This window comes from Mustela nivalis (assembly GCF_964662115.1).
Source record: "Mustela nivalis genome assembly, chromosome: 3".
NCBI classification, from domain to species: Eukaryota; Metazoa; Chordata; class Mammalia; order Carnivora; family Mustelidae; genus Mustela; species Mustela nivalis.
The window spans coordinates 54,051,728-54,123,816 of NC_139022.1; positions in this window are offsets into that span (position 1 = coordinate 54,051,728).

Consider the following 72,089-nt stretch of genomic DNA (forward strand, 5'->3'; position numbering starts at 1 on the left):
AGACTGTTACATGGTGTCCTGCAACAGTAGGCCTCCCATAGTGACACCTTTCAGTAATATCCTCCCGCATTGTTTTTGCTTAGCCAATTGACTTGTTTTGGCCAATGCGGTATTATCAAACAGAGGTCTGATAAACACTTGTATGTTGGAATTATCTTCTTGCATTGTTTCCTGTTGGATACCAGCTGCCATACTATAAATAAGCTGGACCAAGAATGATAAGAGGCCAATTGGGGAGAGATTGTAAAGGATAAGCAGCCATCTAGGATGCTCCAATCCCAGCTAGGCTTCCAACTAAGTCAAACTGCCTGAGTGACTTTAGCTATATCATGTAGAACAGAAGAAAATTCCAGCTGAAGCTGGAATTTCCACAAAGTTAAGAATTACTACATTCTTGTTTTTCTAAACCACTTAGTTTTAGGATCCTTTATATCCATTGGTAGGTAACTAAAATATCAAATTTGTCTTTTTAGTCTTTTTTGTGAACAAATGATCTTAATTTTTTTTTAAGATTTTATTTATTTGACAGAGATCACAAGTAGGCAGAAAGGGGGGGAGAGAGAGAGGGGGAAGCAGGCTCCCTACTGAGCAGAGAGCCGGATGTGGGCTCCATCTAAGGGTCCTGGGATCATGACCTGAGCCGAAGGCAGAAGCTTTATCCCACTGAGCCACCCAGGTGCCCTGGTCTTAATTTTAATGTAGCTAAATGCATCAGACTTTTTCTCCCTGGTTTCTATTTTTGTGTTCTGTTTAGTAAAATTTCATGAGTTCATAAGGGCACTGTTTTATATTTAAAGTATTAATAATATTTTTCGGTAAATCTATGAGAAGTTTTGTGGTCGGTGTGGTTGTGTGTGTATGATTGTAGTCCAATTTTATTTCACTTGTTGGGAGGTTACTAATTTCACTAAAAGTATTTGTTTTGTTTTGTTTTGTTTTAAAAGACTAGAACTTATCTACTTCCATTACATGTTAAGTTTGTGTATATGTATGAGTTTGTTTCTGGGTTTTCTCTACTATTGCTTTGGTCATTTTAAACCCTTGCATTAATACCAAACTTGTTAGATTTATCCTTAGGTATTTATACTTTTAAGCAATTATACAAGCTGAAAGGAAATAACAAGGCCTTAAATTAAATTAAAAGGACTCTAGATCCTTATCTGAGATGATAGGAAATTATTTGAGTGGTTTGAGGAGAGGAATGATAATCTAATTTAAATTTTAAAAACAAACACTGAGTATGAACTAAACCTCTTTTAATTCATAAAGAAAGGAAATAGGAATTAAAGACAGGGAAGAGGTAGGGGAAGCATGGAGTCTGATTTAAAAGCTTTTAAAATAATTCAGACATAAATATATAATTATTATTGGTAGAGACTATGGGAATTTTTAAAAGAGAAAATTGAGGAAAGACTCAATTTTTCATTTGTTTTCCTTTTTTTTTTTTTTTTTTGCTAAATTAGGTAGACATATTAGGTTACCATTTTCTGAGATAAAAGAGAGTGTGTGAAGATAAGGTGGAAGTGGTGGAAGTATAAGTTTAGTTTTGGATCTCTTAATTATGAGGTGTTTATTTAATATACACATGGCACTTGTCACTCTGTTGAGTAAACAGGTATTTGATCTCGAAGCCTAGTAGATACTAACCTAAAATATAAACTAGGGAATTGCCAAAGAATGAAAGATATTTCCATGCCCTGGGGAAAAAGATAATTGAAATAGAAAAGAAAATATATTTAAATACAATTTTGGAACCCTTCTGCACTGGTAGTTCTAGATGAGAAATAACCATCAGTAGAATACCTGGTGGAATTGTGAAGGAATACTCAAAAAGCAAGAGAACCAGGAGTATGTGATACATTGGTTGATAAGAAAAGAAAGTGTTGCAGTAGGGAAGAGAAAAATCTACCATGTTTAATGTCATTAAGTAACATTAAGGCTGATTAGTGACCTTTGCATTTAATATTACACAGTTCATTGATGATCATTATTACAACTCTGTTCGTTGAAGTAAAACCCTGGATGGAGTAAGAAAGAGAACATTGAAAGAGAGAAGACAAAATGTACATGGAAATTGGATGGAAGCTTTTGGGAAAATTGGGATCAAAAGAGGCTCTTAGGAAAAAAAAAAAAAAAAAGAGGCCCTTAGTTGCTGTTTTTTAATATGGCAGTAATGATCAGATATTTTGCTTGCTTTTTGAAAAATGTGAAGGGGGTGCCTGATTGGCTCAATAAGTTAAACATCTGACTCTTGATTTTGGCTCAGGTCATGATCTCATGAGATCTGTCCTGCAATGGGCTTAGCCCTCAGCTCAGAGTCTTCTTCTCCCTCTCCCTCTACTCCTCCCTCTGCATTTTCTGTCTCTCTCTCATAAATAAATAAGATCTTTAAAAATTTTATGAAGAGAGGATGTTAAGATGCAAGAGATAAAGGGAATAATAAAAGGAGTGGTGGCTTGATTAGGAAAGAAGAGATGGACGCTAGTGTGCAAGTGCCAAGTTTGGCCTTTTCTAGGAATCCTTGCCTCTCATCAGTAATAATAGGGGTGCAGGCAAGGTATTGGGTATAAAGCAATTAGATGTGAAGCTGGATATTCGTAGAAATTGTGTTCTGTATAGATAGCTACCATTTTCTAAAAGAAACAAGTATTTCAGTTGTAAGTGACAATAGGAGAGGATTTTTTAGGTATAAAGAAAAACATACATTAAGCAATCAGCCACAGCACTAGAATAATTAATACTCCTCTCATAATACATATGTCTTCTGGGAAGCACTCAAGATTGTTTGAATCACCTCCTCTTCATTCTGTTCTTAAGAGAAGGATCCCTGTCCTAAATAGTGTGAGATGGCTAAAAACACAATATCTGACACTGGATGGATAATATCAATAGCAGTTTTACTAGGTGTATATACTCGCCTCAGGGAGAACAAGGATCCATGCAGGGCCATACAGGGGTTATACTTAGGAAGAGTAAACAAGAAAGGACTAGGGGAGGCTGGCTTTATAGTAACGAGAGGGTAGGTGACACCTGTTTTCTACAGGGAGACATAAATGGCTTCATTGAGTAATTTCACAGGCTGGTGGAGATGTGAAATCCATTAGGTTGGGGACCCAGTAGAGTATGGCTGGTCTGGCTGTTAGTGGAATTAGCTGAGTGGAGAGCCTTTTCTAATGGGGCATTCTTGGTGAAAAGTGGTAACTTGTGGCTGGGTCATTGGGACCCTGTAATACTCTAACATGTCATGCTGGCACTTAATATTAAATCTTAATTTTAAGCTTTAAACCACAAGGACTCATTAGTGGTTAGTTATAAATTTAATACCATAATAGTCAAAATTATTCTACCATCTATATATTTTTTGTTTTATATTGTCTTCTTAAAATGCGTATGACTATTTTTAAAGACTTTTTAAGACAAACATTTTATCTACAGTATCTATGAAAGTATTGGTAACTTTTTCATTATAGTCTTGTTGTGTTGCTATGGAAAATTTCCCCCCCAATTCTTCCCTAATTCTTCTTGCTCTACCCATCCCAGGCAACAAGATGTCTCTGTCTTGATTAGTATCCTTGAGTAAGCACTATATAATTCATCAAATAGTGTTGCTTACAAAGATGGAGGAAGCAGGCTGGAATGGTCTACAGCCTTGCGTTAGCATGTTGTGTCAAATAAATACTAACCAAGTTTATTAGTGCTTTAGGGATATGCCTTCCCCTGTTTTTGTGACTTTCAAGTTGTTTTATAGCAATGAGAAGTATCCCATGGATCATAATCTTTTATGTAATAATGGCTCTCATTTGTTCATTCACCACACTTTTCACATAGAACACAAGATTAGGTGGAGACAGCAGAGATGCTAAATATAATATAGTAAATATAGATTATCCATCAGTTCCAACTTCTGTCTTACTATGCAGTTTGAATAGAGCCTATCTGCAGCTGTGGAACTTAGACTACAGCCCTAATCTCATCCTCCTAATCAAGGGATCATGGAGAGACATTTATGTGAAAATTTAGTGAAAAATTTGAAGAGCAGCATTATTCAAGACTAAAGAGTAGAAACAACTTGAAGCTCTGTCAACAGATCAATGAATATACAAAATGTGATATATCCATACAATAGAATATTTGCCAGCGATAAAAGTGAAGTACTGATACATGCTCCAACATGAGTTGCTGGTGAAATAGATGGAAAAGACTACATGTTTCATGATTCTATTTATATGAAATATCCAAAATAGGCAGATTCATAGAGACAGAGAGCACATTAGAACAAACTGGAATTAGATAATGCTCTTAGTGTCACAACCCTTTGAATATACTAAAAACACCTGGAACATACACTTTAAAGGTGTGAATTTTATGGCATGTGAATTATACTTCAAAACAACTAATGAAATAATGCATCTAGATAAAAGCAACAATGGCTACTAAAACTATTAGGTGAAGGGTTGATTGAGCAACTTCATGACAGATGAATCTGTATGACAACCCCTGAATATTAGTCAAAGTGTTACAGACATACATTAAGTGCCTCCTGATATGATGCTCTAGAAAGAACACACACCATTTAAGAAATGTTTTTTTCTAAAAGAATTGAACTTGAATTTTTCAAGGCTATAACTACCAGTTTTCAGGAAATCTGAAAGATAGAGAAATGTGTTAAATGATACCATAGGAATGCAAGAAATCAAATCAAGACCATGGGTATTTAAGAAAGAAGTGACTCAGTGTCCTTAAATAAATGATTTGAAGAAAAGTGGAGGAAAAGTTCAGGGTCACCTAAGACATAAAAGATCTAAAAATTTGAACAAGAAAAAAAAAGATAATTTTGAGGATAATATACAGGGATTGGGTGTTAGAAGATATTAAAAAATTAGAATGCTTCATAAAGTTAATAATTTCTTAATATCATCTAATACTAAATCTGTATAAATTTGCACAGATTGTTGACTCTGGGTGATAATGGACACTTGGGACTCATAATATTTTTTCTTCCCTTTCGTGTATGTTTGAAAATTTCCATAATACAGAGGTTTGAAAAACTAGTATTCAGCAGCAGTGGGTCAGTATTCATAAGTTCATCTACTGATCTAGGAATGTTTAACTGGAGAAAGCATTATAGAGTGCTTTTATTATTTATTACAAGGCCCCCAATCTTGGGCCTTGTAATAAAAAATGCCTAGGTTTGAACATGGCTCTGTGACTTATAAGTACTATTACCTTGGGCAAGTTACTTTTCTAAATCAGTTTTCCCATCTGTGAGCAAGGATAATGTTACCTAATGCTGAAGGTTTATGGAGGAACAAGTGAGTTGTTATAAATAAAGTGGGCATCACTTTATGTATATATAGAGCCTGGCATAGAATAAGAAAAATGTCATAGAATAAGAAAAATGTCATAGAATAAAACAAATACTCTATAAATGTCAACTACTTTAAAACCTGGCTCTACAAGTAGTAATCTATTGAATCAGATTTCTAAATAGTAAGCCATGTTTGTTTTCAATTCTAAGTTAATTCTCACAAAAGAAAGCCAACCAATAGTGATTCCCTAGCTCCTCATGCATCTCCATACTGTATTAGGGAAACCAAAATAGCCAATTCATAATATTTGAAAATAATTGAATTTATAATAATCCCTGATTTTGTAAAGAGACTATTTGATAAAAGATATGCCTATTTGGAACAAAATTATTAAAGATAAAAAAAAACCCTAGAAATAAGCTTCTGAAGAAACAAACTACATATTTTATGATATTTGAGGGGAAATAAATACTCAAATTATTATAGTTACTAATAATAGTAAATTCAAGATGGTTTTTGGAACTGTCTTTTCTGCATATTAGCCATTTTTAAGCTAAATTCAAGATATCACATATAAACTTCGATAAGCATTCTTATTTTTACGTCAACTTCCTCATCTCCAACTTTGAATCACTTATAACATTGTTTTCAAGAGCCAGGATCTATTCAGATAGTTTATATTCCAAAACTATGAGTCATTTCTATATGTATAGATTATATTCCTCACTATAGAGGAAGGATCGAAAGGGACATGATCCAGAGACTCAAATGTTATACTCTCCTCTTCTTTTTTTTCTCCTAAAGATTTTATTTATTTATTTGACAGACAGAGATCTCAAGTAGGCAGAGAGGCATGCAGAGAGAGGAGGGGAAGTAGGCTCCCTGCTGAGCAGAGATCCTGATGTGATGAGGGGCTCAAATCCAGGACCCTAGGATTATGACCTGAGCTGAAGGCAGAGGCTTAATCCCTGAGCCACCCAGGTGCCCCTATAATCTCCTCTTCTTAATGGCCTGCTATTATCTTTGTTAATGATGTCACTCTGTATTCTTCATAATAAATGATGTGTACAGTTTCATATTACCCAGGTCATTACAGTTTTATTTCCATTTATTTTCACTTAATGTTTGATAGAAAATTGGAATATATTCCTTGTGAGGGGGGAGACTCTTTGATGCTCTTCTGTGTGATTCTTTCTTTATCTTTACATATTTGCCAACAGATGTCACGACTTTTGTGATTTATCTGAGGAAAAATATTTTCCTGGTACTGTTTTGCTTCTCATATTTTGGAGTCTTAACTGACTAAATCATGAGAGCTCAGCTCATGAACTGGGAAAAGCAAATTGACTTAAGCATTCAATTAGTCCTTATCCCAACCTTGAAATTACTTAGTAACATAAAATTAAATAGATTTAAATGGAATATAGTTTTAAATCACCATTTGTTTATTATAAGTTTAATAGAAAGTAATAGTAAAAAATGGAATAAAAGAATTTAGACCAAAAAATAGAATAAATGCCACAATTCCCCTATCAACTTACTGATCTTTTCAACCAGAAATTTGTGTATGTCTGCATGTTAAAATTTTAAAACAAAATTCTATCCATGTTATTGTGTCACCTGATTTCCAGTTACCAACTTATTTTATTAAATTTTCATATCACAACAGATAGAGGTAAATCATTTGCTTTAAAATATATACAGTATTCCAACTTAAAACTGTACCATGGTTAATATAATTAGTCCTAGTTAGACAGATTTATTTTTATCTACAAACTGATGATATTGAAATGATGCTACCATAAATATCCATTCATTTATATCATAGCAAAGTAATGTATCTTCCTGGATGGATGAATTACTAGTGATTTCCAAATCAGCTTCCAAAATGTTTGCCACAGTTGACCTTGACAACAAAAAAAATACCAGTGCCTATTTTCTCATATCTGAATAAACACTTGGTTTTACCAAATGTATGCAAATTTTATTTTACCCTGAACTGTAAAACATAGTACTTTGTGATTTTGTTTCACATATTCTTTAGATTGAGTGAGACAGAGCATTTTCCTACATTTGGAAGAACTTTATTTTTATTTTTTTAATTTTATATTTTTTCTGTGTCCTGCCTATGAATATCCTTTTCTTACTCTTCCATTTAGTTATTTTTTCTAATGGATTTATATAAAAACAAGATGGAATGAATTGGTATACAGGAGACATAGCAATTATTTCTTCATAGATAATAACAATAGACACAAAAGGCATTTGATGAAATTGAATACCCTTTCATGACAATAACTCTCAGAAAACAATGAATAGACAGGAAATTCCTCAACTTGGTAAGAATATATATAGCAAACCTGTAGCCAACATTATATTTATGGTTGCAAACTTGAGGTTTTCATATAAAGATCAGGTACAAGACATTCTTGCCTCTCATTACTCTTACCACTGCTTTTCAATATTGTACTGGAAGTTCTAGCTAACACAGCAGGAGAAGAAAAGAAAAAGTATATAGATGGGGAGGGGAGCCATCACTATTCATAGATAATGTGATCATTTATGTACATAATTTTAAAAATCAACAAAAACTCCTGGAACTAATAACATAAAGCAGGCTCGTAAGATATAAAGTGAATATGCAGAAGTCAAATATTATCTTATATATCATCAATGACCAAGTTTCAAATTTAATTTGAAAATAAAACACATCTTGTACACAACTACTCCCCATAAATAAATACTTAAGTATAAGTCAAACCAAAATATGTACAAGATATATATAAGTAAAACTATAAAACTTTAATGAAATAAATCAAAGAACTAAATAAATGGTGAGATGTTTTATGCTCATGGATTGGAGGGCTCAACATTGTCAAGATATCAGTTCTTCCCAACTTGATTGGTAGATTCAGTGTAATCCCTGAAAGTTATTTTGTGGATATCAACAAACTGATTCTAAAGTTGATTTGGAGAGGCAAAAACCAACTTAATATTGAGGGAGAAGAACAAAGTTGGGTAACTGACCCTTCCCAACTTCAAGATTCATTTTAAAACAGTAATCCATATGGTGTTATATTGTTGCAAGTATAAACATATTAATCAATGAAACAGAATAGAGAGCCTGGAGATAATGTAGCCAACTGATTTTGGACAAAGGAGCAAAAATGATAAAATGGAGCAACAAATGGAGCATAGTTTCTTCAACAAATGGTGTTGGAACAACTAGATATCCATATGCAAAAAATGAATCTATAGAATGTACCCTACAGAAAAATGAACTAAAAGTGGATCACAGACATGAATTCAAAAAGCAAAACTATGAAACTTGTAGAGATAACACAGGAAAAAATGTAGATGACCTTGAATATCATTATGACTATTTAGGTACAACCCTAAGAAAAATAATTGATAAGCTGTACTTAATTAAAATTAAAAATGTCTGTTCTGCAGAGATAATGACAAAACAGCCAGAAACTGAAAAAATATTTGCAAAAGACACATCTGATAGAATATTACCAATATAAAGAACTTTTAAAACTCAACAATAAGAAAACAATCAACTCGATTTGAAACTAGGACAACGACCTTGGGGCGCCTGGGTGGCTCAGTGGGTTAAAGCCTCTGCCTTCGGCTCAGGTCATGATCCCAGGGTCCTGGGGTCAAGCCCCACATCAGGCTCTCTGCTCAGCAGGGACCCTGCTTCCCCCTCTGTCCGCCGGCTGCTCTGCCTACTTGTGATCTCTCTCTGTTAAATAAATAAATAAAATCTTAAAAAAAGAGAATTCCATTGAGATGAAGTTCTAGAACAGGTAAAATTAATATATTTTATTAATCATAATAGTATTCTTTCTGTAGTAGAACATGTAGCAGATATTGACTGGGAAGAGGCATGGTGAATTTTTCTGGAGTGCTAGAAATATTCAAGATCTTGATAAATGTGTGTATTATATGCATGTTTGCAGTTTTCAAAATTCATGTGACTATGCATTTAAGATGTGTGCATTTCATGTGTGCATTTAAGATGTGTGCATTTCATTTCATTAGAATTTCATGTACAATATACCACAATATAAAAATGGATAAAATGAAAATATAAATTAGGAATGAGAAAATTGTAAAACAATAGCAGTAAATATTAAAATCTAAGGGTCACCTGGGTAACTCAGTCACTTAAGTGTTTCTTCCCCCATCCCCAAGATTTATATGAGGGGAGCCCTGTGTCAGGCTCCCCACTCGATGGGAAGTCTGCTTCTCTCCATCTCTCTCTGCTTCTCACCACACTTCTGCATACTCTATCTGTCTCTCTTTCTCTAAAATAAATAAATCTTAAAAATAGTTGTAATAATAAAATCTAAATATTATATTTTTATCTAATCACTCTGTTAAATTTAATTCTCATCAGTTGTAGCTTCCAGTTCTAAATAAGTCATAGGAATATAAAGTAGAGCATAGGGAATATAGTCAATAATATTGTAATAACTTTGTATGGTGACAGATGGCAACTACACTTATGGTGAGCCTTTCAAATGTATGCACATGTCAGATTATTTATGTTGTACATCTGAAACTAACATAATAGTGTATCAACTATTCTTCAGTTAAAAGACATAGAAATCCCAAACAAAATGCTCTCAGACAAAATTGAAAAAAAAAAATACAAGTTGCTCTATAGATTTTATATCCCAAGAGAAGCAAGAGGGAGTTTAAAAAGGTGTTATACTTGCTTAGATTTTTATCTTTAATTTTAAATAATAAAATAAAACTGAGATTGTTTTTAGATGGTAAAATAGATGATCCATAAAACAATTTGGTGTAAATGTTTTTAAAGCATATTACTCATATTTCTAACATGAATACTTCTCAGGGCAAAGATATATTCTCTATTATTCTTAGCAATAGGATTTTGATGAATTAATAAACTTATATATGACAACTTCTCTTTTATTAGTTAATTCTATATTGTATTTTATTAATTGGACCATATTTCTAACACTGATATTTCTGAGTTTTATTTTTTCTTTTTATGTTTATTTTTTATTTTTTCTTTCTTTTTTTTCCCCTTTCTTTTATTGTGAATTGTTCAAGAATTTTTGGTTCATAGTAGAATTAATCAAGTGATTCTTTAAATTCCCTGGCCATTAAGTTCTTTTAGTCATAATTTTTTTTTTGGTTAATTATGATCTATTGTTGGAATGGACCTTTTCACATGAGCATCTCAAACAGACAAAAGTATTCTATGTGTCATAAATGAAAACAATCATTGTATTGATTTATTTGTTTTGAATTATTTGGATAGATCAATAATATCTGCAAGTGTGGGAAAAGTTAAGACATTGCACAAGAGAGGACTCAAATATTGCTACATTATTTAGTTCTAAAGTCAGTTTTCTTTATTTTGCAGTCTAGTTATTCATAGGCAGAAGCATGAGAGTATTTGCTGAAATTTGCTGCCATGCAAAATGAGAAGCCAGAAATACAATGAGAAAGGGTGATCTAGTTCATTGTGTTCTGAAAATTAAAGGACTGGAAAAAGCAGACATATGGTTCTTTTGAGAGATGAGATGAAACAAGATATTAATATTTAGTGCAATAAACTTTGAAATGGTATAATATTATAGAATAAAGAAAGAAAAAGTTATAGCTTATTATTACAGTATCCAAAACATATAGCAGATATTAGACAAATAATGAGGATGTGTTTAAAATATACATGCAAGAAAAACTTTGCTGTTATATATTGTTTACAGTTTTGTTTTTGGCAGTAAAATTATTATTGAACGAGTACACAGAAATGCCATTCCAGGAAATAATTTTGAGAGAAAAAAATAGCTGCATATCAGAGCAGCCTTTAAGTTAATAAGTTTTTGTATGATACCAAGTAACACAACTTTTTAAAAAAGCAGTATGTAGGTAGTTCAGTATTCACATGGCCAATTTACTTTTGATGTTTTTCTGGCCAGCTCATTTTTCTGAAAAAATTCTATACTCTGTATCTTTGGTCTTAATATTTAGTTTATCACCTAATATTAACCTGTGAGTGCAAACAATGAAACATTTATGCAAATTTATTGGATAATTTTTGATGATCTCCATGGAAGTAGCCACCTTACATTTTTCTGATAGAATTTTGATGGACTGTTCATTTATTTATCTCATTTATATTGTAATAAAAATTGAATACATTTAAAGTGTACAACATATGTTATATATATGTATGATATATAGATAGATAAATAGATACACACACACACATTGCAGTGATTATGGCAGTCAAGCTAATTAGCATATGAACTCACATTCAGTATTATTAAGTAATGTCATCATGGCTCTACATTCAATCTCTGGACTTACTCATTCTACTTAACTGCAATTTTGTACCCTTTGGCCAGCATCTCCCCATTTCTTCTACCCCCACCAGCCCCTGGTAACCACCACTAAGAGTTCAACTCTTTCTCTTCTCTTCTCTTCCTCCCCTTTCCTCCTTTCCCCCTCCCTTCCCCAGTCCTCCCCTCCCCTCCCCTCCTCCTTCCTCTCCTCTTCTCTTCTTTCCAGAGTCCATATGTAAATGAGATCCTGCAGTATTTGTTTTTCTCTGCCTGGCTTATTTCACTTGAACATAATATCCTCTCGGTTCATCCTCATTATTGCAAATAGCAGAATTTCCTTATTTTTCATGGCTGAATGATATTCCCCGTGTGTGTGTGTGTGTGTGTGTGTGTGTGTGTGTGTGTGTTATGTCCCTATCCATTCCTCTGCCATAACTGAGCATTTTTATTATATTTACAATAATGTATTTACTACAATAAAATATATAACTATAATCAAATTTTTTAAAAATCTTCTTTTACCCTCAGATATTTTTTACATCTTTCTCTCGGTTTAGAAAGTAGAAAATAGCATTCTGTATTTCTTTACACCAGCAGTAGTTGTTTGCTTCCAAATTTTATTAAAACTCCTTAAATGCAACATTTATTTATTTGATGTACAGCTGAAAAAACTCAGAATGTCTTCAAATGGACAATGAAAAGATACCTTATTTGATAAAATTGCCCCAATTTTTCTCATGAGCTGAAGAAGCAAGGGAAATACAAAAATAAGAGTTTTCAGTAAGATAATTTCAAGCTAATACCTTATTTCTTTGGACTACTCAATGTGTTTTGGGTTAAGTGGTCAGTTTTCGAGATATTCTCCTTAGACTTTCTCTTACCCACAATAGTATCTCTGTTCATAAAGGATGGTGGCTGACTTTAAGCTACCAGTGTGACTTTACTGAAGGAGGTTAGTTCAAACTCAGGGAATGCAGATACTAGAGGGCAATAGATTTGGTTTCGAAGCATAAGCTGAATAGTCAGTTAAAGTAATTTGTTCACTTTTGTATTTTTTTTTAATTTTTTATTTTTTACAAACATATATTTTTATCCCCAGGGGTACAGGTCTGTGAATCTTGGATATGTTCTCGGTCTTTCAGAGCTCATCCCATTCCCTTTTCTTCTCATAGTTGATATCAAAGGGAATAAGGGAATACCAATCTCCTTTATCAACCCAAAGTCCATTGCCTAGCGATGAGGATGAAAGATGGAGAAAGAAAAAATATAGATTAATTTATTAGTGGCAATCTGTCCTCAAAATGTGAATATTAAATTAAAAAAGGCCTTTTTGTCTAGATTTTCATATCTGTGACTGCCCTCTTGCCACTTGCTACTCTGGTTAAGACAAGGTCACTTGATCAAATGGTCATTCTATATTCTGATGGCATTCATGTTATAACTTATTGTGCTGTTCATGTATTTAGCTTGAATACTAAGGGATAAATTCAGCATTGAGACTGAAATATATATTTCATAGTCTGGTTTCTCTCCAGGCTATGGCAGGGCTTATGTCACTCTGACCAAATTGGTTCCCTTTAACATCTTACTGAGACTCTGGGTAGCCCTGGTCTTAATCATCTTCTCCATCCAGCCCCTGAGAGAGTCACTGCCCCCAAGTCTCTTATGGAGTCACCATGATCCTTGCTGTAGTAGGGCCCATGGAGGACTTTACCATTGAGAAGTGGCCTTCAGTCTCCTGATCTTCCACTAGGGTTTCAATCAGAGTGTAGCAAATAATTTCTCCATTATGAAATTTTGAAACTCAGAAATACGACCATGACACAAATCTAGGTATATTTCTTTCTTATCTCTATCTTCTTTCCCTGAAGAGAATACTGGGAATGAGGAGGGAATCTTTCTTTTACTTTTTATTCCACTTTGTATGCTTGATTCTTTCTCATTTTTATTGAAATATTCACATAATATAAAATTTCACATAACTACCTTTTAGTAACTTCTAGTATATTCACGAGGTTGTGCAACAATTGCCGCTGTTCAATTCCAGAATATTTTTATTACCAAATGAACCCTCTCAGCTGTTGGCAATCACTCTTAATTCTGTCTACCCTCCAGTTCCGAGAAACCACTAATCTACTTTCTGTCTCTCTAGATTTACCTATTCATATGTAAGTAGAATCATATGAAATGTAGCCTTTTGTGTCATGGTTCTTTCACTTAGCATATTTTTTCCAAGTTTATATATGTTTCTCATGTTTCACATCCAGTAGGTCGGCTATAATTGAAACAATGAAAAATAATAAATGTTGGAGAAGGTGTGGAGAAACTGGATGCTTCATATATTGCTAGTGGGAGTATAAAATAGCAAAGCTACTGTGGAAAACAGTTTGGCAGTTCCTCAAAAAATTTATGCATATAGTTACCATATGACCCAGCTAGTTCAATCCTAGGTATATATACTCAAAAGAATTGAAAACACAGGATGCTGACACTAAACTTACACATATGCACAGCAGCATTATTTCTAGTACTAAAAAAAAAAAAAAAAAAAAAAAAAAAAGAAAGGAAACAATCAAAATGACTATTAACTGATGAATGAATTAAAAAAAAAAAGTGTGGTATGGCCATACAATGGAATATCATTTAGCCATATAAAAAGAACTTAAAAAGAACTTAAAAATCTTTTTAAAAATGTTATGCACTCTTTTTATCAAGATAATTTTTGTTTTCTCCCTTCCTAAGACAAATAATGATATGCCATGGAGAGGTAGACAGACATTGTACTACTAATAAGACATTTATATCTTCTATATCTATACCTATCTCTGGTAATATTTTTGACATTACTTGTTGGAATAATTTCAACTGCTGGCAATGAAAAACCAAACTTCAGGTAGCTTAGATATGAAAGAAGTTTTACTGACTCACGTTACAGAGGAATTTTAGAATGAAGATGGTGATCAGGTATATGAAGTCAAGGTTGCAGCTCCATTTCACACAGATTCTAATTTTTTTTGGTCCTTTTCTGTATGTTAGCTTCAAACACAGCTTGACAGTAACCTGAACTTACATTTATTGATGGAGAATATAGTTCTTCATTATTGAATGGAGAATAAAATTTATTTAATTTAATAAAAGTTTAGGTTAGTTTAGTTGACAGACGAGTTTATTTTGAAAAGTTGAGGCAAGTTTAAAACGTCTTGTGGAGGAACAGAAAAACACCAAGAAAGACACTGAAGAATGTTTACATTCTTCTGACATACTTATTATTCTGTGAGATGTTCTGAATTTGACCAGTTAAATAGAGGAAACCCAACTGAGACAGAAATCTTTTTTACTACTCTTAGTTGCCGTTGAAATGGAACTTCTCTTTATGATAATGACAACAACTATATGAAATCAAAATATACAGTTAAGGTGAAGCAGAAAGGGATCTAGACAGCTAATTTGAGGGATGTTTAAGGGAAGAATTTGGGAAAGGTTAGTACAGAAAACAAAAAGTAGATCACTGAGGGCCAAACTTTGGATACGTTATAAAAACTTTACACAAGACATATATTTGAAATTATTTTTAAATTGTTGGCTCAGCCTGTTGAATGTCCAGCTGACTTTGGTTGAAATTAGTGTAAGTAATAAGCTAAATATAAATCTAAGTTTATTTGGTGATTATTAGAATTGGTAAGTTAGCAGCATCTCCATATGCCATTGTCTATGTGAAAATGTAATTATTTATTAAAGCTCTTTCATAAACAAAAGGCAACCCCCCAAAATATTTTTTTGGAACCATATTAGGACAATGGCCATTCCTCAGTCTGTTTCTGTAGCCATAAAATGTGAGGTGTTGACATGCTTCATCTTTTTAATATAAAAATAAATGTGTCATTATGATACAAAAGGTGATTGACTTGAAGAGTTAGAACTTCTTTCCCCCCAAATCTGGAATTGCTTCTTCAGGCCTTAGTACAGAATATATGTATGTGGAGGAGATTATAAAATGCCCATCTTTCATAAAATTATTATTGAACAGTTATTGTATTTGTGGTAATATATAGTAATGGTAGAATAATGAGCTAGAAAGAGTCTTCTGTATCAGGTAGCGGACAGGCTAATACGCTAGTTAGATGTAAATATTTAACTTAATATTAGATGATGAATAATATTCTACTTGAGAGTGGAGTATCAGGCAACATACTGTATACAAGGTGATCTTCATGTCCCTTGAAAATGCACAATGCACAATGATACATGAAGGGAATGAGCCTGGCATTCCAGGCAAGGAGGAGGAGCATCTGCAAAGAAACTAAGGCTTAAAATATCTCTGGCTGAGTTAGAGTGAAATGAGACTGAGGGAGTAGGAGGAGCATCCATGGACAAATCTAGTATGAATTTGTAGACTAAGATAGGGAATGTAGACTTTATTGCACAAACTATGGCCAAAATATTGGTTAATTATATATACAATTTATTACCCATTCTAACATTTGTGTGAAAAATTATGTATGGGACAAGGGGAAGGGTGGAATTAGGAGGTCTTTCATATATTAGGACAAAGACAGGTGAGGCATCTAGATGAAGAACATGCAATACTAAATTTTGGAAAAAAGATATGGATTCTAGACATACAGATTTAGGATTTAGCTGTTTATTAATTATTAGAATAATTGTTGCAGAATATAATTATATTACTTCATATTATATTCAGATGCACATATACACACAATCACATACAATATCTGGGTTTTTAGATATTCAACTGCAATCATTTAGATTTTCAGTGTGTAGAGAAGGAATTTAGAGTCAACATACGTAATGAATACTTAAATATTCATAGAAGTTTTCCCACTGGAATATTTTAAACCAAATTGAAGTTTTAATATTATTGAAATGAAGCCATAATATCCAAGATTATAAGCATTTTGTGTTATTTAAAATATAAAGTGTTCATGTAGACTTTGCATTGGCTTTGGACTTTGCTATTTTGTTGATAACAGCATTAGGCCCTAGAAATACTATTTGTATAGTGTCATCCCATAAAACAATGATTTCTCGGAAGGTTTTAGTGAAGACCATCCTATTTTGATCTATATTTTTGTTACCCTTGGGTCTGAAGTTTAATTCTGTTCAATTGCAGTTATCCTTTTTCATTGGGAATAGTTAACCATTTTAGCCAACATTTATATACTTTTAATACCTTGCCACAGTTAATTTGCATGTCTATTTCATATTCAATATTAACTGTTTGGATGTATGGGATACTTCTTAAAGAATTAATTGATATATAATTCATTAGCATTCATTTGGAAGCTCCTGCTCTTAAGATTCTAGGGAAGATAATTACTAGAGTTGAAAGATGGCTTTTAGTATATTTTCTATAGTAGGAAATATGCTTTACATTAAAAACTCATCAAATATGCATAATACCTTATTAAGGCCATTATTATTATTTACTGAATAAATATATGGACTTGACTCCCATTGAGTAGTACAATATACACATATTAAAGGTGTAATGCTTAAGTCCATTGATACCACATTACAGTTAACTGTTTCACTTTATAAAGCGGTTTTGTAAATGATTTTGCTGATTAGGGTTTTAAAGAATATAGAAGGGAATTGGGGAGATAATATAAGAAAAAGACTAATGGCCTCATTAAAAACTGTTTTGCACAAACTGCATGCACTAAAATGCACACAGTAGCAACAATTAGTTGAGTGAATGGACAATGAGTCCTGATTCTCTTACCTCACCAGTAAATTCTGTCAGTACATAATTTGTGAGGCATAACATTACCTGCTAATGACTCTATGATATAGTTCAGATAGATTTTAATAAAAGGAATCAATAACTTCAGAAAGCATTTAGAAGGTTTTACTTAGATTGCTAATATGATTAAGTGAGGTGGGAAAAAGACATCTATAATTTTTTAAAACTTTATCTTTACTGGAACAATGCCTTTTTAAAAAAATAAATCTATATTGCTTTCTACTCTAAAAAAATAGTTGAGCAATTTTTTCCAGTGATTTTATTGTGATAGCTGTACACATATTTTTACTTATTTGTAATAATCACAAATGTATTACTAAACATGTTGCTGAAGGAAATAACATCTACAGTGAGCAAGCATGAAAAAAATCACTTTCATTTTGAGTAGATATACTGTAGTTGCATAATACAATTTTAAATAGATTTGTCTCCCTGTGTACACAGTGTTGCATGTTATATTGTTGTGAAGGATTTGTCCACACTTCTGTGGTTTTGTGGAATCTCCTTTGGCATGGTAATAGAGAGTTTTAGGTTTCCTCAGGGTTACTTGTTACTAGACGTGGACTTAATTTCCTCTGGGGGAATTTCAGATGGAGATGGGGAATGAAGTAAAAACTCACTGGTATAAATTATGATCTGTCTTTGCATTTGAATTTTTTTTTTTAAGAGAGTGCAGGCACAACAGGTGAACAGAGGGTGAGGAGGGGCAATGGGAGAGGAAGAGAGAATCTTTAAAAGATTTTATTTATTTATTTGACACAGATCACAAGTAGGCAGAGAGGCAGGCAGAGAGAGAAATTAGGAGGAAGCAGGCTCCCAACTGAGCAGAGAGCCTGATGCGAGGCTCGATCCCAGGACACTGAGATCATGACCTGAGCCAAAATCATAGGCTTAACCCACTGAGCCACCCAGGTGCCCTGAGGAAGAGAGAATCTTAAGCAGGCTTCACAGTCAGTCTTCACAGGCTCAGTCTCAAAACCCTGAGATCATGACCTGAGTTGAAATCAGGAGTCTGACACTCAACTGACTGAGGCACGCAGGTGCCTGCTGTATTTTAGTATCTTGACTCTTCCCGGTTTGAATCATAACTTTACTACCATTTACATGTAGATTTGGAGGCTATGTGTGTGATCAATATATATCTATGTGTGTGTATATGTGTGTTTGTCTTTAAGTACTTTTAACTGCTGCTGATCCATCTCAAAAATTATTGTGTCCTTTTTAAAAAACTCATCTGTATTTTTGTTTACACATGTAGTAGAAAAGTTTTGTATAGACTAGCCATATTTAATGTGTTTATAAACTTAATGGACATTCAAAGATACCACTATAAAAATATAATATTAACCATAAATCTTAAAAATTATTTTTCTCAACTTTGCATTTTGAAGTCCAGTCCTTAAGATCATCTTACAATGATTGGGGCTTCATTCATTTAGTTCCCTGGAAATTATACAGTGAAGCAGATTGCCAACTTCATAATATCTTAGTCTTAGTGGGGTACTTTTTTAGATATCCAGGGGAAATTGACACATTTTAAAAATTTTATTTATTTAGTTTATATGACTTGTTTACTCATTTATTTATTTTGCATTTCTTAAATCTGACTCAGTCTATGCTCATTGGTGGGCTTGATGTTCTGGATACCACAAACAAAGCTAAGCATGGAATTTAGCGGCATGGAATTTTATTGTACTTCCTAAAAAAGAAAGCTAAAGCGTTTAATTATCTTTAACAGAGATAAATACTATCTTTTCAAATACTAAATACTGTATTTTCTCAGAAAGTAAATTCCCTGATGCTGCTTTCATAAATCTTCAGAAACTATTAATATCAGTCAGTTACTCACTCAGCATATATTTATTGAATAATCGCCATGTTCTGGCACTTAGACTAAGATTAGGTACAAAAATGAAAAATAAGAAAAATTTCATTCCCTATAGATGTTTCCTTAGAATTGAATAGAGGGGAAAAAGAAACCGTTAAAATATGGTGTAATGGGTATAAAGAAGTACCATTGGAGGGCCCTGTAAACCTAGGCTATACCTGATCTAAACTAGACCAAGATTTTGGATTCTACCCAAGAATAAGTGATACCTAAATGATGTAATAAATGCACTACAAACAGAGGTCATCACTGAGTTCAGAGAAAGTGGAGAAGTATTCTAAAAAGAGGATACATCATATACCCTAAACCAGAATGAAACAGTGGCATGTTTGAATAACTGATAGATTTTAAATATGGAAGATTGGATAATAATGAGAGATGAAAGTAGAAAGGTGAATGAATAGGAGCCAGATCGTGCCATATTTGGATATCGCAGGTGAGTGATGGGGAGCCAGTGAATGACTTTTTTAAAAAAAAAGAGCGATCCAATCAAATGTATGTTTTTGGGAGCATTGTTCTGTACACAGTATAGAATCTGAATTGAAGGGGGAAAGATTGCATTGGAGAGAGACTGATGACATAATTCAAATGAAAAATGACAGTTATCTGAACTAGTAGAGTTATTGAAAACTGGAGAACCATTTAGCAAAAGAAATGCGTAGAGTGGGATGCTTGGGTGTTTCAGTCAGTTAAGTATCTGCTTTCTGCTCAGGTCATGATCCCAGGGTCCTGAGATCTAGTCTCCCATACACTGGGCTCCTTGTTCAGTGGGGAGTCTGCTTCTTCCTCTGCCTGCCATTCCCCTTCTGGTGCTCGCTCGCTCTCTCTCTTTCTGACAAATAAATAAAATCTTTAAAAAAGAAAAAAAAAATGCAGAGAGCTTGGTTAAAAGGAATAGAAGGAGAAGTAGAAGTCAAAATTGCCCTTAGCATTTTGTGTTTTTTTGTTTGTTTGTTTTCAATTTAGATGGGTGGGATTAATATTAGTCAGCTAATTGGGGAGGGTATGTGCTATGGTGAGTGCTGTGAAGTATGTAAACCTGGCGATTCACAGACTTGTACTCCTAGGGATAAAAATATATGTTTATAAAAAATAAAAAATTAAAAAAAAATTAGTCAGCTAAACAAACACTTTGGGAGGAGCAGATTTGTTGGAGAAGATAATGAGTTTTCTTTTAGATAAACTTTAAGGTGGTACTGATGAAGTTCTAGAACCTAGGTGAGGTTCGGTGGGCTGAGCTCCAGAGCCGATGACCAAGAAAGAATTCTTGAGACATCTTTGGTGCAAAATGATGGTTTATTAAAGCACAGGGACAGGACCTGTGGGCAGGAGGAGCAGCTGCCCTGGGTTGTGAGGGATGGCAGGTTATGTACCCTGGTTGGGGGAAGGTGAGGGAAAGGGAGGTTTCAAGGGAGTTTTCTATGCTAAAGAGGGCCTACAAGGTGCCCTGAAGACCAATGTTGTCTTTTAGCAAGCCATTAACATCAAGATAGTTGGGAGATTCCTGTTTTGCAGGATTGTGATCTCTGCAAGTTAACTATTTGTTTCTCCTTTATGGCGGTCAGGGGTGCCTGAGGAATGTTACACATATTACGGAGGGGACTAATGACTTTAATTCTTAGTAATAATCTTACATATATTCTTCAAAGTCTTAAAAGGACCACATTCTTACCTAGGCTAAACTTTCAAGCTTCATTAGGTTAAAAAAATGGCCAAATGCTGATGATTTCATATTTTTCATCTAATAGTATCTGAAAATGAATGATACCACCTGCTCGACCATAAGATGGTAGTAGGGAGTGTTTTAAAGAGATATGTTTCCATTTTTCTACCATATTTAGAAAATGAGAACTCCTTTTATAAAAAGAGAACAGATGAAGATGTTTGCTAGTGTGATGAGGATAGTAGCTAGTTTCTAAAAGTTGCTCAGTGAGTAGTTTAAAATATTGTTTCTTTACAATTAAAAATTGTGTTTATGGTTTTATTTGGGATTGAGTTTGTTATAAAATCAAGGAATAATAAAATTCTTAGTAAATAGTAAATTTTATTTCTTGTGCACATTGTTCATGATTAAAACATTACTATTAGTTAATATTAATGAGTTTCCTAAATGTCAATGTACCTTTTCTACAGCATGAGATCATTTTAAATATCCTAAGCCTCATTTTAACAGTGTTCCAGATGGAGCTTCCTTTTTAAAACATTGGTTATGCGATAAATATTAAATTGAGTAATTATGGACACCAATTTCTAATTGCTCTCTGTGATTATAGAATAAGCACTCAACTGGGCATAACACTTTATGTATAATTGAATGGAAAATGTAATTTTCAATACAGATTTTTCTGTGGTCACAAGGAAGCAAAATGAGAAATAAATGGTCTCTAGTAAACAATTAAATTTTTTTTTACTATGATTTCCCATAATTAATTTGAAATCCCCAGCTAATATACCTCAGCTATCAAGTACACTTCTGAAACAATCTTCAGCTATAGTCCATGAGTTTCTGTTCAGGAAACAAACTAATGCTAAAAAATGCCATGCAAATTTTCAGCCAGAATTTACTATTCTTAGGGTGGAAGAACACACAGGAGAAGGAAGAACCTAGAATTAAATTAAATTCAAACTCAAGTAGAAATACTGTGGGATTTTGTGACATGTAGAATATTCTTGCATTCATCTGTTTTAAATAAAACTTAAAGCATATAAAAAATGCACCTACTATTTCTTTTCTTGACCTTTAGCAAGTTAATTCATATCTTTGCGCCCTAGTTTTCTCAGTTAACTTTCCTTATAAAAGAATTTGTAGTGCCCTTCTCAAGCATGGTTTTGTAAAGGAGGGATTCTTATAATGAATACATATCTTGCTGTTCAATTTCTAAATAAAATAATGCACATTTGCTGGGTGCCAATTAGGTAAAGGGAAATATTATATTATATATATTATATATTATAACTCAGAGTAGAGTACTATAGAAGACTGTAAATATTATATGTTATATATTATAACAGAGTAGAGTACTATAGAAGACTGGTAGTGAAAGAATGAAGGTAATATTTTTTTAAACCACAGTTCAAATGTTTTGAGAGTTATTTGGTGAAGGGCAGAATGACAGATCTTAGAAGAAATTTGAATCTATTACTTTCATGAAAAAAAAAAAGTATACCTGTCTCTTATTTAGAAACTAAGTAAAATCAATCAATCCGTCAATCCATGAAAGTGTTGCAAAATAATGCCTCATTGAATAAAAATATGGACTAAAAGTTGTAGTATTAATAGAGGGCTAGGAGAACCTTCAGCCCTGTCTGCTGTATGCAAGGGCAGAAAGGTCTCAGATGTGTCTAACTCTCAAAGGATAAATCAGACCCAATTTTAAAAAGGATTTTTTTAACCTTAAAAGGTCTATTTCTATGCCACAATAAATGGTTTGGGGATTATCTAACACTTTGGATTATCTGCACCATTAGTGAGGATAATAAAGAGCTGACTGCATTTTGCATTGAAATAGCACGGTCTATTAGGCTCATGAATAGTCTGAGGATAAAGCATGGGAAGGTCTTGCTGCATTTATGCACAACAGTTTAATTGACTGCAGTGTGGTTGATGAGGTTTTTAGGTTGTTTACAATTGACAATACAACCATCACTTATTCAATGATTAGGTTCAAAATTATCAAAACTAATTATAGCAAATAATTATAAAGATAAGGTGTCAAAAAACTTAATTTCTATTTTAAGAAACAATGTAGCACTATCTCACAACTATCTTGTGTTGGGTTTCTTTGTTTGTTGTTTTGTTTTGTTGTTTTTTGTTTTGTTTTGTTTTTGTTTTTGTTTTTTTGACAAGAACTAGTTGTCTTTTGCCCTCCTTTTTTGTTCAGAGGCATCAAAAAAATTATCAAAATACTAATAATTTTCGGGAAATGTATTTTGAGTAATATAAAGCAAACCAATCTCAGTTGCCAGAATTTAAAACTCTGATAGAGTGCCAGAAATTCATTTTCCCTAAAAATATTCCAAGCATTTCTCTTTATGGAAATCATTAAAACCTTAAATGAATCCCCCCTACCCCCTAAGCATTACCACATGTCTGGGACTTAAATATTCCTATCAAACTTATGATAAAGATAAAATTCCTTTGTGGTCCTCTCCAAAGCTATTTTTGTTATTTTTCTACGGTTCACGAATCATAGTGATGCTGGAGAAAATGGCATTCTTCACTCACTAAATCAGGCATGAATTTGCAATGGTATTTCATCCAAAATGTCTGGCATAGACCATATTACTCTTGCTAATTTTAAAATTTTAAAAATAACTCTACAGTTTCTTATTTCTTTTAAAGAAAATAACTCAAGTACTAGGAAATCTCGAGTGATAATATTAACATTATTTATCTAACAATAATATTTAATTAGAAGTAGCCTTGGGTGCTTCTTTCCTGTATTTTTTCAGTTACCCAGGAAATAATAAAAACATAATTTTGATTTTGCTATCATTAAAGAGATTTATTTAAATCTCATTGTATTTAAATGGCTTTGGGTGAAATTTTCCCACTATATAACAAAGTGTATTCATTCATCTTCAGGTTCAATTTTTTTTTTTTTTTAGTTCACAATATAGCAAGCTTTGTTTTAATTTGTAGGGGTATGTTTTAGAGAAAGGCAAAAAAAAAAAATCCCTTCTCATAGAATTTACATTCTAGAAGGGTAGATAAACAATAAACAATTAACTAATCTGCTTTTGACTTGAGCAGAATGCTACAGTTAGAGTAAGGAAGCTGCCAGATGATATAATCCAAAAGGATGGGAGGAGTTAACCCTCACAGAAATGAGCTTTATTTAGTGCACATTGGAGATGGTAAAGAGATAGGCAGATAATTTCCCTCTCATTTCTCCTTTCCATGTACTATTATCAAAAAAAGCAAAATTAACTTTAGATTGAGGGTAAAAAAAAAAAATCAGACCAACAAAATAATTTAGTATCAAACTCTGACCAAAGAAATTCCCAATGTATGAGTAGACAAAATAATAGTAAATATAAGGATTAATCTTTAGAAATAAAAGTCTTTGGGACACCTGCATAGCTCAGTCTGTTAAGCATTTGCCTCTTGGTTTTGGCTCAGGTCATGATCTCAGAGTCCAGAAATTGAGCTCTTCATCAGGCTTGCACTCAGCACAAGAATCTGTTTAAGATTCTTTCTCTCTCTCCCTCCTGCTCTGCACCTCCCCCTGCACACACTCTCTCTCTCCCTCTTTCACTAAAATAAATAAATTTTTAAAACCTTTATAAATAAAAAGATTTTATTATGAACAACCTCATACGTATTCTAAAATGGAAAAATATTGTGATAAACTCACATATATATATCAAATAGTTATAGCAACTACCAAAAATGGCTTATCTTGTTTGATCTGTTACCTCATCCATTAGAAATCCCCTATTAGATTAATTTGAAGTGGGAGCTCCCAAGTGGCTCATTTGGTTAAGTATCTACCTTTGGCTCAGGTCATGATCCCAGGGTCTTGGAATTGAGCCCTGAGTCTGGCCTCCCTCTTCCCCTCATTCTGTGGAGAGTCTGCTTCTCCCTTTCCCTCTGCCTGCCACCCCCTCCCACTTGTGCTCTCTCTCTGTCAAATAAGTAAATAAAATCTTTAAAAAAAAAAGATTAATTTGAAGTGAATCTTAGCATCTGCATCATGTCATCCAAAATATTATAAACTGTAAGAATTTTTAATAATAAGCCATTGTTACAGTGCTTAAAAAGAATTTATCAGTAAATAGTCAATACATGTCCAAGTTTCCCTGACTAAATCATACTTTTTTTTTTATGTTACGTAGTTACCATACAGTACATCGTTAGTTTTTGATGTAGTATTCCATGATACACTGTTTGGGTATAAACACCTAGTGCTCCATGTGATCTGTGCCCTCCTCAATACCCATACTTTTTAATAGTTTATTTATTTGAATGTTCAAAGAAGTTTCATACATTGCAACAAGTATCTATTACACTATTACATTGTAGGTTTAAACTATGGGTTTTCTCTCTGTGTTAATGTGTGTGTATGTATGTTACAATTTACTTATTGAGTAAGTGGAGTCAAAATTTTGAGAGAATTTCTGAGAGCTGATTTTGATAATTATATCCCCATGCTGCTATTTAACACATCTAACAGGTTTCTTTGTCTTCTGTAATTTCTGTACATTGGTAGATAGACCTCAAGACTTTGGTAATTTGACAAGTTCACTTCAAAGTGCTGTTCTGATTTCAGTTGGCTCTTTCATTTTTGTGATATTAGCAACACTGAATACTATTGTTTAGATATATCTTTTAACTAGGGGTTGCAAAATTATGGTATTCTTATTTTAAAATTAATTTTTACATACAAAATTACTTTATAAAAAGAAATTATTTGGTATAATCAACTATTTGGTTACTCTGAGATGCCCTTTCTATAGAAAAGGCAGAAAAAAATGGTACCAATTTCCAAAATAATGAGTTAAACATTTAATATCCACCTATGTTGACATTTTGTTTTAGTATCATTATAAACTCATGCATTAGCACACATTTGATGTTTCTAAATTCCTTACCGTTGTGATTCCTATTGATGATCAGATTGATATTTGCTCAAAGGGAGGAGACATCTTGCTTTGTTTCCTGAGTTCTTTTGATAAATTTAGTCCTCTTTAAGTGTTTTCTCTCCTTGTGGCATGACAAGAAATTTCAGGATTATCTTTTACCTTTCTGTACCAAATCTGGAATTGGTCTCTCTCTCTCTCTCTCTCTCTCTCTCTCTCTCTCTCTGTCTTTTTCCATGAAGCTCTTGTTCAGAGTAAGTATTGATTTATTTTGGGCTATTAGGGGAAATATATATGTTAAATTTTTAGGTATTCATGTTAGAAATAGGTAGAATTTATGACTTGCAGGTTGGTAGAAAACTATGAAATAAGAAAATGTGATTCATGAAGCCAAAATATGGTGGGAATAAAAAAATAAATGATATGGAAAATATGAAACAAATAAAAATACAAAATAAGATATAGGCAAGAAATTTAAACTTGTGACTAATGACAGTCACTTTAAAGGAGAAAAAGTAGCTGATAAGTAAGGATATATTTTGAGACTGGATTTAAAAAAAAAAATCTAGTTCTTTGCTATTTGCTAGAGACATGCCTAAAATCTAAGACCACGGAAACCTTGACATTAAAGGATTAAAGAAAAAGAGATAACTGGGTAATACTAGCAAATGAAAGCTATTGCAAATATATTAGTATATGTGACAAAATAGATATTAAAATAAAAACACCTTATATAGGTAAAGAAGGTAATAAAGAGAAGCACTTAAACTTAAGAAGAAAATACATTCTTAAATTTTTAAATACCTAATAGAATAACCTCAAAATGCAGATATCTAAAATGAGAGATTTCTAATGAAAATTCAGTAAATCATAATCATAGTAGATTTTAGCTTACCTCTCTCAGTAAATAACACATTAGGAGAAAAAAGTCATTGATGTGAGAGAAAATGAATATATTAACATAAAGAACACATGCCCCAAATGAGGAAAATGCTTTTTCATTTATTATCCTTTTATACATTTTATACAAACACATTGCTTTTATGTATTTTCATACAAGCACACAAAATACTGGTTTCAAATAATTTTATAATCTGAACCATTCAACAAAGATAACTATTTTTTCCACAGAATCTTCCAGAGAATATAGAAATATTTTTGTGAGATTAGAATAGCTTTGAAGTCAGAGTCCAGAAATTTACAGTTTAAGTATCTAGAGTGACATATCTAGTTAAGTTTTGAGGGAGACAATGGATACATCAAGGTAGCTTTTGTTTCTTCTTCCTCTTCTGAATGAGCCAGCCATTGGTAGCACGCATTCTGCTCCCTCTTTCATACCATTACAGGGGTAGACTTTTGAAGATTTGAGGGATAAATTAAAATCAGAAAGTGTTATAAGGGATAGCTGTTTGAAGGTGCAAAACATAAAGACTCATTTGGAATGGATAATACATGGTTTTACCCTTTAAATTGTTGGGGTTGTCAATATTTTGTAGTCATGAGGTTCACTTAAATGGCTATGCTGTTTGGTTTTTACTGTTAGAATCTGGACATGTGGCATTAGACATTAAATGCCAAATAAGCAGCATTTTCAAGTTGGCAAATCAGTGAACTTTATGGCATATTTGGCCGTAACCTAGTAGCTATTTTAGAGAGCTACATGCATTAGATTGTAAGTGCAGAACTTAAAAAAAGCTGAAGATCTCACTTATGTAAAATCTAGCCTCAGAAAAGTTAAAAGAGGCTATTTGTCTCAGCAACTACATACAAGCCATTGCAGGATAAGCGTATACCAGTCCCCTTGGCCTCAGAAATTGTGTGGCACATACAAACCGTCTTAGCCAAATGAAGGAGACTTTCCTAGAACATTGATGTAGAGCAACCCAGGTGCAGCTATGTCTGGATAGTAAGCTTGGCAGATATTACACCATATCATTTTAGATTTGTTGAGCAAAACAATATATGCCACACTAACAAGTGCTCATGTAGCATGCACTAATAGCACTAGTGTGGTTTTAGCTTAAAGTTTTCATTGACTGTAATAGGCTGAAATCACATCTTACATTTCATTGAGTAGGTTGGACAAAGGCACTTCATATAGGTCCTGACCACCAGGACCACCACAACTCCCATTACCAAGCATTGAGCCTTTCAAATAAAATCTTTATGGAGCAACTTCTCTAGAAGCTAAGGATTGACTTGTTGCCTAAAAAATGGCAAACATAGGATAAATGATCTGATTTCTCATTATCTTGGATACCATATTATCTTTTCATACTGTAAGAAAAGCAGAGCACAGAGATAGTGAGTTTTAAGTACAATAAAGTTGCATAGGGAAAACAGATGAACAAATGCAAATAGTGTGCATGTGTGTGTTTGTGTGTGTGTATGTGTACATTATCTATATCACAGGTCATGGTCACTAGAAATCGGACTCTGAGACAAAGTCTCAGAGTACCTGAGACAGTACCTGTGGGAGAGTGAAAGAATCATGACTGAGCAGGGGGGAAAGGTTGGACTGCCGTGAAGTCACAAATGCCTCAGCCAATCCCATAGGGAACTTTGGAGCTGGCATTGCCTCGCAGAAATGCCCTGAATTCTGGCATGGTTGTTTGCCAAGTCTTTGTGTCTCCTACATTTACTATACAACTTGCATTGTAGAATAGAATATTAAAATAAGTATATTATATTACATATAATTGATAATATATTATTTAAATATACAAAGTGTGTGTGTGTGTGTACAACTGTGCATGTGTGTGTTAAAGCATCTCAAACTCTTGAATCAACCAAGAACAAGGAAGCAAAACTTTGATAATTAAAGAAAAAGGAAGAACTGTAAAGAAGACAGGTCAATAATCTGTATTTCCTCTGAAATACATGCCACCTTTGATTTAAGATGAGCAATCAATCCTAATGGAACAATGGAATATACTTGTGCATATATCATGTGTATATAGTCCTTCAGTTTATGGCAAGGGTGTCACTTTAATGAAGAAAGGAACCCATGATCTCTCAGTTAAATAGTTCTGAGACAAATAGATATCAATCTGGGAAGCAGGATGAATGAATACTGACTTCTCTCACTCTTATTCTACATAGAAACAATCAATATCATATGGATAAAAAAATCTAAACAGGAAAGGTAAATCTTTAGAGGAAAATGTTGAAAAATATTTCTATGTTTTCATGAGCTTTTGATGAACAAAAATTTCTTGAAAGGACAGAAAATTCAACTATAAAAAATTAATTGGGTCACGTGGGTGGCTCATTTGGTTAAGTGTCTGTATTAGGTTCAGGTCATGATCACAGGATCATGGGATCAAGCCCTGGGTGGGGCTCCCTGCTCAGTGGGTGTTTGCTTGTCTCTCTCCCTCTACCCCTCCCCTCTCAACTCATGCTCTCTCTCTCTCCCCCCTCTCAAATAAATAAAATTTTTTTAAAAAAATTAAAAATTAATTGGACTGTAAGTTTAAGAAATTCTGTTTATTCAAAAAAAATTAAGACATTGAGAAGGCAAATCAGAATTTCAGAGATCATAATGGCAATGTACCAACAGAGGAACTGTGCCAGAATTCATAAAAAATTTCTACAAATGAATTAGAAAATGGTAGACAACCCATGAAAAGGAGACGGAAGTCTTGAACTTTACACAGGATGGTTTCTGGTGGCCACTTATAGGTGAAAAAGATGCCAAACTTCTCTGTACATCAAATGAATAAGTTACAGCCATAGTATAATGCTACCACACATCAATCAGAATGTCTAAAATTAAAAAGACAGGTAATATAGGGATGCCAGCGTGACTCATTTGGTTAAGTGTCTGACACTTGATTTCTGCTCAGGTCATGATCTCAAGGTCATGAGATAGAGCCCCGTGTCAGGCCCTGCACTCAGTGTGGAGTCTTCTTGCCCCTCTCCTTCTGCTCCTCACCCTGCTCGCTCTTTCTCTCTCTAAAATAAATATAATCTTTTAAAAAGTTATTTTAAAAAGGTAATATTAAGTTTTGGCCAAAAAAAAAAAATGCAGCATCTGAAACTCTCATTTATCACTTGTAAAGTGAAATTTTGTATGGTCAATAGGGAAAATTCTTAGCATTATCTACTGTAACTAAACATAAAACATACCCTGTGATCAGTTAATTATAATCTTACATATATACTAATGTGTATATGTAATTACCAAAAGACATACAGGAATGTATTTGCTTTTTATTAAAAATAGCTCTGGAGCCCCTGGGTGGCTCAGTTGGTTAAGCACCAGACTTTTGGTTTTGGCTCAGGTTATGATCTCAGGGTCATGAGATCAAGCCCCACTTAGGCTCCACACTGAGATTCTTTCCCCTTTCTTCTCCCTTCCCCTCAGCTTCTCCCCCTGCTTGTGTTCACTCTTTCCCTCTCTCTCAAATAAATAAATAAAATCTTAAAAAAAAAAAAATTTCTCCCTGGGGCAAATAAAGGTCCACCAACTGTACAATGGATAAATAAATTGTAGTTTGTTTATATTGTGAAATTCTCTTTGGCAATAAAAATCAATGAGCAATTGCTCTGTTTCAATACAGATGAAGAGCATACTTTGAGAATGAAACAAAAGAATATGCATTGTATGATTCCACTAATATGAATTTCAAAAATAGACAAATCTAAACTATGAAGTTAAATATCAATATAATGGTTCTCTGTTGGGGGGGAGGATATTATGACCAGGGAGGACATGATAAGGGTTTATGGTGTCAGTGATGTCTCCTTTTCCTACTCTGGGTGAGTACTGATTATGTGAGATGTTAATGTCATGAAAACTTATTGCTATGTATATATGTCTTTGATGTATTCCTGATAAACGTGAATAAAATTTTTACTAAAAAATGTGAGAAATTAAGAGTCACTTATGGTTTGTCTCCCTCCCAATCCCATCTTCTTTCATTTATTCTTCTCGTACCCACTTAAGCCCCCATGTTGCATCACCACTTCCTCATATCAGGGAGATCATATGATAGTTGTCTTTCTCCGCTTGACTTATTTCGCTAAGAGGGTTGCTGGGGGGAGGGGGTTTGGGAGAAGGGGATGGGATTATGGACATTGGGGAGGATATGTGTTTTGGTGAGTGCTGTGAAGTGTGTAAACCTGGTGATTCACAGACCTGTACCCCTGGGGATAAAAATATATGTTTATAAAAAATAAAAAATTAATAAAGATTAAAAAAAATTTTTAAAAAATTATAAATTTAAAAATAAATAAATTAATTCATTAAAATGTGAGAAATATAAGAGCAGTAGGGATGACATAATTCACATTATAAAATCTTGAAATAATTATACTTGATCTCATAAAGATAAGGTTGCAGCTACAGACAGAATGAATCATAGCTCTACTTAGGACTCAAGCATTATTGGGCTAAAGAGAATAGTAAGAATTTGGGTATAAATTTAATTACTCTTAATTCAAAGGAGGAAAGAGAGATTTTTTTATTTCAGAATTTAATTTTTTGTTTGTGGGGTGTGTGTGTGTGTGTGTGTGTGTGTGTCTGTTTAGATTGTAACTTGCATCAGAGGGATTTATATTCTAAGTTGAAACTCCTAAGTTGAAATTGTACTATTAGAAGATCTATATTCTATATTATATACATATATGTATAAGTATAGAGCCATGGCTGTGAGCTATGCAACTGGACATATTTGCAAAGGATAATATACAAGGAGTGAATAGCCAGTCTTAGGTACAGAGAGGCTTTGAAATTTATTAGTTAATGAACTATTTAGATCTATTTTTGAGCTTCTGAAGGCAAATTGACAATTTTTCAGCCTCACTTTCCTAACTTCCAAAGAAACATTGGTTGATAGTTGGTGTGTGATCTTATGAAGGTGGAACATATATTCTAAAGTTTCCTGATCTCCTTTCACAAATGGGATGACTGTAGCCCTGTTGAATGTATGCTGAATGGTAAAGGATAGAAAGTCAATAAAATAAAGTTATAGGACTATCATAGGGGCAAACTTCTTTCCCAATATTTATGTATATTTTTAAACAAAAGGTATTTAACTTTAGTAAAGCTCATAATCATGCCAAGGGTAAAAGGAATGATTTATTTGGATTTTGTTGTTGTTGTTATTACTGTTGATATGAATAAATATGTTTCTGACCTCAGACTATGGGTAGATTTCTTAAAACAAAAATAGAAAGCCATAAAATAAAGATTTTTAATTGCTTTATATTAAAACTAAGAGGTTATATCCACAAAAATGGATCATAGAAAAGTTAAAAAGCAAGAAAAATTTAGAAAATGTTTATAACATATGTTACTAAGGATTGGTATCTTGATTATACAAAGAGCTCTCAAAATTCTGTAAAAAAGTCAAGCTACCTAGTAATTATTTTTATTTATTTTTTTTTTTTTTGGCTTATTTTATTTTTTTTTATTTTTTTTTTTAACTTTTTATTTTTTATATACATATATTTTTATCCCCAGGGGTACAGGTCTGTGAATCACCAGGTTTACACACTTCACAGCACTCACCAAAGCACATACCCTCCCCAATGTCCATAATCTCACCCCCTTCTCCCAAACCCCCTCCCCCCAGCAACCCTCAGTTTGTTTTGTGAGATTAAGAGTCACTTATGTTTAGTCTCCCTCCCAATCCCATTTTGTTTCATTTTTTCTTCTTCTACCCACTTAAGCCTCCATGTTGCATCACCACTTCCTCATATCAGGGAGATCATATGATAGTTGTCTTTCTCTGCTTGACTTATTTCGCTAAGCATGATACGCTCTAGTTCCATCCATGTTGTTGCAAATGGCAAGATTTCATTTCTTTTGATGGCTGCATAGTATTCCATTGTGTATATATACCACATCTTCTTGATCCATTCATCTGTGGATGGACATCTAGGTTCTTTCCATAGTTTGGCTATTGTGGACATTGCTGCTATAAACATTCGGGTGCATGTGCCCCTTTGGATCACTACATTTGTATCTTTAGGGTAAATACCCAATAGTGCAATTGCTGGGTCATAGGGCAGTTCTATTTTCAACATTTTGAGGAACCTCCACGCTGTTTTCCAGAGTGGCTGCACCAGCTTGCATTCCCACCAACAATGTAGGAGGGTTCCCCTTTCTCCACATCCTCACCAGCATCTGTCATTTCCTGACTTGTTGATTTTAGCCATTCTGACTGGCGTGAGGTGATATCTCATTGTAAAGAAGACATCCAGATGGCCAACAGACACATGAAAAAGTGCTCCACATCACTCGGCATCAGGGAAATACAAATCAAAGCTACCTAGTAATTAAATAGGCAAAGGAAGTTTATAGTCATTCCAAAGAACAGAAAAGATGAAAGGCCAATGAAATATTAAATGATATCTAAACATCATTTTAGTAATACAGAATTTCAAATTAAAATACAATATGATACAATTTTATTAAAATTAAAACACTTAAAAGTCAAACAATACTTTTACCCAAACTCCAACAACCTAGAGCAAAGCAAGTTAGTAAATGCTACTGTGTTGAAACTATTCATTGATGCAGCCATTTGGGAAACCATGTGGAATTATGCATTTGAAAATGTGCATTCCACGAATCCACCAAACTCACTCCTAGTTATGCACTATACAGATTCTTATACGTGCAATATAAGTAAGAGAATGTCCATATGAGGACAGTTAGTACTAACAACCCAGGACACAATTCAAATGCCAATCAAGACTAGACTAGATAAATAATAGTATATCGATTATAAGGAATAATAAACTGCAGTAAGAATGCATGCACTATTACTTATTTCAAGACTTGAAATCGTTGTGAATGTGTAATTTTGATCACATCAAACATAAAAAGAAAAAGGCTAGGAATACATTTAATATGTTCAGATGCAGAAAACATTAAAAAAACTCTAGGTCAAAATGGAAAATTCTGTTTCCTTTCTATAAATGGAAAGAAAAATAATCTTCTTGGGTAAGAAGAGAACATAATTAAGTTTTTAATTTTACTTATATTAATTCATAATTTTAATATTAAATGTTATACAATATAAATAACATATAATAATTAAATCTATATACTCTCAATGGTTTATGTGTACTTCTATGAACTTAACCTATATTGATTTGTGTAATCCTCCAAATAATCCCAAGAGATAAGTAGTATAATTGATGTAACTATTTATAGATATAAAAAAGGATTTAACCCATAATCTGTGTCCTTAACCACAACAATATGCTAAACCTGTGACTAAAAAGAAGTAAATATCATGTTTTTATTTCCTTGAGGTAGTTTCTAATCAATAAATTACAAAACAAAGAATTACAAATATACAGAAAAGTTTTGAAAAAGAAGAGTAAAGGGGTTGGAATGGCCTTTCTAGATATCTTATAATTCTTTAATAATTAAAATTTGAATTGACATGTAAACAGAAAAAAGAATTGAACAAAATAGAAAGTCCAGAAAGGGACTCAATTATACATAGGGTTTTGTTGTGCAGTAAAGGTCTATCTCAAGTTTGTGAGGTAAAATTAAACTTTGTGAAAAACTGGTTATTTAGACATAAGGAAAAGATAAATTTTATTTCATACTTCACCACATTGTATATCAGAATAAACTCCAAATAGATAAATACATAAAAATATGAAATAATTAAAGTACCAGAGGTAAATGTAGGTATATATTTTAGGAGGAAAAACAAAAAAAAAATCTGGGACATTATAAATATCTTTAAAGTACAACACAAAATCTGGAGGTCCTAAATTAAATGTTGATAATGGTTACTACATTTAACATCTAAAAGGCAAAGTACTATAAGCAAATGGAAAGATAATGGTATAGAGATAGTGAAAAAATACTGGCAACTCATCATAGACAAAAGGGCTAATGTCTTATATACAAAGGACTCCACTAATTAATAAAATAAATCCAAAATTCAATTGAAAAAAAAAGGAGAGGACATACCTGCATATTAAGGGACATTACACAGAGAAATAAAGATCGGGGCACCTGGGTGGCTCAGCATCTGCCTTCAGCTGAGGTCTTGATCTCAGGGTCCTGGGATCTAACCCTATGTTGGGCTCCCTGCTTTCAGCGGGGAGTTTGCTTCTCCTTCCCCTACTCTTCCTCACCACTTGCACTCTCTCTCTTTCTCAAATAAATAAATAAAATCTTAAAAAAAGAAAAAGTAAAATGGTTTAAAACACAAAATTTACTCTTCTTCACTCATAATCAGATAATTACAAGTTAAGTTATATCGAGATGCCATTTTTTGTTTAAGACATTGGAAGAAATTGAAAGAAATGGAAACTGTGACAGTATACTCACTGGCAAGGTTGTCTTTTCATTAATTTGGGGGGTGAGTGTAAAAATGCTACAGTTCCTGTGCAGCATATTTTGGAAAAATATATCAAATTAAAAAGGCGTTTATTTACCCACTCAACCTAATAATCTGACTTCTGGGAATTTATTGTTCAGATATATCTGCAAGTTTATAAAGTAATGTTCAAGACTATTTGTTGCAGAATTATTTGTAATAATAAATGATAAACAGTATTAGAAATAACAGTCCATCATTTTTACATTTCCATCAATTCCACCAATAGGTCATAATTTCTATAAAATAATTTCTATAAAATCTTCTACAAAATAAAATACTGTAAAGCTGTCTACATTCTGACATGGGAAGATTCCTCAGAATAACACTGGAGATGTATGTAAGAAATTGGTAAAATGTATACAGTTGTGCCAATGAGATTAAAATTTATTTTTGAATAATGTAAGATATGTCCTTAAATAGTAACTATAAACTAAAGGTAATGTTAAATAAGGTTTTTATTTTAATGAAAATCTTTAATTGAATTTGGTTTGCTACCAAGGAATTTCTACTCTAATGATACTTGCAGTTGCAGGATTTTATGTTTTGTATGTCCAAAATGACCATGATTTTATTTTATTTTGTAATTTTTAAGCAAATAGATTAGTGCTCAGATTTTTTATTACCTGAAAATGTATATAAATGTTGGTTTAGATTCATGGTTTATACAAATATAACAGTGGGCTATAAAGCTCCATCAAATTTCTTAGTTCTAATCCAAATCTTATTAAGATTAAAAAAATTATAAAATTTAGCAATGAGCTGAGTGGCAATCTATTCTAAGAGCAGGTGTGGAAAAGTGGTTAGAAATCAGTATCCCTGAATTGAAACAATTATCTAGATATTAACTAAGCCATTCCTTAGACATAAAACAATTATAGAGACTAAGTCAATGGCATGTTTATGAGTATTTTACTGCTTTGACCAGCTAATGTAATTTTACTGAGTTATTTTACCAAAATCTTGAAGATAAGCTGTATTTTATTCAATATTGAGAAAGATTTAATATTGATTGCATTACTTACTGTAATGCAATACAGCAATTTTATTCTTTGGCATACTCATGTAAGACAAATATTTCTTGGTTATGGCTAATATTTGATTATGAACAGATTATTCACATTTCTTACATTACATATAATACTGGCCTAACTGAAAGATGGAAAATAGGTATTTTTATTTTCATTTTTTTCATACCATAGTATGTTGTTTTTGGGGGGATTTATTTTGGTTGAAAATGATGCCTTCTAATTTTCCAGGTATTTTTGCCAACATCAATCAGGTGCATTTCCATGAGAACTTAAATTACAAATGGCTAATGCCCAAAGATATCTCTGTTCCTACCAGGATTTTGAAATGAAAAGTATTAGATCCTGTCTAATGTTGAAGAAGTTTGATGTAGTTATTTCAGTAATGATGTCCAAACAAGACTTTGGCTTGATAGTCACATTTTATACCTAAACATGAACTTGGTATCTTCTTATATTTTGATAAAATGTAATGCAAAATTTGTTCGTTAAGTTACAGTTGTGAAATAGGATGGATTTAGTCTGTCTTATTACAGTCACAGTTTCAGTGCTAAGAGCAGTCAGCGCCTATTTTTGGTAATCGCATCATTTCTTTTTTTTCTGACTATACATATCCAAATGGTAATCACTTTGAAATTCTAGAATAAAATGCTGAAAGATAGAGGGCCTGGCCATCACCCTGGAAAATCATCTGCCTCTTAGTATTTGCCACTTAATTAAAGTAGCGTCTGAAATAATGGAAGGAAGGTGCTGAATATACTCTAGGAAACAAATGCTGCAGAGAAGCCTTGGCGCCTGTGGTTAGACAGCACTATTATTTATTAATTTATGGATTGCAGTGCCCATGTATCAGAGTACTTTATGACAATAGAATCAACAATATAGCCTTGAAAACAATAAAAATCTGAGAAGGTATGCTCTCCTAAAACAAAGAATAGCTGTAATGCCCTTTTGATTTGATAGGAAGAAAACTCCAGAAGCTCTGAGCTGCTTGACAAATACCACATCCAGAATTTTAATTCTCAAGGAAATTAAATTGCCTTCGATGACCTTCGATCAATTTTAAAAGAGGAAAAATTGAAATGCTTTAAGCTACAGTCCATTTTAGATGAGCACAGTTTATTTTAAGCCTTAATGGCTGTATTTCCTACATCAGTTTTATAAATATGTCTAAAATTTCTATCAGCTTTCTGTAAATGTACCCATCATTTTTGTCCACATTAAATAAATAAATTTCATTTATTTTTTTCAACTCAGAGATTTATTATCTTTAAATATGAGGTAAATAGGATTTTTTGGGTTGTCTTTTAAAACAAGCTGGATATATTCTGAGCCTAGAGAAAAATGAAAAAGGAAAATTATGTTTCAAAATCTTAATGAAATCACTAAAAAATAAATATATTTAATATGAGGGTTATTTAACTCTGTACAGTAGCTGTAGCTGAAGACATTCTGTTCTTGTGATATATTGGGCGATGTAATGATTGTTGTCTCCCCAAAGGCTATTTATGATGCTGTGATGTATCTTTACTCCTGTGGCCTCTAAAAATGCAATCCAAAAAATAAGTTATTTAATAACTCAAAAGGAAAAAGGAAAAAAACAGCTATATTGACTACCACTGGAAATAAAGGTACTATGTCACAGAATAGATTAAAATGAAATTTTTTTTTCAAATTTTATTCCTGTGTTCCCTTAGTGAAATTATTAAGATTGGCATGAAAATAATAACTATACATCAAAAGTTAGAGAGGAGCCTATGTCAGGAAGAAGGTGGGGATATGGGAAATTTAAAAACAAAAGAACCTAGAATTGGATATATTGAAATACCAATACCTGAAAAATATTGATGTTAATTAATAAAGATACTTTTTAGAAAGTTAGTTCAAGATGTTTTCTGAGGCGTCTTATTTTTGAAAAAGCTTGCATAATGAAAATAAGTCTTCTTAAGCATTAAAGTCAAAGCTTTTCTTCAAATGGATAGACAAGATACATGCCCATGACTAACTTACTGATTTCTGCATCTTGCAAAATGATATTTTATGGACAAATTGGGAGTAGAAATTGAAAATTTGTAAACAAAAGTCATGTAAATTGTTTTTATTTTTACTTGCATTATCGGCTTTATTTTGGTGTAATTTTTAAATTGAGTTAGAAAATAAAAACACAAACATATGTTTATAAAAAATAAAAAATTAAAAAAAAAAGAAAAACACAATTTGTATTTTAATTTTAAAGTTGGTTATAATTAAAAATCCTCCTCCAAAAATTAATACAATTTCATCTGACAAATATATATTGTTTTTCTCCAGCTTAAGGCGCACTGCTAGAACTGGGAGAAAAGGAAATATCAGCTGGATTTGTCATTGACCTTTACCCTGAAGCTCATTAGAAAGGTAAAATAATAGTTATGAAATGATGTAATAAGCAAAACTTTAGTCTGTCTGCTTACATTGGCTTAATCCATAGTGATAATTGGACAGTCTTTACTTCTGGATAATGATACTTATCCATAAAGGAGGAAGTTCTCATAGCAAAAAGATAAATCATGTATAAACAAATCCTCTGAATGGATTGGAAAGCAGACCTCTAAGGCATGCCCATTTTAAATAGAAAATATCAATTGTACATGAGACTGAAGATTAAAAAATATATATTTTCCTGAATTAAAAGTTGAACAAAAAATTTCACCTAAGGTCAAATTCAGGAAAGTAGAAAGGCCATATTTATTCACTTAAATAACTGAAATATTCTTGGCAATGTTGTGCAGGGCTAAGATCAGGGAATGTTCTGGGAATCAACAGGTAGACTTTTGTATGAATGATGCACTTGTTATCTGTGTAACCCTGAGCAAGCCTCTTAGATGTCTGAGGATCAGTTACCTTAACTGTAAAATCATAGTTTTGCAATAAATACGCCACTCAAAATCCATTTTTACTCTCAAAAAATCTGTTATTATGACCACTATAACGCTCCCTTCAGAAAAATTAATTTAAAAGACTTTCACTATCCACATATATTCAGTAAAAGAATTTAAGGGAAAAAAGGCAATTTACAGGTAACTCATATAAAATTATTCCAATGCAGGATTATTTATAATCGTTAATAATGGAAATAAAATACATACATAGTAAGAGGACATTGAATTAATAAATTCTGATACATCCATATCATAGGACTAAGGTATAGGTATTTAAATTTTTTCAATAATATTTAGATGTAAGATAAATTTACATGGTATAATGTTTGATTAAGTATATTATTTAACTTATTTTTGTTAACAGTATGTGATCTTAATTAAATAGTTATCTATACACACATATAATGGTAGCTAGATAGATGCACACATGGATGTGTATTTGTGTCAGTACAAATATACATAGCTAAACAAATACATACCTTCCTACCAATAGATCTAAGATTGAAACAAAAAACATGTTTTTCACTAAATAAATCATAAGTACATATTCTTCATTGCAGTTTTTTGTATTTTTCATTTTTCTGCAATAAGTATATACTTCTATTATTTTTATTTTTATCTTCTTAAATATTTTTTTATTTTGAGAGTGAGAGTGTGCATGATTGGTGGGGGAGCAGAGGGAGAGAGAAAATCTCAAGCAGCCTCTGCACAGAGTGCAAAGACAGACCCAGGGCTGGATCCCATGACCCTGAGATCATGACCCGAACCAAAATCAAGAATTGGACACTTAACCAACTGAGCCACCCAGGTACCCCATACTTCTGTTATTTTTAAATAGGAATTATGATTATTTAATATTTTAGTCAATATTTAATGCTTTGTACATTTGCTCTATGCAGATATTATGCTAGGGTTTTTATATCACTTTTTCACAACTAACTCTCTGAAATATAAATTACTTGTTATCACAATTTACAGCAGAGTAAAGTGAGGCTGAAGGAGACTGTTCAAATTTTAATGGAATAATATCCATCCTTTTAGAATGTTGGGTGAAGTTTTGGAATGCCTGGTTGGTTCAGTCAGTTAAGTGTCTACCTTCAACCCAGGCCATGTGGGATCGAGTCCCACATCAGGCCCCTTGCTTGGAGGGGAGTCTGCTTCTCCCTCTGCCTGCTGCTCCCCCTGCTTGTGCATGCACTCTCTCTTTCCCTCTCTCTCTCTCTGACAAATAAATAAGTAAAATCGTAAAAAAAAAAAAAAAAAAGAAAAAAAAATAGAAAGTTGGATGAAGTTTCAATGAAAATATATGTAACAGAAATTGGAATAAAACTATATTTAAAATATTAGTCAAAGCATCAAGTTTTTGTTTTGACAAGAATAAATTTTTATGAATCAGCTGCCAGATAGTCTAAAAAGTAATTGGTTATCAATATAGGATAGAGAACATTGGAGGGAAAATGATCATTTGTAAAAAATAGAATAGCAGCTGAGGTCCAGTTTTTCTGTTACTGTGTATGATGGATTAGTTGATTCCTCAGAGTAATGAACCAAGTCTTTCTTTTGGCCAGAACTAATGAACTAGGATGTTTTGCAGACTTAATAATGTAAGGTAACCACTATTATGAAATAGACATGGTCTTGATGACAGCAATCATATGTTAAATAATGATCTAGGTGAAACTTAACCGGAAGTCACTCATTTTTTTTTTTCCCTTAAAAGTGTATGGAAGATCATGCAGGAAGAAATGAACTATAACTGGGAGACAGTAGGGGGTTTCCTAGTTTTGGAAATATAAAATATTTATTTATCACTGGGGGGATCATAAAACCAGGAATGCAACTTGAAAATATTATTTATATAATTTAATATAACTGTACATTAAATATCATTTTTATATAATATAATAATATATAAAATAACATACATTCATTGGCTTTTGTCAAGTCTTTACTTGTATCATCTCAAGGACATATAATAATCCAATGATGGTAATATCTTATGGGATGCTCTTTTATATAAAGAAGAAAGTAGAATAATGGAGTAATACCAAATGACAAAGGAGTCCCTGAGAAATATAGAATAGGAAGGGACATCAAGACATCTGATGAATGAGACCTTACATTGATACTTAAACATGATTCACAAACTTTTCTTAGCACTCTCAGGGAATATTTCAACATCAAAGACACCTGGACGATGGCTATCCCTTTTGTTAGCATTGTATTCCATTATCCATACATAATCCATCAACTATAGAACTTACAAAAATGGGATTAGCCAAAAGAGGATGAAGGGTGTGATCATACTATAAAGCATTTCCTGGTTATTGCTTATATATACTGTCCAAGGTTTCCAGAAAAATGGTGCCAACTTTAAATTGTGGCTGAAACTCATGTCAAATTACAAAATCCTCCTATGTATGTGAATGTGGAATGATATGGCAGCTGGTCAAAAAAAAGTAAAAGAAAAAAATCAAATAGAATTTAGTACATACAGTACAGCTAATGAAGTATATAGAGCAAACTTTTTCAGTTTTCTTTTCAACATCTGCAAATATTACTCCTCCTGCAAAAATGATGACAAATTACTTAATAAATATACAGAACTTGTTATATGCCAGACATTCTTCTTAATTTTCAAAAACAATAACTCATGCAGTCTTCATAAAAATCCTTTCAATAGCAGCATTATTATTCCCATTTTACAGATGAGAAAGTAAGAAACAAACAGAATTTTAGAAATTTGCCAAGTTACACAACTGCAAGTGACTGATCTGGGTTTCAAACTGTGCAGTCTAGCGTCAAAGTCATTGCTTTTAATCATAAGTCTTGTCTGTGTCTCCATGTGCTTAATAACATCTTAGTTCATTGAACTACAGGCAGAATCACCTGGGTTTCAACTCCAGTTCTACCATTTACAAGCAAATACTGGCTTGGTCACTAGCTTTTATTAGTTCTAGTTTCTGTATGTATGAAATGGTGGTCATATCCGTGATCTAATTCACTTGTTATTGGGGAAAATGGGATAGTATAGGAACACTGTTTTCTTTCTCTTCCCTTTTTTTCAGTGTTGGAAAAACTAGAGGAAAGGGAAATGAAGTTACATTTCTTGGAAAAATACATCTTGTTTTCTAGATCTTTTTCTATTCCATGTCTACTCCTGCCATTGCTATTTTTCATTAAGATTATCAGATTTTTTTTCTTAATTGGATACCTGTCAGTATAATGAGCTTGTGAATTTTTCAGAGTTGACAGAACAGCATCATTCTAGTTACTTTTACATGGAGTCACTGTAATAAATAAGCATTTGTGACGAAAACCATTACTCTGGAATCATGACATAAGAAGGATGTGACCAGGTGGGATTTGAGTTGACTTATATAGATGTTCACTTTCTGGCACCTGATTCCTGTCTGCTGGATACTGATGTTTTAGGATCTTTTGGAGAGATATCCTCCTGGAAAAGCTGAGGAGATGCAGTTGACATTTTCTCAATGTGCAATTTCCCCTGCATATATGCCCAAGAGAATTACTAATGTGAAGAAGGCACTAATTTTCCCACCCCTTTCAGATTTGTCAGGAAGCCTTCCATTGAGCCATTCTTGGACAAATAAGGGGAGAGCATCTTTGACTTTCTACATACTTGCCAATTGCCCTTCACCTTTTAGTTTTCTCTCAAGACTTCCCCATTTTCTTTCTTTCCTTTTTTAAAAAATAGATTTTATTTATTTGCAAAGAGAGAGAGATTACAGACAGGCAGGAGGGAAGCAGGCTCCCCACTGAGCAGAGGGCCTGGTGCAGGGCTCGATCCTAGGACCCTGAGATCATGACCTGAGCCGAAGGCAGAGGCTTAACCCACTGAGCCACCCAGGCACCCCAAGACTTCCCTGTTTTCTAAATAATCAATGAATTCTCTCTCATAACTCAGGAAAGCCAAGGGATTGCTGTCTTAGTTTCATCTTTTATCTATCTAATATTGGCTTTCTGAACCAATTCTCACTTAATTGATTATACATTCTCTACTGTTGATTTAACAATGTGACTTTTCTTTTAATAAACCAGTTCCTTCAAAAAAAAATTTTTTTAAGTATGTTGCACTAACTTATCTTAATCGTAACCTGGAATTTTAATAATTTATCTCATGCTTACATGAAAGATAGTCTTCTTTATGTGTTCTCCCTCCAACTTGTTATGATTCCTATCACTATTCATCTATTTTATTGATGCATTTTCTTCATTATTTCTTAAAAGGAATACATTCTTGTTCTGTAACTGATGACATATTTGGGAAATTTATGCTGTTGTTTGCTTTATTGACTTGTGTATTTCTTCTTCCATGTTCAATTGGGTAGTTTTAAAAAATTATATTCTTACAATCCCCAATTCTATAGTGTAATATCCTGTTTCAAGAAACACTAAGTCAGCTGATTTATGTATTTCATAAAGCCCGTCCTTTTCCTGATTATTCTCTCCTTTTCAGGTAAACCACATTAGTAATACACAGATTGCTTGAATACTGTGTATACTTGCATTTCTTCTTTGTTACTCTCAGTTATAACAATATCATGTATATTTCTTTTTCCTATATTTTCCTATATATACATATATATATTTTTTAATAATCTCATAATTTATATTTGATTACTTCTGTGGTTCTTAAAATTAGTAGCTTTAAGTGGTAAAATCCTTCCTCATTTTTGAGTATGCCTAACTTACATTTATTTTCTACTGTGAGTTTTCTGGAATTTTTTTACTACCTTCCATGTGAAATATTCACATATACAATTTCAAAAGGTAAAAATAAGAAATAGCATGATGTCAAATATAATGCGTTTGGCCGTTGGCATCTGACCTCTGAATCTAGCTGGCTAAATGTGTACACTCATTCTGGTCATTCATTAGCTATGGACTTCATGTCTTTTTTGAGGAGGTTTTATATGTTTTTGAGGTTCTACTTGAAGTTATTAAATAGGCATAGTTGATTCAAACATCAGAATTATTTGGAGAATCTATCTAACTCTCTATTATTCACCTGTGTAGTCATTGTCTTCTACTTACATAGGAAGAAAAGTATGGGCATATATGCAGGGGAAATTGTAATCACTAGAGAACATTTTACTCATTATGTCCCTTCTTGGTGCACATACTATCAAGTGTATCTCAGGAGAAGAACAAATATATATGGTTTGCCATATCAATGATTTAACCACAATTCTGTAATTAATAATGTTTTACATTGATATTAATATATGAATGCTCTATCTTTTAGAAAATATAACATTGGGAACAATAATGGTTCAAAATTTAAGTATTTTGTTTTACTTTACGTTATATGACTTTCTTTGGAGACTTCATAATTTATTCATTAAAGGAAGTAGCACAGCTGTAAAAATAGTCCCTCTGGGAGCACAGTGAAGTTTCTGTTGAAATGGAGGAAATAAGTGTTTAATTGATCAATGAATTTATGACCCTTCATTTTCTGTTTAAAAAAATGATATGGGACAAAATCAGAAGACAACAACCAGCACAAAAACCTTTTGTGGAGTTTTTTACTTTATTTCTGTTACTATAATGTAGATTTTTTTTTTCTCTAGACACTAAGATTGTATTAGTTACTGTGGCCTTTTAGACATGCTTTGTTCTTTTGGTGAGTAGCTGCTATGTATAAAATCCTTATTTTATTCTGTAACAAACAAAACCCAGTCATACCTTGATTTTCTGAAAAATGTATGCTTTTCATTAACAGGCTTTAGTTCTCTTTGCATCAGCACCTTTAAGAGACAGCTGGGTAGTTTTCAGGTAGTTTTTCCTTTCCACCCTTAAATTAAGAAGCACTGTCTTCGTTAGAAGTGTATAAGAAATTTCATTCTTAACATATCTCTTCTCACCTATTCCAGAATTTGGAAGATATAATCACAAAAACAAACTCAGCATTAAATTGATCATGACGGTAAACATTTGATCACTTGATTTATGTCAAGTCTCTAAGTGCAGATGTTAACTTGTGTGATCAGAATAAAAAAGTATCTGTTCTTCTGGAATGGTTGTTTTTGGAAATGAACTTTTCAGTTGTCTTAAACCTTATTGACTTTCTTTTTTGTTAGTGATTAGAATAGAAAAGAATCCACTTATAATGCTACATTTTTAATATGAAGTTATTAGTAGAAGGATAATCTCAGTTATTTTATAATTCCTATTTTTTTTTAATGTCTCTACATTGCTGTAAGAATGGTGTAGGAAATTCTGGAACAAGAAGTTTCCTGAAAACATTAACCAGATTAGAAGAATGTAAAATCTATAGAATTATAACTTAGAATATAAAGTGAGAAAGAAGGTGAAATAATAGAGTGGTAAGCAGAGTACCGGTAAAGAAATACAGTGGGAACTAAAAAGTACTTTATAGGAAGAGTAGTAATTTCTGGATATAGCTTTTCATAATCACTAGGATGAATTAACTATTTGAAATACATAAAAACATCCAAATAATTTTTTGAAGTTTGTCATATTAGAGAATGGACAAACTATAGCCCATTATGTATTTCTATACAGCCTGTAGGTTAAGAACAATATTTGCATTGTAGATAGCTTAAAAGAAGGTGCAGTAATACTTTTGTCACATGTGAAAATTATATGAAATTTAACTCAATTGATCATATATGTTTGGGTTTACTTCTGGATTCTCAGTTCTATTCCATTGGTCTATATGTGTATGTTTCTACTACTAACACCTGTTTTGAGGACTACAGTTTAATAGTGAGTTTTGAAACTGGACATTAGAGTCCTCCAACATTTCTTTGTTCAATATTGTTTTGGCTATCTGGGGTCCCTTGTGCTTCTATATGAATGTAAGGATCAGCTTTTTCATTTCTGGTGCAGTTTGCTGGTGTGTGAAGACTCAAAAGGGACCCTATAAGAGCAAAATTGTGTATTTTGATCTAAGTATTCTATTACCACCTCTTCAACCCCCTCAACCACCTGGATATAAATAGGAACACTCATAAATTACTTCTTCCGAAGCCAGTTTTGTACCTATAGTTGTTAAATATGCAATATCCAGCAATTCTATTGAGCTTGTCTCTAGAAAGGCATATTCTTCTGCTACAAATACTTACCTAGAGAATCCGATGGAGTATGAAGTTCTTTTCTGAACAACAATGTTCAGAAGATTACCCCTCTCTCCTGTATAAAGTGTCAGTATAAAAGAACTTCAGAGTATCTCTCTCTGCTCATTGTCATGTATGACACTTAGTATTATACCCTCGGAATGAGATAGGAGCTCATAATGTGCAGGGCAGAGGAATAGGAATGTTTTTTCTCACTTAAACAGGAATTCCCATAGCCGAGAGACAGTTTTTAGAATCTTCTATCTTGTGTTTAAATACGGACAGTGCGTATGACGTAAAACGTTCCTTCTTTTGAGATAATTTGTACGTTTTTGTTTCAGAGAGGGAATGTGATAGACTGTTTCAGAAAGGGCTTCTGCCTTGATGATGGAATTGATGAAAAATCTCCATGCGTGGGCTGTGGTTTCCATTTGAAATGTAGGTGACAGTGTTTTCTTTATATAAAAAAAATATAATCAAGATTGTTTTTATGGGGAGGTTGAGGATGGTATACCATGCATGCTTAGATTTTGTTATTTTTTTTTTTTAAGGACAGAACGCAACATATGAAACATGACTATTTCTATTTAGCTAGTTATAAGACATTATAGGAATATTATAATAGTTGAACAAAACATGGATTAATTTAATTTATATGGATTATTTATGCGTAAGGAATTTACCAAATATGATTATGTAGAATAATCAATTTGTTAGCTATGTTTTTATGTTGAATTACAACATTTTAGTCTGTTGGAAATTAAACTTACAAATCATTAAAAAAGATATCAATAGACTTAGGAATCTCTTTATCCTGAGGATAGTATGAAAAAATGGTACAATTATTTCTTTTATTTCATTCCCAGTAATTAGCACTTTAAGAAAAGCTGAAATGAGGATAAGTAAGAAGAAAGACAGAGGTTGGCTTACATATTACTGAGAAGAATATCTGATTTAAAAGTATAAGAGAAATTGCAAACTGATGGTTTAGAGGATTATTCTGTTTTTCTTATTGACAAAGAGAAGAGGTATAATCAAAGATAAAGTCATCATATTCAAACAATTAGATAAGATTATTCTATCACTCAAATTACCTATTTTTATCTGTAGTTCAAATTATAAGTAATTTTCTTCGTAAATTATATTGAAAAAAGATTTTATTCAGCTGTTACAAGTTTGCCTTATCCCATTATAATTTTGAATATTGCAGTTCATCCTTATAGTGATTCTTATAATTGAAATGTGCAATACTAGCTTTTGGTCTGAAAATGATGTCAAGCATTATGTCCTTCTATTCCCTGAGTGAACATAATTGAAAAATAGAAAAAATGTATGTATGAAATCCTTATCCCCTAAAGCCCCCCCCAACCCACATTGATGTTGTCTCTTGCATGTGTTCCTTTTAAATGGGACATTTTACTATATTTTGCAATGAAGGTAAGAGTTGGCAAACAAATTATGACTAAGGATTAACCCTAAATTTTACTCCCATCTTTTTGATAAAAATACAGTTGTTTGGAGAATATATAATGATTCAATTTCTTACACACACACTCCTGAGCTGAGAAAGGTATGAGAAACTTGAAAAAGAGGCACTGATACAGAATTATCAGTGACTACTGCTTACCAGGGAATAGGTGAATTTGGACACACAAAAAAACTAATATTGCCTGCAACTAACAGCCAGATGTGCATTCATATATTTGTTACACTGTATCTTTCTGATAATCCCAAGAGTTTGTTTAGTTAACTCTGACTAACCCTATAATCGTCGATAACAATGAAACTGCAGATAAGGGGAAAAAGAAAAAAAAGGAAGGGAATGGAGGGTGCTTGGTCCTTGTTTTAATTAGCATAAGCTTGCTTGTCATGGAACAGGTAGAGATAAAAATTTAGGACATGAAATCATACCCAATAAGCATGTATTTCTGAGTCTGTAAACTTCATTAACAAAAACTCTTACCAAGATTAGTCTTCTTCAGTTGGTCTACTGTTTGACTCTTTAAAAATTGAAGTAGTATATAAAGTAAATTTGGATTTATAATTTTCTAGGATTCTGAAATGCAATTTACTAAGTAGTTAGGAACTAGTCTATAAGGAGCTGTTTTTATAATGAAGGAGGTCTTCTCAAGGTATTCTCAGAATAATTGAGGAACCATCTTATATGCCCATCCTTTGAATATCATTCAGTCATATCATTTTCTCTGTATATTAATACATAATGTAAAGTGCGGTGTAAGAAAAATTTTACCACCTAGGAAAAAAATCTCTTATATCAGAGAAATGTAGGTTGTTTAAAAAAACTGTGCCTTATCATTTTTTTTTCATTGACCAAAAGGAGTCTTCTGCTGTGGCATTTAAATGGCATCTGTCTCATTTCTGCATGCTTGTCCATTCATGAGGGTATATCTGTTTCTTGAACTCATTCTATGAACTTCAGGTTGCTCTGCCAAATTAGGTTTCATGAAAACTATGATGCTTGGTAGGACTTGCATATGATCTATAGACTAATTTAGTATTAATTTATGTCTCCCTATTGTTTATAATTCTCTATCCTTGAATGTTTCCATTTTCAGTGTCTTCTTTTACATCTTTAATAAAAGTTTTATAATTTTATCAATAAATATTTTGTGTGAGTATATATATTATATATATTTTTTCTAGGTATCTTTTAATTTGTATTTCTGTTGCAAATGAATTTTAAAAATTACCTTTGCTACTTTATGTTTCTGATATATGTAATGCCATTGAATCCTGTGTAGAAATCACATTATTTAATTGCTTAAATTTTTTTGGATTTTTGCTTTATTTAATTATTCAATCACTGAATAATGAAAATGAGATACTTTTTCATTCATCCTTTAAATATCTCTTTTGTTTATCCAATATTATTTTACTAGTCATGTTCATCTGCAACTGTATTAGTCAAAAGAAACAATGAGTGAAAATCCTTTGTTGATTTTTGCCTTTGTGGGAGTTCTGTCATTTGTTCAATAAATATCCAGATAATGAATATTTTAAACTTAGAGGGTAATATGATTCCTGACTCAACTATCCAAGTCGACTTTTGCAGTATAGAAACAGTACATTATGTTAACTGAATATAGCCATATTCCAAATAAGCCTTATTATGGACACTGAAATAACCATTGACAGAACTGAAGGGAGAAACACCATTCTACAATAATAGTAGATTTCATTGTTACACTTTCAATAATGAAGAGAACATCTTGACAGAACATCAAAGGAAATAAGGGATTTGATCAACAGTATAAACCAACTATATCTAACAGACATACTGAAAACTTCACACAGCAACAGAAAATATACATTCATCTCAGATGTACATGCAACATTTTCTAGGATAGACCATATGTTAGGCCATAAAATAATTCTCAATGCATTTTAAAAGATTGAAATAATACAAAATATGTTTTATGATCACAATAGAATAAAAGTAAAAATCAACAGCAGAGGAAAAACTGGAAAATATGTGAAAATCAAACATAGACTAATAACATAGTCTTAAAAACAATAGGTTAAGAAAAAAATCAATAGAGAAATTGCAACATACTTTGAGATGAATAAAAATAAAAACATAAGATGCAATAAAAACAGTGCTCAGAGAGAAGTGTGTAGCTATAAATGCCTACATAAAAAAACAATACCTCAAATCAATAACCTAATTTTATGTATCTTAAGTAGTAAAATAATAGCAAACTAAACCCAAAGCAAGCAGAAGAGAGGAGATAATAAGGAATAAAGCAGAGAGAAATGAAACAGGGAATAGAAAAACTATAGAAAGAATTAATGAAACCAAATGTTGGTTTTTTGAAAAGGTAAACAAAATTGATTAAGTCCTTAGTTAGACTGAAAAAAAAAAAAGAGAGAATACACAATAACTAAAATAAAAGAATGAATTCATAGGCATTATTACTGGCCTGACAGAAACTCAAAGGATTGTAAGATAATGCTATGACAAATTGTACATCAAAAAAACTAGATATCTAGATGAAATAGCAAAATTCCTCAAAACACATATATTGCCAATTCTGACTCCAACAGAAAATCTAAACACATCTATGACAAGTAAAAAGATGAAGTAATTAAAATTCTCCCAACAAAGAAAAGTCTAGGACCAGATGGCTTCACTGAGCCATGAATTTTACCAAATTATAAAGAAGAATTAAGGCCAACCCTCCTCAAATCTTCCAAAAAAAATTAGAAGAGAGAACACTTCTAACAAGTTCTGAAGCCAGTAATACTCTGACACACAAGATGTCACAAGAAAAGTAAACATCAATCAATATTCCTGATTAATATAGACACACAAACCTCAACAGTATAACAAATCATATTCTGCAGTACATTTAAAGAATGATATGTCTTGAATGAGTCTGATTTATTCCACAAATATGAAGTTGATTCAACATAAGAAACCCAGCCAGAGTAACACATCATGTTAATAGAACAAAGGGGGGGGGGGAATCACACGATCATCTCAACAGATAGAGAAAAATGATTTGACAAAATCCAGCACTTTAATTATAAAAAATGGTCTCCAAACTAGGAGCTCCCTTAACATAATAAGGGCATTGTCAGAAACTCATGGCTAACAACACACTCAGTTTTTTTAGTAGCTGTTTTGATTATTATGTGTTTGTATGTTGTTATATTTTACATGTTTATTAAAATTCTAGTTAGTTAACAGACTGTAATATTAGTTTTAGTTGTACATTATATTAATCCAACCCTTCTGTATAACAGTGCTTCTCACAGTAAGTGCACTCCTTAATCTTTATCCCCTATTTAACCCATCCCCCTCTGATAACCATCAGTTAAAGAGCAAAGGGAAACCAGGAAACAGTATGACACTCAATTTTAAAAACTGAAATCTTTCCCCTAAGATCAGGAGCAAGAAAAGGGTGACCACTTTCACCACTACTATCCCATATTGTAATAGAAGTCCTAGAAAGAGCAAATAATCAAGTAAAAGAAATAGAGGAGGGAGGTGCACATTGAAAAGAGAGAAGTAAAACTATTTTTATCCTCAGATGACATAATTCTATGTAAGAAAATCCTATTGAGCCTCCCCTCCACCCTCCAGTACACACCCAAACAACACACAAACTACTTTAGCTGACAATCATGTTCAGCAAAGTTGCACAGTCACTTATTTTTCCTATACACCATCAATGAAAATATGAAAGGGAAATAAAGGTTAAAAATTCCATCCAAAGATTATAATGCTTAGGAATAAATTTAACTAAGCAGGTAAAATGCTTGGTTGTTGAAAGCTACAGATCATTGTTGTAAGTAGTTAAAGACCTATCCCTTACTTACTGAACAGAAGTCTTAATATATTAAGATGGCAATACACCCCAAACTATCTACAAATTCAGTGCAATCTCTATCAAAATTCCAAAGGTGTATTTTGCAGAAATGAAAAAACTGATTCTTACCTTCCAAAGAAACTGAGGGACCTTGGGTAACCAAAATAATATTGACATGAAAAACAGGTAAATGACACTTTCTGATTTCAAAGGTTACTGCAAAGTTACTGTAATCAAAGTGGTGTGGTATTGGTATAAGCATACCTAAGACTAGTAGAATAAGTCTGGCAATCCAGAAATAAATAAATTTCAGTGTTTATGGTCAGTGGATTTGATAAGAGAGCCAAGACCATTCATTAGGTAAGGAATCATTTCTTTAAAAACAAATAGTGATTTTAGGGCAACTGAATCAATACATGCAAAAGAAAATATTTGGAACTTTGTCTTACTCCATTTAAAAAAAAATTTGCAAAAGGGTCTCCTGGATGACTCAGTCAGTTGAGTGTCTGACTCTTGGTTTCAGCTCAGGTCATGATCTCAGGGTTGTGAGATTAAGCCCATATCAGACTTTGCACACAGTGCAGAGTCTGCCTGAGACTCTCTCCCTCTGTCCCTGCCCCTGCTCACATGCTTTCTCTCCCAAATAAATAAATAAAATTGTAAAAAATATGTGCAAAGGCTTGGGCAGATATTTCTTCAAAGAAGACATACATGGCCAATAGGCACAAGAAAAATGTGTTAAGATTCTTGGTCACTATAGAACTGTAAATCAAAACTGTAGTAAGATAATCACTTTATATCTCTGGGTTGGCTTTAATCAAAAGCATAAAATTATAAGCATTGGCAAACATGTGGACAAATAGCAATCTCAGTATGCTGCTGGTAGGAATGTAACATTGAGAGCCACTGTGGAGCCCTACATCAGGCTCCACACTTAGCTGGAGTGTGCTAGGGATTCTCTTCTCCCTCTGTTCCTCCCCTGTTTGCATGCACACATACATCACATGCTCTCTCTTTCTCTAGAATAAATAAATCTTTAAACAATGTAAGGAAGAATTAATATTTATTCTTCCCAAACTGTTCCCAAAAAATAGAAAAGGAAAGAAAACTTTCAAATTCATTCTATGAGGTTAGTATTATCCTGATAACCAAAAGCAGATAAGTACAGCACTGAAAAAGAGAATTATAGGTCAATATCCCTAATGAACATAGGTGCAAAAATTCTCAGCAGAACACTAGCAAATTGAATTCAATAATATCAATAATACTTTTTAAAAAAATCATTCACCAAAATCAAGTACGATTTAGTCCTGGGTTGCAAGGGTGGTTAGATATTTGCAAATCAATCAATGTGATACATCACATCAATAAGATAAAGGATAAAACCATATGATCATTTCAGTAGATGTAGAAAAAGCTTTTGACAAAGTACAACATCCATTCTTGATAAAACCCTCAACAAAGTAGGTTTAGTAGGAACATACCCATCTACGAAAAACCACAGATAACATCATCCTCAATGGGGAAAAGCTCTTAGTTTTTCCCCTAAGGTTAGGAACAAGACAAGGATATCTTCTCTCATCACTTTTATTCAACATAGTACTGGAAGTTCTAGCCACAACAGTCAGAAAACAAAGAGAAATAAAAGACATCCAAATTGGTAGGGAAGAAGTAAAATTTCCACTATTTGCAGATGACATAATACTATATATGGAAAACCTAAAAGACTCCACAAAGAATACTCCTGGAATGGATAAACAAATTCATTAAAGTCATAGAATACAAAATCACTATACAGAAATTTGTTGCATTTCTATATGTCACTGATCATGAAATAGTAGGAGAAATTAAGGAATCAATCCCACTGACAGTTGCACCCAAAATAATAATATATTTAGGAATAAGTCTGACCAAAGATGTGAAAGACCTCTACTCTGAAAACTATAAAATCTTGATGAAAGAAATTGAAGACAACACAAAGAAATGTAAGGATATTCCATGCTCATGGATTGGAAGAACAAACATTATTAAAATGTCTATAATACCCAAAGCAATCTACACATTCAGTGCAATCCCTGTCAAATTACCAATGGCATTTTCCACAGAACTAGAACAAACAATCCTAACATTTGTATGGAACCACAAAAGACCCTGAATACCCAAAGTGATTTTTTTTTTAAGATTTTATTTATTTGACAGAGACAGACACAGCAAGAGAGGGAACACAAGCTAGGGGAGTGGCAGAGGGAGAAGCAGGGTCTGCACTGAGCAGGGAGCTCGATGTGAGGCTGGATCCCAGGATTCTGGGATCATGACCTGAGCCCAAGGCAGATGCTTAATGACTGAGCTACCCAGGTACCCCTAGCCAAAGTAATCTTGAAAAAGAAAAACAAAGCTAGAGGCCTCACAATCCTTGACTTCAAGTTATATTACAAAACTGTAGTAATAGCACTGACACAAAAATATACACACAGGGGCGCCCGGGTGGCTCAGTGGGTTAAAGACTCTGCTTTTGGCTCAGGTCATGATCCCAGAGTCCTGGGTTTGAGCCCCACATCAGGCTCTCTGCTCCGCAGGGAGCCTGCTTCTTCCTCTCTCTGTCTGCCTGCCTCTCTGCCTACTTGTGATCTCTGTCTGTCAAATAAATAAATAAAATCTTTAAAAAAAATATACACACAGATCAATAAAACAGAATAGAAAATCCAGAAATAAACCCACAATTAGTCAGTTAATCTTTGACAAAGCAGGAAAGAATATCTAATGGGAAAAGATAGTAGTCTCTTCAACAAATGGTGTTGGGAAAACTAGAGACAAAATATAAAAGAATGATATTGGACCACTTTCTTACACCATTCTTACACCATAGACAAAAATAAATGCAAAATGGATTAGAGACCTAAGTGTGAGACAAGAAGCCACAAAAATTCTAGAAGAGAACAGAGGCAATAATTCATTTTACATCAGCCATAACACTTCTTTCTAGATATGTTTCCTGAGGCAAGGGAAACAAAAGCAAAAATAAACTATTGAAACGACGTCAAAATAAAAGTCTTCTGCACAGGGAAGGAAACAAATCAGCAAAACTAAAAGGCAACCTACAGAATGGGAGAAGATATTTGCAAATGACATATTCGATAAAGTGTTAGTATCCAAAATATATAAAGAACTGATACTACTCAATGCTCAAAAACCAAATAATTCAGTGAAAAAATGGGCAGAAGACATAAACAGACATTTCTCCTAAGAAGAAATACATGTGGCCCACAGACACGTGAAAAGATGCTCGACATCGCTCATCATCAGAGAAGTGCAAATCAAAACTACCATGAGATAATCACCTCACACCTGTCAGAACTCAAGAACACAAGAAACAACAGATGTTGGTGAAGATGTGGAGAAAAAGGAACCCTCTTGCACTATTGGTGGGAATGCAAATTGGTGCAGCCACTGTGGAAAAACAGTATGGAGATCTCTCAAAAATTTTAAAAAATACACCTCACCTGTGATCCAGTAATCACACTACTGGGTATTTACACAAAAAATACAAAAACGCTAATGCAAAAAATACATGTACCCCTATTATTATAGCACCATTATTTATAATAGTTAAGATATAGAAGAAGCCCAAATATCCACTGATTGATGAATGAATAAAGAGACTCTATATTTTTATAAAAATAAATATTATTAGAATATTACTGAGCCATAAAAAGGAATGAAATTTTGTCATTTGCAAGGATGTGGATAGAGATAGAGTATAATGCTGAGTGAAATAAGTGAGTCAGAGAAAGACAAATACCACCTGATTTCACTCATGTGGAATTTAAGAACCAAGACAAGCAAAGGAAAAAAAAAAGAGAGAGAGAGAGACTAGAGAGTGAGAGAGAGACAAAGCAACGAACAGTCTCTTAATTATAGAAAACAAACTGAGGGTAGTGGAGTGGGGGATGAGTTAAATAGATGATGAAGATTAAGGAATGCACTTGTCTTGATGGGCACTGTGTGATGTATGGAAGTGTTGAATTACTATATCATATACCGGAAACTAATATAACACTGTATGTTAACTGACGAGAATTAAAAATTTAAAAAAAGAACACTGAAAAAAATTAAATGTAATTTTATTTTCACTTATCTCATCTACATTTGTTATTAATAATATTCCATAAAACAATATTGATTTTATTTTCATTGTTTTTATTTATTTTTGCTTGAATATTAATACTATTAACTTTGTGATATTTGCTATGTTTGGTCAATTTGCTGAGCATTAAATATACATCCTATGGTCTTTGTAATTTAACCATTTCTTTTTTTATTATTATTTAATTGCATCACCAAGGTAGGATATATTTGTCTCTTTATAATGATTCAATGCTATAATTCTATTTCCTTATTACCAAATTGTCTGTATCTCCAGAATAATGTCATGTAATATCAAGATAATATGAATTATAATGCTTGGTGATTATGTGAATGCCTCTAATGTTTCACTGTTTAGTTATAATTTATGATAGACATACTTCTTTTCTCAGTTTATCAGTCCTCTGTGCAGGAGTTTATTCAATAATTTTTGAGAATATTCTAAATTAATTTTGTGCTTTATTGAACTTAATGGAAATTGCAGAGGTGTAAGTATGTATGGGATTTTTTTTAATATGCTAGCTGCTGTGAGAAATAAAGCCCAATATTTCAGTTGATTTATGCAATAGAGGTTTATATTTTGCTCTTGCAGTAGTCCAACATGATTTTTTCTGTTCAGCAAGCAGTTTTTCACTACATGTAATTCAGGGATCCAGTATCCTTGAAACGTATGCTTTTACCATTTATTAGGACCTCCTTTAACTGCAAGTGTGCCATATTGCTGCAAGTCACTTCAACTCCATGCTTTTCAAGAGAGCTATTACATAGTCTTACCAACATTCAAAGAAGATGGGAATGAGGTGAAAATGGAAAATGCAGTCCCTGGATGGTCAGTATCTTCTCAGCAGCAATTCTTTATTAAGAAGTTAGAACATCAATAATTAAGAATTTATTGCTACAAGAGTGACTACCTGTAATTGCTGAGACTACTTAGTTAAGCATCAAATTCATTTATACTTTAGCCCCTGTTTCAAACAGAGCAGAACACAGTGGTCCTCAAATACAATATTTATAACCACAGTTTCTCAGCTTTTTCTGTATTTATAATATTTTGTGGGGTTTTTAGTGCCAGAGCAAGGACAAAACTATTAAAGATATAATAAATGTTTTTACGAAATATTAAATGCAATTGATCTTGATAAAATATAACATACTTGGTTATTGATTGAAATAATACACTTATTAATTTTATATAAAGCACTAGTTCACATCTGTGTTTATAAATTTTCATTAGACTAGAGTTCAAAAAGTATTAAAATTTTTATATAAAAAATCAGTAAGCGAAATGAGTCAGAGTCAGCTATTTCTTATAAGCCAAAGTTTTGAATAAGTAAAATCACTTTGTATCATTTCAGTGGCTTTCTCTGTTGTAATAGACTGGAAAGATAACCCATGTATATTTGCATATAGATGAACTAAATAATTTCAGACATCTCTGTGAGTCTATTGTGAAGGCAGAAGTAAAAGTGAAGCAGATAGACTGGCAGATTTATCTTTGAGGATTTAAGACCCACCACTATGATATTTAAACAAAATAATGGTCTTCAAACTTGTGACACAGTCACTTGACAGGGCTATCAACAACAGGGGTCTGAAAAATAGACTTTTTGTTAAGATTTATAAATATAAAGTTTACTTTTTTTTTTAAATATACCAAAGGGCAAATTTGCCTATGGTATTATATGACTGCATTGGTAACCCACATAGGATCTTGGTCTTAGATTACTGCTTGTACTTAGTTGTAAGAGCAAATTACTTAGGGAGCATGAAGACCGAAGAAAACACAGTATGACCGTTATGTTAATAATTGTGGCCCTACGCCCCTTGATGTTCGATTATTAGTATTTAAATCATTGGATGTAATAGGGACCTAGACAAGAAAGAACAAGGAAAATTATATATTTATATTAACTGTATATTTAAGTGACCACTTTGCACTAGAGGAAACTGAAAGAAATAACTCCAATCTCTTTCTTGGAAAGGATTTAGGAATTTTATAGAGACTAATATTAGTATTGAAAGATAGCAGAGGATAGAGAAATAAGGAAAGGTTGTAGTGGTCAATGAAGTCATCATAAAGGAGGGTAGAATAGAAAAGTGGGTAAAATATGCAAAGAAATGGGGAATTCTATGGATTTCACATCTACAAAGATACAGATAAAGGTAGAATCATGGTATGTTGCCATATTACTTTCAGTCTGAATTGCTGTTGTAAGGAAGGTAGAGATCTGGAGGGAGTAGAAGATAAGTTTAGATTGTTTGAATTTTTATTCTGAAAATAACTAATGTGTATTTTAATTGCATAAAATTGTGAAAAATATAAGTAGTAACACAAGTAGTAATATAAAATCATTCAGTCACACAGAAATAAATGTCCACATTAATAGGTATCACTTCCTAATAGCACTTTCTCTATTTACAAAATTGGAATCATACAGTGTGTGTATGTGTATGCAAATGAATTATATAGTAACAATATTCACATATCACTAAGTATTTTTGAAATGCCTTGTTTTCTTTTGAAAGTACAAATCAATTGCGTAATAGCATCATACATTACAATACATACATTATACCAACATTGGTCAAGTTACCCAGAAATAAAAACTTGATAAATCAGAGTTTTTTTACCTTCTCTTTATCTCCCTCTCTCATTCCTTCTCTTTCTCCTTCCTTTAGTTTTTCCTCCCTGCCTCCCTTGACTCTTCTTCCCTTCTTTTTACATACAAATTAGTAGTTATTAGGGTTTGTTTTTTTTTTTAGTATGACCATTCCAAAATTTAACTTGAAACTAAGCTTAGAAGCCCAAGTGACGATAAAAGGGAAGTCACCTCCTGGCAGTGTCCCCTCCCCCACCTTCCTCCCTTTGTTCCTTCCTTTAGGCTATTACATATAATGTTAAAAGGATTATCCTCCAGTTTGTCTGTCATTTATTTGAACAGTCTGTGAAAAATAATTATGAAAAAACTACTTTCACTACAGAGGAACTTAGGGAACAGTAGAATAGCAAAGGCACATGGGATGAGTTGAAGGAAGCAGGGGTTCAGAGTTAGAGATAGAAACTGAGGTCTGAGTAAGCCACAGGGAGAGATAAATTTTGTCTTTGTTCTTCTTCTGCTTTTCCCTGCCTACATTTTCTCTCCCATTTTTTTTTTTTTCTCCTCATTTGATTTCAGGCTTTTAATTTCATTGTTGTTGTTGTTGTTGTTTTTGAGGTTAGGCAGATTTATTGAGACAGGAAAAGATCCAATTTAAAAAGTTGATAAATGGCTTTTAATATTTTTTAAGATGAAAGTAGGTACATCTACACAGAGAAAAGTAATATGGTAAACTGCAAAAAAAATAAAAAAATAAAAAAAGGATAGAGTTCAAAATGTGCTAGGGTAATTTCTGGGGATTACGATCTTCTTTACTTCCCAGGATGCAGTCAAAATGAATCAGCTTCCATTGTTGCTTGCTTAAAAAAAAAAAAAAAAAGATAGCATCTTCTATTACAATGAAACTTAGAACACCTTAGAACACTTAAAATGAATCATAGAGCCCTTCAACAGGAACTGAATATGAAAAAAAATCTTAAAATTGTGAGAATAATTGTACTTTCACTAAGTATTCACAAATATAGGTATAAAACATCTATCATCTAGATTCTGTGTCTCTAATTTTGCCCTGTTAACTCCACTGAAACCTGTTGTAAGAGTAGAATACAAAATAATATTTGTAAAAGTGTTCTTCCTGATGCCCATACTCCTGTAATTTTAGTCAAGCTTAACAAAGCATCACAAGCTTGAAGGAATCTATATATAGAAATTCTACCCCCCCAAAAAAAGAAGTTCTGCACCCAGATATATTGTATCTGTTGGATCAGTTATCTGTATCACTTTAATGCTATACCAATAATTAATTCTAAAATTTAAATAATTTTATACAATTCTTTTAACCAAGACTGTTGTTGGAAAATACTTTATACAGCCATCCTCAATTCTGTGTCTGACTCAACTTAATTTTCTGTTTTTTTAGCTTCTGTATCAAAGTATCAATCCAGGGAACCAAAGTGAATATTCCATTTTGATCAAGAGACTTATGAATAAGCAAGAAAAAGGACAAATTATTAGTGTCCTTTCTTATCTAGAAGGGAATTGACATGTGAAAATAAGAATAAGTAATCTTTCTCTTAGTTTACATGTTGGGTAGTGATTCTATACTGTCATTTTCCTGAGGTCTTGACACATTTATTTGCATTTGTAACTTTTGCTTTCACACACTTTCATTGGTTACCATTTTCCTCCTACATATTACAGGTAATACTAAGCTGTCTAGACACAAAAGACACTCTTTCTTCTTAGAACTTCCTCTTTCATCATTCCAGTATTTGATTTCTTATATAATTTACATTTATTTGAAAATATGTAGTGTAAAAAAACTTTGGTATCTGAAAGCAGTTTTGTTAGCTTTTGACAAGTCTTCAAGTCCAGCCTTATAATTTGTCGATTTTTTTTTTTTTAGTGGGTGAAATCAGGACTTGGGGCAAGTTCATTTATAATGTTCAAGTACAATGAATTAGTTTTTTAATTAGAAGAGCTCTTTGTTTTTTTTTTCTTTTAAACAAAAATTATATAGGTATAAGGTGTACAATGTATTGATTATATATATATAATCATATATAAAATTTATATATAAATAAAGTATATGTAATCATATATAAAATTGTATAGATATAAGGTATACAACATATTGTATAAATATAAGATATACAACATATTGACTGTATATATATATCTAGTAATTTTTATATACTAGTGTGTGTATACATATATATATATATATACTCAAGATTACTATGGCCACGATAATTTGGGTTTTATCTCCTCACATAGTAACCAGTTTTCTTGTGTGATGAGTGCACTTGAAATCTAACTCTGGGGTATATTTCCAGTGTTCAATACAGAATTATTAAGTATAGTCATCAGTCCTGTAAACTAAAACTCTAGACTTATTTATATTCCATAACTACTAATTTAAAAACTTTGACCACCATATCCCTATTACTTTTATATTGCCAGCTCCCAGCAACTGTTTCTATGAATATGACCGTGTTTGTTTTTTTTTTTTTACATTCCACATATAATTGAGATTGTGCAGCATTTGTTTTTCTCCATATGGCTTTTTTCATTTATTTCACAGCATAATGTCCTAGATGTTGTTGCAAATGGTAGGAGTTTTTTCTTTCTCACATCTAAATAATATTCCATTGATATATACACATCTTTACGCAAGGAAAAGAAGAAGGCAAGGAAATAGGAAAGGAAGAAGTAAAATTGTTTCTGCTTGAAGAGATATGATACTATATACAGGAAAACCTAATGACGTCATCAAAGAACTATAAGGACTAATAAATTCAGTAAAGTTGTAGTATTTAAAATTAAAATACAAAAATCAGTTGCATTTCTATACACTAAAAACAGAGTCTGAAAAAAAAAAAAGAAGAAGAAAACAATCCCATGTACAATAGCATCAAAAATAAGTAAAATATTTAGAAATAAATTTCACAAAGGGTGTAAAATATTGATACATTGAAAACATTAAAACATTGAAGAAAGAAATTGAAGAAGATAAAATAAATGGAAAAATATCGCATGTTCATGGATTGAAAGACTTAATATTGTTAAAATGTCTGTACTCTTCAAAGCAATCTACAGATTCAATGTAATCCTAACCAAAATTCCACTGGTGTTTTTCAAAGAAATAGAAAAAAAAAAACCTAAAATTCATATGGAACTACAAAAGATCTCAAATAACCAAGGCAATGCTGAGAAACAGTTGGAGGCATCACACTATCTGATTACAAAATATACTACAAAGCTATAATAATCAGAACAAGTAGCATAGGGCACCTGGGTGACTCAGTGGGTTAAGACCTCTGCCTTCGGCTCAGGTCATGATCCCAGGGTCCTGGAATCGAGTCCCACGTCAAGCTCTTTGCTCAGCAGGGAACCTGCTTCCCTTCCTCTCTCTCTGCCTACTTGTGATCTCTGTCTGACAAATAAATAAATCTTCAAAACAAGTAGCATCAAAGCAGAGATATAGACCAATAGAATAGAGAGCCCAGAAATAAATCCATACATACATTGATGATCAATTGATCTTTGACAAAGATGTCAAGGACACACAGTGGGGAAAGGACAACTCCTCAATCAATGATGTTGGCTAAAGCTGTTTTTTTCCCTTTTCATTACATTTGTTTTATGTCAAAGATGTAAATCTTCAAGGATATGTTGGTATTTCAGCGGATTCTTCCTTACAATCCAGTTTGCTTCACTAAATAGTAAGAAGTATGATTCAGATATTTAGAGTAGCAAATCAGAGTTCACATTCTTGGTTTCCACTTCTAAATATGTGACTTGGAAAAAAAATTCACTTGATATCAATATTTCCTGTTACAGATTTTGAGAATAATGGAATTTTTAAGAGGTTATCATTACTATATTACATTTTATTTCAGACTCTGGTGTAAAAGTACCGCCTATGAGTAATCAGATAGCCACTATTAACAAGAATGATGCTAGAAAGTTGGACTTTCTTTTTTTTTTTCTGGTGTTCAGAGTGCCATTCTATTCCTTCAGTTTACACTATTTTCTACTAAACTAAAATTTTAAGACTACTTTTCTCAGTGCTTCCTGTTCACATGGTAAATAATTTTGTTTCTTTACCAATTCAATTAAACAAAAAGTATTGGGATCCTAATGTGTGCAATGCAGTGTTGGGTGTTTGCAATACAAAGATGAGTAAAAAGCTGGAAAAGAAGATAAATAACAAACAAAATTCAGCCATAAACTCTCCTACTTCCACAGTCCCTTTCCCTATCTCTTAACTCAACTCTGCACCCTCCCCTCTAAAAAAATAATTTTCCCTGCAGCCAAATTTTTGTCCCATCCCTTACTGGTTCACATTACTTTCAGGATAAATTTCACGTTTCTAGGCATGACTGTGTAGGGCTCTAGAAGGACACAGCCCATTTCTGATTCCATCTTCATCTCTTATTTGACACTGCACAATTTCCATGCACAAATACCAAAGGCTTACAATTTCCCATTCACTCTGTTCTGTTTAAGCCTCTTTGCTCATGTTCTCTTTTCCAGAAAAACTCACTTTCTACCTCTTGTTGTACTATTATTCTCCTGTTTGGTTAGGAGACTTCTATCCCAGGTAACCTTTGTTAATTCCCAGATCGAGATAGTTCCTTTTTGCCTTTGGTCCCAGAGCATTCACGCATATATCCTTCTCCGCATTAGTAATTGCATAGCAATTGTTTGCTGGTGTTTTCTGCCTACCTTTCTATACTTTAGCATCTTGAGGTCTGGAATCATTCCATTCCTTTTTTTTTTTTTTTAAACTCCTGCCCTATAGCTCAGTGGTTGGCAAACTGTTTCTAAAGGGACAGATAGTATGTAACTTTTTAGGCTTTGTGGGCCACAAGATCTCTATCACAGTTACTCGGCCCTACTGTTGTAGATTCAAAGCGGCCATAAGCAATAATAAGTAAATGAACGAATATGGTTACATTCCAAAAATCTTTGCTTACTGAAACAGGTTTTCTGGGCTTGAGTTGCTGACCCTTGCTATAGCATGGTTCTAATTATATAGTGCCAGATAAATGTTTAGTGATTTGTGTTCCCTGATTCCTGTGCTTAAATTCTAAACGGTTTTACCCATTTACCATTTTTCCTGGTATTCTGTTCCTCCTAGAAGGGCCCTGTATTGTAATAATCTGTTCCACTAGTGACTGGTGTCTTGTTTGGAATCCCAGAGAATTATTTGGTGCTCTTTTACTTGTTAATGGGTTTTCCTAATATCTGTTGCCTGAGTGACAGTTTTCTCCCCCACCTACCCTTTTTGTTGTTGTTGTTGTTGTTGATCCTCTCTGCCGATATGCTATGAAATCCCATTGCCTATTGCCAATATCGTCCATTGCCAGTCACTTAGCAATGCTTGCATAACTTCTCTGTGCTTAGGACTGTGAAACAGAGATGAATCAGACACGGGCATTCTCTCACCCAAAGTCATGTGTGTCAGGGAGAATTACAATCAGGTATAAAGAATGGAAAAACATATTCCATTGACTTAAACAATCAAGAAGTTTTTTCTCTCAAACATCAATAATGTCACAGTCTAGGATTTGTGACAATTTGATGCATTTAAAGCTGAACCCCTTCTTATATTCTGTTGGTATTCTCTTAAGATAAGGTCTTTTTCCTCGTGTTTACAAAACAGCTGCGAATATCTAGGCATAATACCCACTTCCCAGATAGGAGAGAGGAGACTAGAACACCAGTTTATGCCCACTTATGTCCTGGTCTATACTGCATGTCTATTTCTAAGTAAAATGCAAATTGTGAAATGCTGGTAGCCCCGTTCCAACTTCTGTAGTGGAAGACATCAGGACATGGTGTTAAATGGATGTTAAGTGAAATTTCCTAAAATACATGCCACATCATACTGGATTTTTTATTACGTTTGCAAATACATCTTAAATCCCCAGCTATACCCAAATAATTTAAAGAGTTTTCTTAGGCATCATGAAATTTAATATTTAATGATGATGGGCTATTTTGTTATCGTGTAATTTCTATATTAAATTAGGGTTATTTTGTATGCCGTTACCATTTTTTTTTAATCTAGGTCTTTCCCTCAGCATCTTCATCATAAGACCTTTGACAATGAAATAATTTCTCTTATTTTGTCCAAATATTAGTATATTTTTGTTATAAAATTATACATGGAGAAAGTATATGTTGTAATATTTGATATTTGAAGAGCTATTTATATTTTTAATACTTTACTTTAAAATCACTTATCCATTAAACTTATTTGAGTATTAAATAGACCCACTTTTTCTTTCATTATGAATAAAAGGCATTTAGTAGAGAACTATAGTAATTGAATGTTATAGTTATGGAGATGAACTATTTCACATTCATTTTTCCAGAGCAAAATCTCTATGCCTTCATATCTAAAAATGCATACCTGAAGAAAATACTTTGGTTGTAATTCCACATTTCATAGACATATTACATTAGACTCATCACTGAAGAATTGTCTCCTTTGTGTAATAATTATTATTAATTATCACTATTTCAAAATAATGGGAACACAGTAATGAAATATATGTTATCACATAACTCTATTGTAAAATAACATGCTAGGGAGAAAGTGGAAGAAGCTCAAGAGCAAAGGGGAATTTTATTCTCTTTTAAAACTAAAATGCCATCTTTTCTGTGACTACAGATATTTCAAGATTTCTGCCTTAAGTGATTTTTGTTTTTTGCTCTTTAAGGATATATGTATACATAATTTAATGTGTAGAAAGTATTTATTTGAAGAATGATATGTAAATGCTGAGTAATATTACTATACTTTCAAAAAATTATCAAGGATACTTGAGATTTGCTATAAAAATCTCAGTCACAATTTGTAATAAATTTACCTAACTAGTAAAAATGAAATTATATAGTCAGAGAGATATTATAAGCAACACATTGTTGCTGATAGCAACAAAGATAGCATTACTTATTATACTCTGCTTAAACTCCTAACCATTCAAATAATATATAATTATATGTTATATATTTAGAGTTCCTTTCCTTCAGAGGTAAGCTGTAAAAAAAAAAAAAATCCCTCTCTTCAAATCTCTTCTTTATTCTTTTCAGTTTACCTTTTATTATAGGGTTAACCTGTGACATACCAAAATTGAACTCTCACCTAAATGAAAAATAACCGCTACAAATGAGGTCTCAGATTGTTCTTTTAGGTAATTACAATCAACTCTGATAGTGATAAGAGAATAAATATTGAAGTAAGACTTATTAGACTTGAAATCAGCCTCCATTGTTTTTATCTCTTTTCTTATCTTAATATAGTTTTATACATACAGAAAATTGCACAAGTAGCACAGGGTATTCCCATATTTATTTCACCAGATTTTCCTTATGTTAGCTTGTGGAAGAACCATGGTACAATTATTCATACTAAGAAGTTAACATTCATAAAATTCTATTATCTAAATTAAAGATGTAATTGAGATTTCTCCAGATACATCACTGATGTCTTTTTTGTTGTTGTTCCAGAATCCATTCAGTGAACCCGCATTACACTTAATTGCTATTCTTAGCCTTCCCCAATCTGTGGCAGTTTTTCAGTCTTTCTTTCTCTTTTAATAGCCTGACACTTGAGTATTGATCAGTTCTTTCTTTAGAATATCACTTGATTTGGATTTGTCTAGTATTTTCTCTTTTTATTGAGATATAACTGGCATATAATATTGTACAAGTTTAAGGTGTGTACAACCTGTTGCTTTGATACAGTTATATATTGCAGTATGATTACCACCATAGCATTAACTAACACCTCTATCATATCACATCACTTATATTTATCCTTTAATATCCAGTCTCTTAGCAACTTTGAGAAATATAATACAGCATTGTTGACTGTAATCAAAATTCTGTGCATTGGAACTTTGGAACTTAATCATCTTTGAATACAAAAAGACAAATACTGTAAGATTATCACTTGTATATAGAATCTAATAAAGCCAAACTTGTAGAAACAGAGAATAGAATGATGGTTGTGGGGCTGGACATGGGGGAGTTGTGTGGTTGTTTAATGTTTTCTTATGCTCAGTGTAAGATTATGCATTCTTTCACAAGACTGTCATATAATTGATATGCCTTTCTCATTGCATCATTCCTGGGCATGTATGATGTTAATTTATCTTACTGGTAATGTTAACCTTCCTAACTTGATTAACAAGGTATCTGCTAGAAAGTCTACTATAAAATTATTATCTGCCCCATTTATAATTATTAAATGTAGTGGAAGAGATACTTTGAAATGATGCCAATATTCTCTTTTACTTACACTTAGTACTTTTAGTATTCATCAGTGGGTCTTGCCTGCAGTAATTACTATCAAGGAGGAACTGTTTTCTTCTCCCCATTTCTTTATTCATTTGGGTACTTATTTAACATCAGTATGGACTCATGGATTTATATTTTATTCTGTGGGTTAAATTCCGTATTGTTATTTTGTTGGTTATAGTTTTCCAGCTTTGGCTATTATTTATAGGCCCTGTTAGCAAACAGAGCTTGGAAATAGATGTATGTATACTACCTTTTGTATATATGCATATCTATTTATTTTTAAATCTATCTGAGTATATATTTTAAAACCATACGTTCACATTGATACCTCCATTAAATGCAACATTATAGCATTCCTTCTAGCCTTGCTCTTTTGAAACCCAACTCTGTGTAATCTAAGATGTACTTACTTGTTCAATTGTAGTATATACTTAACAGTTTCAGAATTTAATCCTTACTCCAATGAGAAACAAATGTACATATCTTTAAACCACTTTTAATAGAACATTTTATCTAGTAAGTACAGTCAGTTTACTTTTGGTATTATGGCTTCAAAACAATCAGAAAGCACTCATTAAATGTGTAAGAAAATAAAAGTGTTTTTTCTGTTGTTTGTTTTGCTCTTTTCAAATAATGCACTCTATTTTCAGAGCTAAATTTCATGTAAAGCTAATTGTATTATTAGGTGTTACACATCTTGATACAAGTGCCATCTCTTAGCTATAGATTTTCTAGCATCGAGAGGAAAATGGGCCTCAAGTATGTCATTGGATGACTCCAATCCACATTGCTGATTTAGCTACCAAGCTAGAGCAGATATGCCCCTGAAGAATTTAAGTGAACTGCCATGCTCATTCTATGGAAAAGTCTGCACAAATGAGCATACCTTTAGACTCTCAAGGACAAGGCAGTATAGATGTAAAAATTACTGCCATTATTAAAATTGCACTACTAAGCCATATTGAAGGACTGCAGTGAATTAACATTACATTATAAAGCCTATCTTAGAAAGCATGTGAATAATCTATTACATTTGTACAGAATAAATGAAAGTGAAAGGAATGGTTGATATTAAATTAAAAATGCAATGGACACATATATTTAAGTATTATATACTAATATCTGGATGCTGACATGTTTTATTGATTTTGTGTTCATTTTGTTATGAAAGGTCAATTCTATGCCGGCTCCTAATAAAGAATAGTTGTTGGGACTTTTCTAGGCAAGACATAAATTAGTGAAAATTCCCCACTTGAACAGTGTCTTTGTATAAAGCACGTTTATTTTACTTGCTAATAAGACACTAGCTTTAAAATCTAGTTTTCAGGGATGCCTGACTGGCTCAGTCAGTAGAGCATGCGATTCTTGATGTCAGGGTTGTGAGTTCAAGCCCCATAGTGAGTGTGGAGCCTACTTAAAAAAAATAAAAGAATAAGTAAAATCTAGCTTTCATCCATATTTGTATTTGGTCAAAATTGTAGTTTTCTCACAGACAAGGATATATAACAAGAAAATGAATGTGCTGGGAAAAAGGCATGGATCCTCAAATACATGAGATGAGACGGTAGAAATTAGTAACCAGTTATAAGAATAAAGTTTGTTGTTTTGTCTCATAATATTTTGCTCCAGTGTTTTCATACTCCAACATGTTTTAAGCACCATTGCCAATTCTCTTAAAACTGATAAAATAACAGAGGATAATTCACTGATCATTCAACCCTGACACGAAAATAGTTCCTGATGGTTTTAAAAATGAGAAAAAAAATATTATGGAATTCACTTTGGTTTCAGTCATGTGTGGAGAAACACAGAAATCGTTACTTTTCTAAATTAAAAAAGTATAAGTTATAATATTAATAGTATATTTAGTTGTTAAAATCCTTGAAATGTAAATAAGAGCAAGTTTTCCCAGCTATGGGAAAATTTTGTTACTTAAAATTTTATTGATTTTTGTATAATTATGAATTAAAATCATCCTAAAATAGTCTTGTCTAAATATCTAAATATCCTAAATATTTAGGATTCAAAAATAGGATATAAAAAACATAATATCTACATTATCCCTCCTAATTTGTTTAAAAGTGTATTATAAGTACCTATTCTGTGGCAGATACTTTTTTCTGGGAAGAGGTGGGGGTAAAGTAAGGAGTTTTCCCAGCCTGGAATGTGGAATCCAGACTCTCAGGTGGCTTAAGCAACACCAGCACAGCCAGAAAGAATGCCTTTGCTGGCTGCAGTGAGGCAGTTAGTAAAAACTTGAATTTAGCAAAGGCCGTCATATGTGAGGCTACCAGCTTAAGCAGACAATGCCTGAGGGGGTGATGGACAAACACTGGAAGATCCCACTCATGCCATAAAGTACACTGAGGCCCTTTGGAGGTAAAGGTTTTGCAGCAGAGGAAAGGTACGCTCAGAAATGGCAAAAACCAAGAAGAGGATTATAGGCAGGTTTAGGGGAAAGCTGGAGAGGGAGAAGAATGAAGACAAACACAGAATCTGAGGAAAGAAAAACTCTTCAAGAGACAATATCTAATTTATAGAGTTTCCATTTGTATTTGTTACTTCATAAAAAATAATAAAAATAATTGCTAATCCTTATATAGTGCCTGCTCTATACCACACTATTCTAACAGAGCTGCAACTCACACTCACAGCAATTATGTAGAACATTAATAATTATATCCCTATTTTATGGCTGGGGTAGTTACACAAAAGGATTGAGTAACTTATAAAATTCATATGATTAGAAAGCGGTTGAACTGGGATTCGAACCTGCCTAGTCTGGCTCTATCCTTTTCTCTAGTCTTTTCTCATTACACTTCTCAAATATTTAATAAAATGTTATCTTTTCCTCCTCTTTAAGGAGAGATGGCCTAAACTTAAAGATGTTCCCTCTATCAAAAGTGTAAGATAGTTAGGTTAAGGTTAGCTGTGCTGACGTTATGAAGGATTTATTAAATAGCTACAATCTCTGTTAGGAAAAATTTTCTGAAAAACTATTTTCATGAGGTAAGGATGGATATATTTTTATGATACATTTTTTCCCATTCTTCTTTCTTTCCTTCCTTCCTCCTTCTTCTTTCTTCTTTGGATAAGCTTTGCTTTTGATATTAACTATCCTTGTGATATTCTGCTAATAGTATTAAAAAGGAAAGATAAAAATGAGTCAGTGCTAGAGTCATTTATTAAATTTATTACTACGGGATGCCTCCAAAAAGGATTTTATGTGTGTGACAGATTTAAAATTCTGAATAGGGTCACCTGGGTCATTGGGTTAAAGCCTCTGCCTTAGGTTCAGGTCATGATCTCAGGGTCCTGGGATCAGGCCCCACATCGGACGCTTTTCTCAGTGGGGAGCCTGTTTCCTCCTCTCTCTCTCTCTCTCTCTCTCTCTGCCTGCCTGTCTACCTACTTGTGATCTCTGTCTGTCAAATAAATAATAAATAAAATCTTTAAAAAAAAAATTAAAAAAAATAAAAATAAAAAAATAAAATAAAATTCTGAATAGTTTACCAATAAATTCTCAAGGCCAGAGAAGGAGAGATCTGAAACTACTTCAGTTTGCTTGAAAGATGAGATTTAGTTTTATTTGGTTCTGAATTGAGCCCATATTAATGATTCTTTTCACAATATTTGCCATAATTCCTGTCTTTATTCTCATCTATTTAAAGATCAGCCTAAATTTATTTCTCTTCTAAGTTATCCTCATTTTGCTGTTCTTCTTCTGTGTGTTTGTATGTGTGTCCATGTTAACATTTAAAACTGATGGATTAAATCTCTTCTAAAGATTAATGTGTAAAGTATGACTATTCAAATACTAAGTCTGTTTGGAATGTATGATATTTTAGTCATTGAAGTCCTGATTTTTAATTAAGAGACCAAGAATGTATTTTCTGCTCAGTTCATTCATTTTTATTTGCAGCCAAGCTCATACCTAAGTCTTTGTCAATATCATTTACTAATAGTCTGGGCGATACAAGTAAAAAGAATTATAATACAATTTTATATAAGAATTCACTCTTGAAGTGAAATTTTTCCTCTCTGCTTGGTGTAGACTAAATATTACCAAAATCCTTCCTACCAGATTGATTCTTCCCTGCATAGATGCAACAAAGACATGAGGGAAAAGACCTTACAGGGCTGAAACATTTTGATCCACTTCGGCTGTGCTCACCTCACCTCATGGTTTAGAAAATCAATGACATATCAGCTTAGTAGTCACTGATCCATGAGGTAATTGCACCTTCTAATATCTTCAGCATAAAGCTTCTGAAATGGGCAAAGCCAATGACCAGGGGAGAAAACACATTGTTTTTTTTCAATTCTGTGATCAAATTGAGAAATAATCATGTCAGCCTGTATTTCTGTAAGAAAAATAATATTGCCTCAGAGGTGTAAAGCCACTATTAAACACTTTTATCACATTAAGATGATTATTCTTCTGAACAACTGGCTTTACTGTGCTACAGATTGTATTTACGTGCAAAATTTGTGTGTAGGCTTCCAACCCAATTCATTAGAAAAGCACTGTGGATTTCAGGATGGAGAACCAGACACTTCATTTTGTGCTTAAATATGGTGGGAAATTATCCTCATTGCTTTTGCTCTGCTGCTTAGAGACATCTTAACTAACTAGGTAGGAATTCTTTAGGAAAGAGATATGGGCTTAAGTAAATACTAAACAAATTGAGTATTAGCACACAAGGAGAAAGTAAGATTGATGATCTGACAAAACATTAATTAAAAGAAGGAGCATTGCCAAGATTTTCTTGTATAATTCAATTCCACATAATTCAAAGGCAAAATTAATTTATTGTTTCTTATTTGACTACAAAGAAAGAGTTTTATATTGATTATTTTTTTAAATGTATACACACATGATATGGTAAAGCTCTGTAATCAGAAACATAGTTGTTTAACCTCAAAGGTTTGCATTTAAATTTCAGAATTCTATAGACACAACTGAGCATCTCTTTGAAATGAAATGAGTTTGCATTTACTTCTGCAGGTTTCTAAGCATACATAAACATCAAATACCAGTATCGGTATTAATTAAGGGAAATAACCCTAAAACATTTGGCAATTCTTACTTTGAGCAGTTGCCAGTTTGCACAGCCCAACATATGCTGAATATTTTACATATGAGTGATTTATTACAAAATTTACCAGTGATGACTAACACTATTTTTTTAAAGTTTACTTGCCCAACAATTAGCAGTTTTAAAGATTAAATGTCATTATGTATTGTAATGCTGAGTATACTTACTAATTTAATCCCGAGAAGCTTCTTTAAACTTAATTCACATCACTGTTATTTCAAAGGTATTATTTCTAAATAATCTTTTCTGTTGAAGACTTCATGCAATTCTTGTTTGAAAATATTTAAGTCTTTTGTTTAATGAGATAAAGGGATAATATTT